This window comes from Cololabis saira, chromosome 7, assembly GCF_033807715.1.
Source record: "Cololabis saira isolate AMF1-May2022 chromosome 7, fColSai1.1, whole genome shotgun sequence".
Taxonomy (NCBI): domain Eukaryota; kingdom Metazoa; phylum Chordata; class Actinopteri; order Beloniformes; family Belonidae; genus Cololabis; species Cololabis saira.
The window spans coordinates 35,189,838-35,250,785 of record NC_084593.1 but is presented as its reverse complement, the minus strand read 5'-3'; the positions used below and the strand labels follow the sequence as shown (position 1 = coordinate 35,250,785).

The 60,948-nt window shown below is 41.4% G+C and overlaps 4 protein-coding genes across 6 annotated transcripts; 2 read left to right on the top strand and 2 right to left on the bottom strand.

Moving 5' to 3' along the window:
• Positions 1–217: 217 nt before the first annotated feature.
• Positions 218–9,038, top strand: cnot7 (CCR4-NOT transcription complex, subunit 7). Its single transcript, XM_061725734.1, has 7 exons — positions 218–385; positions 2,241–2,364; positions 2,445–2,638; positions 4,408–4,569; positions 4,961–5,105; positions 6,766–6,876; positions 7,377–9,038. Exons 2-7 carry the CDS (start codon positions 2,248–2,250, stop codon positions 7,506–7,508), a joined length of 861 nt encoding a protein of 286 aa, XP_061581718.1. The 5' UTR covers positions 218–385; positions 2,241–2,247; the 3' UTR covers positions 7,509–9,038.
• A 46-nt stretch (positions 9,039–9,084) lies between these two features.
• On the bottom strand, positions 9,085–24,583 carry zdhhc2 (zinc finger DHHC-type palmitoyltransferase 2). 2 transcript variants are annotated; one of them, XM_061725732.1, is made up of 14 exons: positions 24,117–24,581; positions 20,641–20,667; positions 18,520–18,614; positions 17,786–17,906; positions 17,561–17,630; positions 17,418–17,450; positions 16,633–16,753; positions 16,418–16,456; positions 15,251–15,383; positions 14,539–14,665; positions 10,812–10,904; positions 10,572–10,687; positions 10,392–10,466; positions 9,085–10,302 (listed from the first exon to the last, which is right to left on the bottom strand). In XM_061725732.1, exons 1-13 carry the CDS (start codon positions 24,241–24,243, stop codon positions 10,426–10,428), a joined length of 1,143 nt encoding a protein of 380 aa, XP_061581716.1. In that variant the 5' UTR covers positions 24,244–24,581; the 3' UTR covers positions 9,085–10,302; positions 10,392–10,425. The 2 variants fall into 2 exon arrangements, with proteins under 2 accessions (XP_061581716.1, XP_061581717.1); XM_061725733.1 differs by lacking the exon at positions 16,418–16,456 and having other exon boundaries at positions 24,117–24,583.
• Positions 24,584–27,494: 2,911 nt separating this feature from the next.
• micu3b (mitochondrial calcium uptake family, member 3b) lies at positions 27,495–49,484 on the bottom strand. 2 transcript variants are annotated; one of them, XM_061725730.1, is made up of 15 exons: positions 49,255–49,484; positions 46,470–46,611; positions 44,266–44,297; positions 44,039–44,117; positions 40,865–40,912; positions 40,683–40,765; positions 40,525–40,596; positions 38,574–38,615; positions 36,146–36,241; positions 34,160–34,248; positions 33,793–33,964; positions 32,569–32,677; positions 30,832–30,989; positions 30,330–30,398; positions 27,495–28,459 (listed from the first exon to the last, which is right to left on the bottom strand). In XM_061725730.1, the coding sequence occupies exons 1-14, from the start codon at positions 49,462–49,464 to the stop codon at positions 30,330–30,332; spliced, it is 1,401 nt and encodes a 466-aa protein (XP_061581714.1). In that variant the 5' UTR covers positions 49,465–49,484; the 3' UTR covers positions 27,495–28,459. The 2 variants fall into 2 exon arrangements, with proteins under 2 accessions (XP_061581714.1, XP_061581715.1); XM_061725731.1 differs by lacking the exon at positions 36,146–36,241 and having other exon boundaries at positions 27,496–28,459.
• A 2,826-nt stretch (positions 49,485–52,310) lies between these two features.
• fgf20b (fibroblast growth factor 20b) lies at positions 52,311–54,589 on the top strand. Its single transcript, XM_061726364.1, has 3 exons — positions 52,311–52,917; positions 53,150–53,253; positions 53,410–54,589. Exons 1-3 carry the CDS (start codon positions 52,632–52,634, stop codon positions 53,653–53,655), a joined length of 636 nt encoding a protein of 211 aa, XP_061582348.1. The 5' UTR covers positions 52,311–52,631; the 3' UTR covers positions 53,656–54,589.
• Positions 54,590–60,948: the final 6,359 nt, after the last annotated feature.

The following is a 60,948-nucleotide window of genomic DNA, read 5'->3' as shown; positions in this document are numbered from 1 at the left end:
TGTGTATGGGTAAAGTGCACCCACATCCACTCATTGATTTGATCTAAAATGGGCAGTAATAATTTCTATAATTTCTATTTAATCAAAGTGATTAATTAATTTAATGATAATGGAAATGGTATTAAACAATAATGTAATTCTTGATTTTATTCCCTCCACGGACACGCGGACGCACGCATGCACGGCTCCACGTGTCGGTAATACGCGATGACGTCACCAGGCGGGCCATGCTGTGATGGCAGCCGTGGGTTGACATCAAAACCTTACCGAGCAGAAACTATTTAAAAGTTAGCGGAAAAAACTCCCGACAACATAACACAGACCACAGCAACAGTTTTCAGATAGCTACACGCTTCAACGCACTCCCCGCCCGGGCAGGGAAACGGTAAGTTACCGGCTTGTTGGGCTTTGCAGGGGAGAAAAGTGGCGCCTGCACCGGCTCTGTGTGTGCGCTTCACCGGCCGGTGCTCGGCTCTCTCAGCATCTTCTTCCTCCACAAGCTCACTGTGATTGTGTCAGCTGATAAATGCACTGAAGGTGCAGGGACGGTGTGCAGCCCTGCACCTGGACGTGCCCGCGCAGGGCTGCGCGCCCCCGCCGCTAGCGGCTGGCAGGTAGGCGGTTAGCCGGTGCAGCTGCAGCCAGAGCCGGGCACAGGCAGCCCGACCCCTCGGTGTCATCCAGCTGCCGCTGCAGCTGCTGCTGCAGCAGGGGAGAGTCACAGCTCTGGGGGGGAATTAGCTCACTTTCTGTGACTGTGACTCTGGAGTTGTGTCTTCAGCACTTCCTATCACAGGACAGGACAGGTGATCATCCCTGAGCCTGTTTGATCCAGGTATCCTCCTGAGATTCAGAGATGTTTTTATTCTATGGACCAGCAAGGCCCCTCACATCCTCTGGCTCTTCCTCTTTAGCTGTTCCAACATTTGGTGATGCTGCTTTTAGCCACTAATACAGGACTGTCTCAGAAAATTAGAATATTGTGATAAAGTTTTTATTTTCTGTAATGCAATTTAAAAAAACAAAAATGTCATATATTCTGGATTAATTACAAATCAACTGAAATATTGCAAGCCTTTTTATTATTTTAATATTGCTGATTATGGCTTACAGTTTAAGATTACGATTCCCAGAATATTCTATTTTTTTGAGATAGGATATTTGAGTTTTCTTAAGCTGTAAGCCATGATCAGCAATATTAAAATAATAAAAGGCTTGCAATATTTCAGTTGATTTGTAATGAATCCAGAATGTATGACATTTTTGTTTTTTTTATTGCATTACAGAAAATCACAAAATTCTAATTTTCTGACACAGTCCTGTATGCTCCAAAACTGTGGAACAGCCTTAATGTGGACATTTTTAAACGCAGACTAAAAACTAATCTCTCTGGTCTGGCTTTTATGTAGCATCAAATGTTATAGTTTTATTCGGTTTCACATTTTTGTTTTATTTATTTATCTATTTTTTGTAATGTTTTTATTATTATTATATTTTATTGTTGTGGACTGATTATTTTTTAGCCTTAATTCTTGAACTTTTATAATTATTTCATTTTAATTAACTATATTGTATGTCAGTGTGCATTGGTGTTTTTATTATGCTTATTTTTCAGTCAAAATGTTAAAGGGGACCTATTGTGAAAAACAGGTTTTTTCTTGCTTTATCATATATAAAGTGGTCTCCCCTCAGCCTGCCAACTCAGAGAAGGAGGAAAGCAACCAAATTCTGCAGTGTCTGTACAGCCGCCCGGATGAGCCATCCAGTCTGATGTGGATCTACGAGCCGTTCAGATTCTGCTCCCTTACGTAACGACGGGAGCGATTTACATAGGTTGGCCTCTGATGCGTGAAACCACGTCCACAACTTTTTGGTAGCGGTGTATCGCATCATTCAGGCAGCCAATCAGCACAGAGCCTCATTATCATAGCCCCGCCCACTCAGAATCCTGCATAGATAATGAGGTTAGAGAATGGGAAGATAAAGACATGGCTCAAAGGCTGAATTTCTAATTTATTTAGCAAAAACAATCAAAAGCTTCTTTTTAAGATATTCAAGGCCTGTTTAAAATAGGTATTAGATGCCATAATAGGTCCCCTTTAAGCACTTTGTATTTCATGTACCTGGATGAAAGGTGCTATGCAAATAACATTTGATTGATTGATTGAGACATCTCCTCCCAGTCTTTGTATTCATTCTATTGTGTGTGTTTGTTGTTTGTGTCTCCCTGCATGGTGAAGTGGCACTATGCCCGCAGCTACTGTGGATCACAGCCAGAGAATATGTGAGGTTTGGGCCAACAATCTGGAGGACGAGCTGAAGAGGATCAGACATGTCATACGGAAATACAACTACATTGCGATGGTGAGTGATGCTGCCGCTGCGGTCCAGCCTGGTGACACACCCGGGCTCCCAGTGTGAGTAATGACTCGTCTTCCCCTCAGGACACAGAGTTTCCGGGAGTCGTAGCCCGGCCGATCGGAGAGTTCAGGAGCAACGCTGACTACCAGTACCAGCTACTGCGCTGCAATGTGGATTTACTCAAAATAATCCAGCTGGGCCTCACATTTATGAATGAGCAAGGGGAATACCCGCCGGGGACATCAACGTGGCAGTTCAATTTTAAGTTTAACCTCACGTAAGACTGCTATCCTCTTTCCTTGTCCTGTTTTTTTTTCTTTTATGACATAAGTTCTTTTGTAGCAGGTGAATTAACTTCCATTTTCCACCGGATAAGCGGTGGAAAATGGATGGATGGATGGATGGCTGGAAAGTGTTTTAGCAGCACAGCATCTACTGGAGTACATCTGTGACGGGTTAGACTAAGACTGATTATCTGGACGTTATTTGATCTTCAGGCTCTTTCTTTGCTCGTTCTTTACCAAATGAAAGTACCAGTTCTCTCCCAGAGGTGTCCTGTGTCTTAGGAGTTAAATTAACATGTTTTGTCGCCACAATTATGATGCATATTAGGGTCTATAATGCAAAGAAAACAATTAAAGCAGCACAATGTAACTTTTCCACCTTAATATCATATTTCCAGAGTCATTGTGATGGTACATCAACTTCCAACAGGTTTAATGAACCTCTGTCATGGTCTGAGGGGTCTGTATCACCTTCACTGGCACTATGTAACTTTGAGGAGCATGGTAGGAAGTAACCCTTCCACACTACTGGTAAAGCACTACCGCTTTTGTCCAAAGGAGCTGCCAAACAACAAAAGCTGAAAGTTACATTGTGCTGCTTTAAAAGATCCTGAATTAGAAACTGCCCCAAACCCGTGCGGCTGTGCTTGAGGTTGTGACATCACTGCTCTGAGTCGTGGGTTGTGGATGGTGCGAGCACCAGCTGCTGTCGTCCCTCTGCTTCTCTGCAGTATTCGTGACAGGAGAAGCAAAGTTACCTGTCAGAGAGGTGTGTGGATAGCACGAGCTCATTTCAGTTCAAGCTAGACGTTGCATTCAGAAGGGGCGTGAAAAAAAAAATGGTAGGTGGGGAGATGTATAGATGACATCATAGCCCAAGTCAAATAGGGTCAAGGTGCTTCGAAGGTTCAGCTTGGAATATAAACATGGATACCTTGAGGTCACCTTTGTGCCAGCATCTTGGATTATGCAGCTAGGAGTGATCTGGGATCCTGATTCCTGCAGAGATTCCTGCTGGGATCTCCCAGGTCCCAGTTGCAGAGCACCAGGAACAGAGCTTGTTTGAAAAAACTGAAAATCACATCTATAATGTTATAGAGTGAACTAACTTCTGGATTATTTATTATTATTATTATTATTATTATTATCATTATTATCATTATTATTATTTTGGATAAACATAATTTCTGATATATTCTACACTAACATTTTATATACATGCATATACATTTATGTATGTATGTATGTATGTATGTATGTATGTGTGTGTGTGTGTGTGTGTGTATATATATATATATATATTTATATATGCACACACACACACAGTATTGGATTATGGAGTTTGTCAGTTCACAGATTAAACATTGGAGTTAGAATGTATTTTTACATATTTAGTTGAGAGAAGCACATTATCGATCGTCATTGTTTATACTTTTCTGTAAAAGTTATGTTCAGCTCAGGGCTTCTTTGACAAAGTACCATATTTTTTATTTCTGACTTTTCAGTCTTTTTACCCCTCCCCTGCATGTGTGTGCTAAGTGTACTGCTGACAACAAAAATAGGTTTCCCCACTGAGGGAGAAAATAAAGGATATCTTATCTTATCTTATCTTATCTTATCTCTCACCTGAGTGATAAACTGACCGCCCTTCAAGTTTTTCTGTTAGACGCTGATGTGTTTCCTGTGCGGACTTGGAGCTTCAGATAATAACAGTGCAGGGGTTTGTTTTGTTTGTTTGTTTTTAATTTTGTTTCTTTCCCAGAGAAGATATGTATGCACAGGACTCCATTGAGCTCCTGACCACTTCAGGGATCCAGTTCAAGAAGCACGAGGACGAAGGCATCGAGACACTTTACTTTGCAGAGCTGCTGATGACGTCAGGAGTGGTGCTCTGTGACGGAGTCAAGTGGCTGTCGTTCCACAGGTATCCTGCTTTTCAAGTCGCCAAGGCTTTTAAACCCTGTACCAGCTGTACCAGAGATGGTAGGAAAAGTTGGATTCTCAGGGGAGGTACATTGATACCAATTGGTCAATAACCTACCATATATTATTAAAAAAAAATGTTTTGACTATCTGCTCATCACATTCCAGTTCATGTTTATTTGATGCCTGTAGCATCGACTTTAATAGTGTCTAAACAAGTCTATTTGTTTTACCGTGTGCAGGAGTCTCCACCCTGCACACGAGGGGCAGACGGCTGGCCTTTGTTCTGCAGTGGCAGAGTTGGAGTGAACTTTTGACAGCTGCTGCTCTGCGCATGCTGAGAACATTGTTAAATTCACGCGGCCGTGTGTGTGTGTATACGTGTGTTGCAGCGGCTACGACTTTGGATATTTGATCAAGATTCTGTCCAATGCCAACCTGCCCGAGGAGGAGGGAGATTTCTTTGAGATTCTCCGCTTGTACTTCCCAGTCATTTACGACGTCAAGTACCTCATGAAGAGCTGTAAAAACCTGAAGGTATTCTGATCAACGCTGCTGCTGTTACGCAGAGATCTGCTTGCTTTTATTTGAAGCATAAAACCCTGTTTCTCGTCTTCATCTTCAAGACTATTTTCACACCTGCTTTCACGCTTGCTTGCAGCCCTGAAATGATTTCTGCTGTTTATCTGAGGGGCTGCACATGATGGCAACAACTTTCCTTTAAAAACCTAGGATTCAGCGTTTTACCTGTCTGCAGGACAGCTGGCAGCCCACACCCCGCTGCTGATGTGTGGGCTGACTTCAGCAGCCTCGTCAAAAATCATACCTAAACCAGCTTAATTATGTCTGGCAGATGTTTTTAGAAACTGTGGTTGGCACACAGATTCTACACTTATGCAGGATAAAGCTGTCAGAGCTCAGAGGTCGGTTCCCCGGGGGTCTGTAGATACTGGATGTAACTGTAGCCGTCAGCACACGTTGGGGTAAACGCACTATAGCTGGCACCAGTAAGGATCTAGCTCAGGGGTCGGCAACCCGCGGCTCTAGAGACGAATGCGGCTCTTTAGCGCCGCCCTAGTGGCTCCTGGAGCTTTTTCAAAAATGTTTGGAAATGGAAATCGATGGGGGAGGGAAATATATTTTTTGTTTCAATATGGTTTTTGTAGGACAAACATTTTCCAATGCTGTAAAAATGTGTAGAATAAATATTACATTTCAACATTTCTGTTAACAAACATTTGCATCAGAGCCAAACGTTTCTACCAGCAGGGCGGCGCCAGGCAGGTGGCTGTTGTTAAACAAACCAGCCAAAGTTTGTTTCCAGGGGGAAAAAGAGAAAAATAACTGAGGAGAAAAAATCAAATCCTTAAAATAGGTAAAAACTAAACAATATGAAGGTTTAATTACTTTAAATCCAGATTAAATCCTTTTTTATTTAAATGTTTTGTTTTAATATTGTTGCTGGTGTTTCTATGTAATATATGCTGAGTCATGTTTGTTACACGTTGACCCAAATATGTCATTTAAATTCTGATTAAATGAAAAAATGTACAAAAAAAGTGAATTAAACTTGAATAATTCACGCATTAACAAATTGAAAACTAGAATTAAAAAAAAAATTTAAACATTTAAAAAAAAACAAATTCTTAAAATATATAAAAACTAAACAGTATGAAGGTGTATTACTTTAAATCCTTAAAACGTATAAAAACTAAACAATATGAAGATTTAACTACATTAAATCTGGATTAAATCCTTATTTAATTTTTTTTAAATATTTTTGCTTGTGTTTCTATGTAATATATGCTTAGTCATGTCAATTGACTAAAATATGTCATTTAAATTGTGCGTTTCTACCAGCAGGGCGGCACCAGCCAGGTGGCTGTTGTCTTCATTCTAAGGCTTATACAAGACTTTTCATTTTTTGCGGCTCCAGACATATTTGTTTTTTGTGTTTTTGGTCCAATACGGCTCTTTCAACGTTTTGGGTTGCCGACCCCTGATCTAGCTGCATTGATTGGAGGGGTTCTTCTGTTAAAAACAAAGAAACGCCATCTTTGCACCCATTTAATCATAAACATCACGGCAGCAAAAAAAATCAAGCCATTAAGCTGAAACTGAAAAGTGTCCTGGCTTGAGCTTGACAGCTCTCAGGTGTTGATGTGGATCTGGTGACTGACGGTGTTTCTGTGTCCAGGGCGGGCTGCAGGAAGTAGCTGAGCAGCTGGAGCTGGAGAGGATTGGACCTCAGCATCAGGCTGGCTCTGACTCTTTACTCACAGGCATGGCCTTCTTCAAAATGAGAGAGGTAGGAGCCTCAACCTGGAGGGGGCCGGTGTCTGAATGAGAAACTTGATCTTTCTGGGCCTATTTATAGATTGAGTTCAGGAAGATTTCACCACGAGACTCAACTGAGTGATGTGGTTGATGTCACAATATTTGATCCAGAACTGTTAAAAGGCAGTGAATTGATTTTTGTTTGATATTTTATTGAAAACTGTCTTGTTCCTGACTCATTCATCTCTACAAGCTTCCTCTGAGAGCTGCAGATTTGGAGTCATCTCGTGAGCTTTACCCTTCTAGACACTTCTTCTTTTGTGTGACCAACATCCCAAAAAAGAAATTTGCTTTATAAATAGATATGTTAGATCCAAAATCAATTATCAGAATAGGTACATATTGATTTCCTGTTGAGCAACTCTGTTAAATGACCGGCTGCTGCTGTAAGATGAAATTAATGCATTTAACGATGCATTGCATGAATTTATCATCTGTTCTTGATATTTTTTCCCACAATTTCTCCCACAGATGTTCTTTGAGGATCATATTGATGATGCAAAGTACTGTGGTCACTTGTACGGCCTTGGTTCGGGCTCCGCCTACGTCCAGAACGGGACCGGAAATGCGTACGAGGAGGAGGCGAACAAGCAGCAGTCGTGACGTCGCTCTGAGGCTCTCCACCCTGCAGCTCAACGTCCAACACTCGGCGCATCAGCGAGGCCCAGCGCCTACAGCCGGATGACAACATAACGGAATGCATCATTTAGCAAGCTGTTTCTCATAGGCTCTGCTCACCTTAGACAAGTGAACATGACGGTTAAAAAGATCAAACTGTCCCGACCCATGCCGTAGCTGCGTGTGAGAGTTTAGTCTTTTATTCCTACGTGGCAGCCTAGACTGTGTGGTTGAATAAGTTCAATTTAACATGCTTGAAACGATGGGATTTTAGTTCTCCTAAAGCGTTCTGTAGAAATGTCATGCACTTTAAAGCTCTAACCTGATTTTATATGGAAAGCTGAACACGCTTCTGGTGTGCGTCTCTCCTCTTTGTTGCCTTCTGTGTTCCCATTTTACATAGTGAACATGTAAATCTTTACCATCACCGCAGCAGCTCTCACCATGCTCAGCCTTAATATTAGCTGCATTTTTTTCTCTTTTAAACTTTTAATTTATTGTGCTGGTTGTGTGATAATGAGTAGTTTGCCCATTTAACACTAAGACCTCCAGATGTGAGCATGCTTCACCCCCTGATAATCCCGGTGGATCAGAAGAAAGGCAGCTGTCATTATGTGTGTTTACCTGCACTACAATCTTTACGTTTTGCTCATTTGTTCCTATAAAGAGAATGTTTGACCTGATTAAGCTGTGATTTCACTTTGAAAACTGTCGGGCAGGTGCATCTTGCTGTAGATTAGAATGTGGAAACAAGTGAAAACCAACTTGTTAACTATCGGTTTCTGTTTTCCTGTCTGCATTGGCGACGATGCTCAGATTACTTGCTTGCAGAGGTATCGGCGGCAGGTAGCAGGATGCATACAGATGGTTTTCACAAGATTTATGTGAATTGTGTTTGTAAACACTCTCAATGACGCGACAACACACGAGCAAATGGAGAAACTCCACTTGGCCAATCATCTAAAACACTAGAGCAAAAAAAAAAACAAAAAAACTGAATAGTCAAAGCAATTAAAACATTTGCCATCTATGGGGCATGCTGAGGTTCCTATAAACTACTCTGTTGAGAGAAAGGTTTTGTTTTTAATTGAACTTCAGGTTTTGTAGACTTTTAGTGTTGTAATTTAAATAAAAAAAAGTAAAAGTTTAAGGCATTGGAACATTAACATTGCTTGTTAATCTGCATCCTCTTCTTCCAGATGCCATAATGTTACTTTAGAATGACGTTTCTTTTTTCCTGTTTTGCTTTCCAGTTCACTCATGCTGCGTAGAACAGCCGCATGCACGGAAACGTTGGGATAAATGCCGTTGTAGTTCCTGAGCTTAACTAGGCGTGTGTTGAAGTGTAGATTTGCAGTTTATTTTATCCTCTCTGTAACAAAAACAGAAGTGGGGTGTTTTTTTCTTTTTCTGCAGCTCATCTACACTGTTAAGGAGTAAAATAATATGCAATATGAGAGGAATGTTTTTAAATTAATCCTTTTTTTTTTTTTTGTAAATAAAGTCAAAAGTTTTCTACCATAAAATGCTCCTGGGTGATATATTTTAACGACTAGAGGTGAATGAGACAGAACATGAGCTCATTTTATTTTCTTATAAGGCATCAGAGCTGTACATTACATTGCTGCACATCCATATCGTCTCAAATCAGACAGAGATAGAAAAATATATGTCACGGGAAGTTTTTTTTTCCTTAAGCATACATTCCTGAAACTGGTTTTCTGTTATGGTTTAACTTCCTGCCCGAGACAGAGTCCTCCACAGGAAGAAGATAGGCTGTACAAAGCAAGTGGGCTGGATTATATTTCTTTTTTCACTCTGGGATGCAGCCACAACATCAAGTTGTGTGACAGAACAGAGGAATAACCAACAGTATCTGCTTGTTGACGGCAGGCAGATCTGCAGCAGAAGCACTGGAGGCTTGTTTTTTTGCAGGCAGCCAGTGTGTCAGCCCTCCAGGGAGAAACAGTCAGGAAACTTCTGGCCAGCAGTTTGACATGGAGTAGAGACCAGACAGCAGTTCAGGTGTTTGGCAGGAGAAGGGGGTGTGTGGGCATGAGATGTTTCAGTGTGAAGGTAACATCCTCACTCACGCTTTTAGGAGTCAGGAGAGCCCTTATTGAAGTCTATTACCCCCCCACCACCATCACCAACATTACAAGTTGTGTTTGACATCCTGAGATGAGAGCATGCATCACTTGAACTTCCACGATACTTTATACGGAGGCTGGAAAAAACCTGCCCTCCCTTGCCTCCAAAAAGACAAAGAAAAACGAAAAGGAAGAAGGAATGTCGGTTACAGCACATCAACACCTCTACTTGGCTACACTAAAGTGTGCAAACATTTGGCAAACAGCATTTACTAATATGGTAGACTAAGTTAAGTAACATCTAACGAATACATATGTAGATTATTCTGAGATGTTCTGAGACATGAGCTGTAACCTAAAGAGCATCTCAGATTGACTTAGAAAAAGGAAAGTACAAAAGTTCAGCGCCTCTACTGCAGCTCTGTGCTTATTTACATACAAATAAAAGAGATCACTGGAATGATATTTTGATCTCAACTGAATTAACTTTCAGACAAAAGCATAATAGTAATAATAACAATAATAGCAGTAATAATGCATGATAACAATAATAATCTTCCTCTGGGTTGTTTCTGGTGTGAGTCTTGCAGGCTTCTCAGGAGCAGGATGCATCACTGGAAACGATGCGGACATCAAGACCAAAGTCATGCTCAGATAGGCACAAACACAGAGGAGGAGGCAGCATAGACCTGCAAGAGGAAGCATATTATTCAGGGCATTGGTTTGTCGATAACAAAGTTTCTTATGAGGATATTTTTTTGAGCAAATGTAAATGTACTTTTCTGGTTTGTAGTTGTCAGCTGTGACTGTGGTTACGCCTCATTCGTGATGGTCATCCCAGGGTTACTGGCACCTGAACGTTCACACGGGTGGGGAAAAAAAATCCATCAATTAAGTTACAATGCATTAAACACGTGTAATTATTCTACTTTAGGAGGCAGGTGTATTATTATCTTGCCCTTCTTGTCCTTCTCGGTTGCACTTTCACTCTCTGACCACGAGGGGGTGCTAGTGAGCAGGCGGCTCTGACTGTCCCTCAGCGGTTTGGACGGGAACTGACGGCCCTCCCCTGCACTGAAACAAGCACATCCATGGAGAAACAGGAATTCATCATATCATTTCACTTCAAATTCCACTGAGATCTTTACTTTTTCTGATGGCTGCTGGTGTTTATATTTGTAATGTTGATTTGACACACCTCTTACTGGTAGAGTTGAACCCAGGGGGTGAAGAGGGCTGCTCGGGGTCCAGATTCACTAGGCAGGTTGGAAATGAGCAGCCGTCGCCCAAACTGCAGAGCCAGAGGGGAGAAAATTGAAAAAAGAACAACTCTGTGTCACGCAGTGACTTTTAATAGTCAGTTCAAGGAAAGTGAGATTATAAACAAGAGACGCTTTTATGTGTAGACTGCATAGACTGTGCAAACCTTTGTACTTTTTGCTGCACAGCAGGATAAAAAAAGACATAAAGGTAAAAGCTAAAAGTGATATAGATGAGTCATCATGTCAGAAAAATGCTCTATTATTAACATTAATTACTGAAAAGCTAATGATTTTATCATAGCAAAGAAGCTGAAGCAGCAAAAACTGGGTTCACGATAGAGTGAGATTCAAATCAGTTGAGTTTAATATTTAATTCATGACACACATAAATTTGCTATGTTGTTCAAATGGTATTTGCTCCTAGTTTAGTCATGGTGTCCTGCAGAAAACTGTTTTTGCACAGACAAAAAGTTGATATTAAACTGTTGTTTTTCAGACATTAGAACAAAGCATACATCAGGTGTTCTGTACATCTGTTTGACACGTTTGAATTAGACATTTAAAATGACAAAAACGTTATTCAATCATAGTATTATTATGTCCTTGTGCAGGAATTAGTCCAAGCTGGGTCATTAAACTGAACTGAATAATACTTTACTGGTCATCAAAGGATATGTATATGACTGCGGTGTAAAATCACACAAATAAAGTTAGTTGAGCAACTTTTGGAGCGGTGGAAGTTGGGACTGAGAGAGAAGCATGTTTGACATCTCCAGAGTGCAAGTTTTTGTTTTATTATTTTTTTAATGGCCTGGCATAAAACTGAGCCGGTGAGTTTGTAAGCAGTTTTAACAGGAAACAAATGTTGGTAGAGATCATGGATGGTAAGTCACCGCAGACGGTTCAATATCTGGAGATCAGAGGCGCTCCTTCACAGGAGCTTTTGTTAACAAGTGGTTAGAGTCACTAATGGCCTGCTTATGGCCTCAGATAATGGATCCATACTAGTTCTGGTGGACCTCATTGAAGCTTTTGATACTGCAGAATACAGCATTTTACCACACAGGTTAATGCATGTTGTTGGGATTGGGGAAACAGCTCTGGGTTGGTTTAAATCAAATATATCTGGCAGATTGCAGTTAATTCATGTTCATGAGGTTTCTTCAAGGTGGTGCATACTGACGTTATTGTCTTTGGTCCCTAACACCGTAGGAATGAATAAGGCGATTTTGCGCTGGCCTCCAGTACAACTTGGGGTTTTCAACCAGGATTTGTCATTTGAACAACATATTAATCAGGTGTGTAAGACAGCATTTTCTCACTCCTGTAATGTTGCCAAGGTTAGAAGCATTATCTCCAAGGGTGATGCAGAAAAACCAGTGCACGCATTTGTCATGTCCACACTTGATTACTGTAATGTATTATTAGCACAATGGCCAATAATTCTCTGAATAACCTCCAGGTGATGCAAAATCCAGCAGCGTTCGTGCTGACAGGAATTAACAAGAGAGACCACGTCTCTCCCGTGTCCCTCCTTCCCATTATAGTGGGTGGGAGGAGCATGCAAGTAAACTAGTGTGTACCAATACAGGTGCAGCTATAGGACTATATTAGAGCAGCTCTTCTTAATCATAGCTTCATCCTAGATCTGCTGCTATAGAGCTACGCTACAGGGGGACACCACCATGATCCACTGAGCGCTGCCCATTACCCCTCCTTCTCTCCTCTTCTTTTTCCTTTTTTCCAATCAGTCCACAGTTATTCATTTTAAGTATCTCATAACCATAACTGCACTCCAGTGTTCTTGTAGTTTGTTGTGCTGGTCTGCCCCCCCTTTTTTTTCTTCTGTAGATGTTTGCAGGCCAGAGCTTCCAGAGCTGCATGCTGACGTGCAGTCCCGCCCTCTGACCACCTCAGTATCTGCTGTCTACATCTGTTTATATAGTAATCTAACCATGTATCAGTCATAATATAAGTACATAAAACCCTCAGTTCCCAAGCTAACAGATAAAGAGTATTAATATTTTTTGTCTTATGTAATATTGAGGATACATTTGTTCCCTTTCCTCCCTGCTCTTCATCCTCTCTATCCTGTCTCCCTCCTCTTTTCTTCCTCCACCCGACTGGTCTTCAGCAAGAGGGTCCCCCATTATTAGCCAGGTCCTCCTCAAGGTTTCTTCTTGCCACTGTTTGGCTTAAAGAAAAACCCCAGGTTTTTTTTCAGCACTGTCGCCAGATTGACGAAGAGTCACAGTTTGTTTAAGTCGTGTATCCTTTAACTCTCAGTAGTGGTGACCTCATTTTATTTTATTTATGTTTTACAATGGGATTGCATACACCAGAGAAAATATTTGCAGTGGCCTTGTCCCTCCTGCCTCTGAGATGTCATTAAGTGAAACAATTTTACAGGCGACTGTTGAACCTGATTTGTGGCCAGACTGCTTCTGTGCTGCTGAGCTCTCTGGGCTGGCAGTAATAATAGCTTCATCTAAACCATCATCATGTCTTTTAAACACCATCCCAAACAGACTGCCAAAGGAGGTTTTCACCTTAATTATAATTTCAGTATTGGATCGAATCAGTCTATTGTTCTCAACAGACTGTGTGCCTCAGGCTTTTTATGTCACTGTAATTAAACCTCTACTGAGAAAACCTAGATCCAGAAGTGTACGCTTATTATAGACCTATATCCAATCTCCCTTTTATTTTATAAAAGAAAAAAACAGTTGGATGTCAACAAAATAACTATTTTCATAGATATCATTTGTTTTGAAGAGTTTCAGTGATTATTCATACGGCATCATAGTACAACAATAGTACTCCACATGGCCTCAGGTAGTGGACTTGAGATCATACTTGACCTGTTGGAGCTCAGTGCTGTATTTGAGTTCTCAAAGAAAAATATTTTCCTTTTATTTAGAAAAATAAATAAAAGGAAGTCCAGTTGTCTTGTTTCAAGCGTTTGAGTTACCATGACCTGGATGACTTAGCGCTACACTAACACATTTGATAGCGCTCATAACAACTTTTATCACAAAGGCCTGAACATGTTATTGGTATTGAATTAGCTATATTAGCTTGGTTTAAGTAGTTATATATAGATTCCAGTTTTGTAAATAGAGAACTCTTTCTCATACACCAGACTTGCTCATGGTGTTCCACAGGGTTCTGTACTTGGGCCGTTTTCTTTTTAATCTATACAAACTTCCATTGGTCATTATGCAGTATGGCATGAACTTCTATGGCTATGCAGATGATACTATACCTATCTGTGAAGCCATCTTAAACCAATAAACTAGCTGGTTTAGCTGGATTACAAATTTGACTTGAGCTTGGTACTCGATTGGAATACATTTTATCAACTGGATTACAATATATTGGATTGAACTGAAATATATATTTTAACTGCATTGTGCTTAACTGGACCTGCATACAGCGCTTTGAGAGTACTTTTGTCTTCAACTACCACTGTAGAAACAAAAGTATTACATGGTCCAATCACACCATCAGATAGACCTGAATGTAATTAAGTCTAGACTTCTTATCATAGGGTAGCAGGGCTTGTGTGGAGTCATATGCTGTTTCTCATACTTTCACAAGCTGTCATTAGATCAGTACTTTTAGACCTGTTTTCTTTTGAATACCTTTGATGGATCATGTTACCTTGAGAAAATGGGGATAGGCCAGTATTTAGCTTCATCTCCAAAGACCTGACGGAAGTTCTTACTGGAGCCAAGACTGAAGCCGTTTTTGTCTGCGCCGTGACGAAACACTGGAGAACGCACGGCCTCTGAAATGACAGACGGGGAGATGAGGACTCAGTCTGCCATAAAGATGAACAAGAAAACATTCCTCCTTCAACATCAGAAAAATGTTTTATTCAAGATTATTCCAGGAGCTCATTTGGACAACACATCATGAAGAGCCATTGTTAGTGCACTGTGGCGTTGATGCAGCAACCCTGAATGAAAGTGTCTTTGTCGTGCAGCTCTCGCACAGTTCCTCCAGGTGTGACTTCCCTGACAGGACGGCATATCAGTGTCTGTTTCTAAGCTGCTTACTGCTCTGAGCCTTGTGTCTTTGCATTACACTGTAACATACTCCTCTGGATAATCCACTCTCCTCTATGCACAGAGACAAAGTATACCACTGTGCAAACATAATGAGAAAAACCAGAGACCAGGGCTCATCAAATCTCTGTGCAGATGAGGGTGGTGACTGATATTGGTAAAAATGCAGTCAAACATCCTTCGTCTTTGGTGCAGAGACAACACTGTGCAGTGAACACTGGAGGAAACCAGAAGGGGAGGAGACAACTGCTGCTTCAAACACTCAACACACATGAACACAGACAGGCGCCAGGAGTGAAACCTACCGAGGGTGGATCTGTTCTTGCAGACCAGCCAGCAGTGATAGATGAAAAGCGAAGCCAGGCTGACGGAAAACATGGAGGCAGAGAAGAAGAGGAACAGGATGTGGAACTTCGCCTGAGTGTCTGGCAGGCCTTTCTGGGGGGAAAACAGCACATTAACACAAGTACACGCACCAGAATGCCAGCAGCTAGTTTATGGGGCACTTAGAAGGATTTATCCAACTTCTACTGACTATAATCTCAGGGATAATAATATAGTGGGATGCAAAAGTTTAGGCAATGATGGTCAAAATGTGTGACTGTGAAAAGCTCAGTAAAGACATCCTGGTTTCTGAATCTTTTTAGTGTGTCAAACTACAAAAAAATGTTAATTGATGCTAATTTTGTCTAATGATGGTTAGTAACACACAACGCCATTTGTATATAGTTTTTACAGTCAGAGTAGTTTAGTTTATTTTCACTCGTGATTGATATAAGTTAAAAAAAATAGGACAAAAAAAAAGGGGGGGGGGGGGCTTTCTATGTAGCTCAGCAGTTAAAGTCATATGAAACCACAGATTCATGCATAGTAACAGCTCCACTGCAGTCTAAGGTTTTAAATGGCAAGCAGTTATCACTTAGCTCACTTGTGAGCTGCGAACAGAGACCTGAGAGAGCACCATCATTATTTCCCATGAAGAACATGAGATACGTTCCAACCAACTGTGAAGAGTGTTTACTTTGACACTTTTACCATTTTTGAAGAGATGTAAACCAGAACTCTGATTAAAGGGAACCCCCTTTAGTTGGACCTGTGAGTGACGTCACAGACGGGTATATTCAGTGTTGTTTAGGTTCTCAGGCGGTGAGGTCCAATGCAAAAGCTTCAGCTTGCATCTTTTTGGGTCATCCATGTACTGTATGTCCAGTTCTGGTTTTCATTCCTGTCATCTTTTTTACGGATGCTGAGACGTTTGCTTCTAGACTTCCGACATCCATCCTTCCCTCTGTCAGGGAAATGTCCCCAATGCCTTTTGCTGCAGGACAGCAACGAGGCACAGCTCAAACAAGAAAACTAAAGCTCAAGGAACGATTTCTGAGCGCTCAAGTCTCCTTTGGTGCCACAACATTTGCATGCCACCTATAAACTATTTCTACTTTAAAGCTATGAACTATCTGAGTGGTTCATACCAGGTATTCTCTCAGACGGAAATGTGCTCTACCTCCAGCCTTGTGGAAAGAACAAATAATGCCACATTTGTAAATAATCGCATTCATCTGTTAATTAAGACGTTGTTAGTTACATTATTTTATTTATTTCTTTTTTGTGATGAATTAAAAGCTATTAAAAGTATACAGAATGATGAATTCAGAGGGGGAAGATGTGGTGGGTTAGCAGTACTTACTGTCCAAAACTTGATGAAATACTGAAGATCTGTAGCTGTTATAAAAAGGCAGTACAGTAGAGAGTATGACAGAAAGAGCATGAAATATTTGTAGTTAGAGAATCCCACGCAGTTGTTCACCCTGAAAAACAATGACATGCAGGTTACGCGTAAAAATTGGTGTCAATAATACACAGATGTGTATTAGTACAGATCCATGTTCTTTGGATTATGTTAAACTCCTCAGTAAAACTTAACAGACAGATATTCAACGTGTTGATGACCCAGTTTCAAAATCAGTATGATAGTAGTTGTTCATTAGAGAAACACAAAGGAATTGTCCAAATTAAAATAACAGTTTTAGGATGCATTGTGTAGTCTGTGCAGTCTCCCGTCTCTGGCTAAAGTTAACTACCCATAAATATGTGAATATATGTTCACATTTGTGTATGTATGCACCCTTGTTATTTATTTATTGTTAGTATTATTTTTATTATGTGAGTAGAAGTAGTAATATATATATTTGCATACGTATATTCACAAATAAGTACATATTTATGATCATAAAACTAACAACTGCTGCAAGTTTAAACTGCATTATATATTGGGAAAAGGGTTTTTTTCAATTAAGGCACTAACCACTGATATATATGCGGACACAAAAATGAGAGAGGAAAAAGAGAAACTTGAGCTCGTTGGTTTACTGAAGAGTACACTTGAATACTACAATGCGAGTACAGATGAAGTGACACCGGTATTTGTGTAAAATCCAATAGTCTGTTTAATGAAAGAGCGTCCCGACGTACCAGGGGCAGTGGTGATCCATCTTCAGGATGCATCTGTAATGCAGAGGGGTCAGGCATCAGTGTAATTAAAGTTTACTCTCTCTGCCAGCGTGCGATAGATTGTGTGGTCTGTTCTGTATAGGTGCGGGAGCAGAGAGCCGTACTTATCACACACTGAACAATGGTGACATCGATCAGGCTTCAGCAGCTGGCAGCGGTCACAGAAACGGATTGCTGAGGAGACACAGTCGGTTCAATCAACAAGCAGCTTCTCCTGACTCTGAACACACAGCCTGTCAGGGTCGACGGGAAACTGAAACGAGCCCCGAGGGCTGCACATCTGGACCGTTGCAGCTGCTCTGCACTCTCAGCACTAGACGTTGCCGTACCTCCAGAGTTAGTGCGGGTGTAGATGGGCAGTTCCTTGGCTATCCTCCTCAGGATCTCCTGCTGAGACTCTCCCCGATCTTCACGCCCCATCAGCTCTTTGTCAGGGTGGGACAGGTGGAACTTTGGAGGGCAGGCGGAAAGACAAACCACAGCTGAGATTGATCAGGCGCTCTGACTCTGATCGGTGCTTTTTAACAATCTTTACAATCGTGAAAACAGATTCAACTATTGAGCAGATTCTGTCTGTTACTGTGAATCTTTGAGGCAGTGGAGAGTAACTCTCTTTCCTTCACTTGTTTTGACTGTTTATGCCCTGGCAGGAAAATAGGAAAAGAAGCTGCGAAATTACTTTCAGCCTTTGAGGCGATTTATGATTGAACACTGGAAACAAATAACTGAGGGGATAACAAACAGCACAGCGCGTGCAAGATTTATTACAATCACCTAAACATCAAGTGATTCATCGATCACATCTCATAAAGGAGCGCTCTCATATGAGTTGATAAGTGAGCTTTAAGAGAGAAGCCAAATGCAGAGAGAGGTGTATGCATGTGTCCACGCTGCAGTCCTGCGGTCCGGGCCATTAGTGTGCACATCCAGCCACTTCCACAGCAGTATTATTCATCTAAATGTAGCATTCAATTACACTAGGAAGCTGTAACCTACATCTTCACTTCCTGCCGTGCCTTATCGTCCCAGCCGAGTGCATTTGGTCACAGTCAGACACACTCACCTCCTTCAGGGGGTTGGCGGGCCTGGTGAAGATGGTCTGCCAGTAAGCCCACACAAACATGAGGAAGATGACATGGTACACCAGCAAGTACACCACTGCAGGCAACAAAATCCAATAAAACCATTCAGAAGTTTGTATTGTTTCATTATTTTTTATTATAATTTGCAGTTTCATTGGACATCAGTGATGTTAGTATGATTTTTTTTTTTTTTAAAGACAGACCAAATGCACCTTTCTGACCTCTGACATTAGATTTGAATATTTTTCATGACATGTAGCATTGAAACACACAATAAAAATGATAATATTTGGTCAGATTATAGTCAGATAACAAACCTCCTGAGTCTCCCTGGTGATTTTCAAACTCACTGCACTGATCTATTTATGTTCGTTTCTGGCTGTTTGTCTGTCATTTTGTGTCTGGTTATGTTTGTTCAAGTCAGTTTTAAATGGTTTGCTTCTATTTCCTGTCATTTGTAAGTATTTTAAAGTCATTTTGGGTCATGGTTGTTTGAGTCATTAGTGTTAGTGTTAGTCTTCTGAGTCTCTTTGCAGCTGTTTTAGGTTTTAAGTAGATGTTTTGAATAATTTTGCATCCTTTTGTTTTTTATTAACTTGATGACCTTTCACTCCTTTGGCACCATTGTGTTTGTTTAGCTTGTTCTGTGAGGTAGGATTTGCCTTTGATCAGTGGCAAGTTAGAAGAAGTTAATCTGTTCAAGCGACAGTAACTAAAGGCAATCAAATCACCCGGCTGATCGCGTGACTGACATTGTGATTGACGGTTTCTGTGATCACAGGCATCAAGCCCACTGTTGAGTATTAATGCCTTCCCCTTGAATCCTGACTAATGGGATTGAACATGGTTCTGCAGTCGCCTGCATAAGTGCTTTGTAAAAGCATTTGTACTTGTTATGGCGTCTTGTCTGATGTCTAATCATCAGCCACACATCCTGCAGACATGGCCACAGACAGCATTTCCTTTGGACCTGTGAGCCACGCTTGGCCCTCACTGCACTTCTTATAACCCTTGTCAACACCGGCTTATGACATTTGAGCCTCATTTGGTTCATACTACACACACCGTGACCCACGTTGAGCCCTGGCCCTGATCTCCGGGCCACATCTTGAGCCACGTAACACTTGCCAGTGCCCATAACTGAGTCAACGGTGCCAAAGTGCTGTAGCACAGATTAGGACCTAACGTGTCTGCTATCTGGGTTTTCACTCAGGTGTCTTGATTTTCTTATTGTTGTTGGTGGTTTATACTTTTTTTTTTTTTTTTTTTTAAAGATTTTTTCAGGCGCTAGTGGCCCTTTATTGAGATGCAGACTGGAAAGGGGTAGAGAGAGAACGGGGAAGACACGCAGCAAAGGTGCGCGGGCTGGATTTGAACCCGCGTCCGCTGCAGGAGGAGGACTGTAGCCTCAGTATATGAGCCGCCGCTTATGCCACTGCGCCACCGAGCGGCCCTGGTGGTTTATACTTTTCATGATTCATGCATCTGTTTATCGGCGCCTTTCTAACTCAACTAACTTTCAGCCAGTCAGGATTTGATCAACATGTTGCGTCACTGATGAGAGCTGCCCGCAACACTAACCATAAATGAGCTTTAATCTTTTCATTATAGCGTGATAACATTTGCCACTTTGGATTACATACAGTTAATGCTAACAAGTATGTCCTTATTTGGACTATGGTCGTAAATCAGACGATGGCAAACGGCAGCATTTGATCCATTTGATCAGAAAATCACTAAAGTCAGATGCATCCATCCTCCAGGGATTAGGAATGTATGTAGAAATGTTCATGGTAATCTACCGAATAGCTTACAAAAATATTCGGTCAAGTCATGTTTGGCGAGCCAACAAATCATAGTAGCATTCCTAAAGCCTGCATGGCTAAATAGAAAACAGTCTCTTTATATGTTTCGGCCTCTTTTCAACATTCAATCATACGGCACATTTCAGCTGATACAAGCTGATTACAGTGTGTTGATGGGGGCTGAAGGCTGCTAAGCCTCTTCTGTCCTATAAACTCTGCTCAGCATCTAACAGACACACAAGTGCCAAAGACATTCATGATTCCTGGTGTTGTGAAGCAGCAGCTTAAAACACTCACCCTTTTCTCCCGTGTCTTCGATGGACTCTGGAAAAATGAAGCATTAAAATAGAAAAATCAAGCTTGTGTCCAACTAAAGCATGAAATACATTTATTTTCCTTCACCGGCCAACAGACAATAGAAATGTGATTTTTTTTTGTCTGAAGCTGTCAACATGTTTCAGTGAAATGAAGTGTCTGACGTCAAAACAGTCAAAGTGAAAGATGCTGACTTGGTAGACCTTTCATTTCAGTGTCCAACAGCACACGAGACACCGAATCAATATGAAACATGCCAGCCGGCTTGACTCACTACTGCTCTTGTACAGTTGAGCGTTATTACTCTGTCCCGGGAAAAGGTGAGAGGTGCCGTCTCTTTAATAACCCACACAGGCAAACACCTAAAGACCATTCAAACATTAAAAAGAGACAGGCTGACACTAGGGATGGGCGGTATGGACTAAAAAATGTATCACGATAATTTCTGGCATTTATCCCGATAACGATAAAAATTACGATAAAAAAAAATACCAATTCAACTCCACCTTTTTAATTATAAATCTATCTTCTTTCTTTCTTTCTTTCTTTTTCTTTCTTTCTTTCTTTCTTTCTTTCTTTCTTTCTTTCTTTCTTTCTTTCTTTCTTTCTTTCTTTCTTTCTTTCTTTCTTTCTTTCTTTCTTTCTTTCTTTCTTTCTTTCTTCCTTCCTTCCTTCCTTCCTTCCTTCCTTCCTTTCTTTCCTCCTGCTCTCTCCTTCCTTCTTCCCTTCCTCTTTTCTCCCTTCCTTCCTTCCTTCCTTCCTTCCTTCCTTCCTTCCTTCCTTCCTTCCTTCCTTCCTTCCTCCCTCCCTCTTTTCTCCCTTCCTTCCTTCCTTCCTTCCTTCCTTCCTTCCTTCCTTCCTTCCTTCCTTCCTTCCTTCCTTCCTTCCTTCCTTCCTTCCTTTCTTCCTTCTTTCCTTCCTTCCTTCCTTCCTTCCTTCTTCCCTTCCTCTTTTCTTCCTTCCTTCCTTCCTTCCTTCCTTCCTTCCTTCCTTCCTTCCTTCCTTCCTTCCTTCCTTCCTTCCTTCCTTCCTCCCTCCCTCTTTTCTCCCTTCCTTCCTTCCTTCCTTCCTTCCTTCCTTCCTTCCTTCCTTCCTTCCTTCCTTCCTTCCTTCCTTCCTTCCTTCCTTCCTTTCTTCCTTCCTTCCTTCCTTCTTTCCTTCCTTTCTTCCTTCCTTCCTTCCTTCCTTCCTTCCTTCCTTCCTTCCTTCCTTCCTTCTTCCCTTCCTCTTTTCTCCCTTCCTTCCTTCCTTCCTTCCTTCCTTCCTCCCTCCCTCTTTTCTCCCTTCCTTCCTTCCTTCCTTCCTTCCTTCCTTCCTTCCTTCCTTCCTTCCTTCCTTCCTTCCTTCCTTCCTTCCTTCCTTCCTTTCTTCCTTCCTTCCTTCCTTCTTTCCTTCCTTTCTTCCTTCCTTCCTTCCTTCACGTACGTTGTGCGTGGATTTAACACAGAACCATAAATCAGATTTACACAAAAACGTCATCAACGGGAATTTATTGTTTTTACCGCGAGATGACAAATTCTTACCGTGGGGAATTTTTTTGACGGTTTATCATGAACGGTAAAATATCGCCCATTCCTAGCTGACACCATTTTCATATTTGTCCCAAAGTCTAAGCATCACCATTGATCTGCTCAAGTCTTCGGCAGATGCTCTCTAGAGCAGCAAAAACACAAGCACACAAATAAATATGTGGGAAAAAAAAGACCTGAACCAAAAAGCTGAATCAAGTCGTGCAGCCAAAAACTGCGTGCTTGCAGCCCTGCCAACATGAAAGCCCCAGAGTCTCTGTGTGCATGTGAAATTACCAACAAGATCCCTGTTTGAATGTGTCTTTAAAAACGTTGCACATCAGTGCTCCCTTCTTCTCTGCACACTCTCCGTGTATTGTGATATTTCCAACAGCTCGTCAACACCAAACTCCCCCCTGATTTCAGCATTTTTAACACCCCTATAAAAGAGGACCAGTTGTTCGAGGGCTGCTGTTGGGGGCTTTAAAAGAAAGTGGGTCAACGGCAGATTGCTCGGGGTGAATTATGGAAGCCAGACAATGGGATTAACTCAGTTGAGGAGTATCAGCTGATGATACTTTCACACAGCTGACTCTGTCTCTTTCTGCAGAGCACCAGCTCGCTGCATGAGCAGCTGCTGTCCTGCCCTGCTGCTGTTGTTTTCATCCGTCCCTCCCATGTGACTGGAGTGCAGGACACAATTTCACTCTTGTTCTGAAGGACGTAAAACAGCATGGCTTAAAGAAATAAAAATGCTCTGATTAAAGAGGGATTTTCATTTTCTGTGGCCTTGCAGCTACTCTACTAAAACATCCCATAGACGGCGGCAGGTACGTGGTGACCTGTAACTCTAGAACGGGTTCATCTTGATGCTGGCTGGCCTCTCTGTGACACGACACATTGACAAGCGTTGAATTCAAGCCCCGCTGATCAGTCTCGCTATCGAGTCACACAAACAGCACCAGTGTCGGACCTTTCAAGTGATGCTGAAGGAAATCAGATTTAGGGAACTAAAACAGCCAGAATGTGCTCTCCTCCTGCGCTGGCCTCTGCTTTGGTCTCATTAAACCATCTCCATTTCACCGTCCTCTTTGAAACAGAGGACTCTCCTTTCAAGTGGTCTGACAAGCTGCCAAATGGAGCGCATGAGCGGGCTACTGAAACTCCTGTGAGATATTCTAGAAACCATTACTATCCAGGTCAACTCAGTACTCCAGCGCTCACTGAGGAGAGCCGTTGTCTGTGACCACACCGTCCCGCACCGACTCGTCAGGAGGTCGGCACGGCCAAAGCCGTTACACTCAGATCTCTGGCCAACAGATAATGCCGATTGTGTTTGTGTCTTTGGATATCAATTCAAACAATGAATGTGGAGGAGCACATGAGCCTGAAGCTATTACTGTAAGACTTTAAGCCAGTGCTGATAGAGTGGAGGTGGTACTATCAGATGGACTAATCCCTTTCTCACACCTCGTAATACTGCATATGTCATGAAAACTTACTCAGAGATCCTTCACAATATTGCTAATCTGACATGTTTTGGAAATGTATTACAAGACTGTTTCTGTGCACTTAAATGCACGATTGCCACTTCAGTGTATCATTATGTTGAGGGTTTGTTGAAGTGTCATGGTCATGTGCCTACACTCACACACACACACATGCACTGCATGAAGAAGAACACAGTCTCTACTCCTCCAGCCTGGTCCACAAACAAGGAATAAAATGAAGCAGAAATGTTTCCTCATTTCACCCTCTCCCTCTCTATGTCACACACTGACACACACACACACACACACACACACACACACACACACACACACACACACACACACACACACACACACACACACACACACACACACACACACACACACACACACACACACACACACACACACACACACACACACACACACTCATGTGTATAGCAGGACAGCCAGTTCTTACCTATGCAAAGCTGGAAAACATAGGCGTAGTATGACCACGCCACTATGAGAGCGATGAAGAGGACGGGGATCCAGTATAAAACTCTCCAGCAGCCCCGCTTCACACTACGCGATCCCGACGGTGCCATAGTCTAGAAGCGGCTCATTTCCCGTGCGCATTCGTCTGCTGCCCTCCCTCCCCTCCTCCTCTCCTCCTCTCCTCTGCTCTCCTCTCCTCTCCTCTTCCACGGTCTGTGCTTGCGTCCCTGTCTTCTCGTAGGGAGTCACTGCATCCCTGCTCCGAGTCTGATCATCGCAGCCGCATCTGCAGCTCAGCCACCGGATCCCCGCAGGCGACGACACGGCACCAGACACGGCTCGTGCACGAACATACACACGCACACTTACATGCATACACGTATGCAGGCGCAGACACGCGCCTCGGAGCCAGCGCCGCCCCTGCTCGCCTCCCCGCAGGTTACCATGGCGTCCGAGGGATGCTGCAAGACTGGCACTTTTTTTTCAGCGCGCGGAGAAGAAGAAGATGATGATGATGATGGTTCAATGGGTTCAAAGTCTGGAGTTGGAACAATAATGCACGTGCATGTGCTGGCGTGCACAGACAAATAGGTTATGAGCATAGGCCCTGTTGAGCCGCATTTTGTAATAACAGTGCATTTTGTAATAAACGTCCAAAATGTAATAACTTTTTCATTTAATTTTGCAATAAGGCCGTATTTTGTAATAAACTGCCCCATTTTGTAATACATTTTGTTATTGCATTTTGAGAAGATTATTATAAAATGCACTTGCAATTTTTTTATTTTTTAGGAAATGTAATAACATGGTGCATTATGTAATAATACTTATTATTGTTGTTTGTTTAACAATGAATTTATACAAGAGTGACTTTTGTTGTTTTTTATGCAATTTCCCTTAGAGCTATATAGCCCAATAAATCTATGTATAATACTCCAAATATAACTTTAGTTGCCTATTTGAAGTTTGGAATTATACAGGCCAATAACAAACAAATAAACTATGCTTTAGAATTGTTATTACATAATGCACCATGGTATTACATTTTCTAGAGAATAAAAAAGTTGCAAGTGCATTTTGTAATAATCTTCTCAAAATGTAATAATTTATTACATAATGCGGCAAAATGTATTACAAAATGCGTTGGGGTAGTTTATTACAAAATGCGGCTTTATTACAAAATTAAATGACAAAGTTTTGGACGTTTATTACAAAATGCACCGTTATTACAAAATGCGGCTCAACAGGCCCGCACACGCGGGGTCACGGGTCACTGCAGTCTGAGGGACAGTTAACCCGGTTCATCGTGGTTCTGCTTGTTTAACACGCCTTAGCGCAGGTCAGCGTCTTCCTAGTCGTTTGTCATAGTTTTTGGAACTTGAAGTGGAGGTCTGCAAGATCCACTTGATTCTGCTGCTTCTGATCTCCAGCCTACTGGTACCCGAGCAATATTGTTGCAGTCCTGCAGGGAAGGCAGACCCTGCTGCCGGATTTCTCTCTGCATTCATTGTCATTTACCACCAACTCTTTATAATTTCTCATATTCTAGTTCTGATTGCAAAATCGTCCCTTTTTGTCTTATAAATGCTGTAGGAATGGCCATTTACCTCCTGCGGCCAATATGGTGGATGGGTGGTATGCTGTGACTAACGATATGCACCGCGGTGTGTACATCTCAGCATCAGAAAAAGGAGACAGCATGTGAAAACGGCATTTGTTGCAGTGTTGTTTCAAATGTGTGAGAAAATTGATCCAAAAGTTCAGGCTGTAATGAATAAATAGCCTATGATTGCACGAATACACAGGTTGCTTTCACCATCAATTTCAGCATCATGGTCCCTAAATTAATCAGAGAAAGCAGTGACATAAGTCTTAAACAAGATTAAATGGAACGTTGGATCAATAAGTGCAATCAGTGTTTGTTGTAGTTTTTTTTAGCTTCAACTGGAAATAAGCTGATAAATCTGATTTTCTTGTCAGTTAAAAAAAAGTCCTTTGTTTATTAGTCTCGCAGCTCCTTGACGTTGCAACTCTAACTGCTTGAATACCCCAGCATAGACAATGTGATTAAATGAATTTGGTTATTCATGTGAACATGGTGAGAAAAGGACAATAACCGTGTCATATTAGACAAGAAGTGGAAAAGAGTGGATGAAACCGCTCATAATTCAGCTTACAGCTACAAGAGCAGGAGGAAAATCCAAGAGGCAAGGATTTTAGCACCAGGTGGCTTCAATTGATGATAAAATAAGCATGTACTTGTTCCATGAGAGAAGATTACTATACATTAGTCGGTACAGCCGGAACTCCTAGATAAATACCATTTTTCTTGATGACACTGCTGTTAAAATGACAAAGTTAAAGTTGTACTTAACGTTTGGGCTTTTGAATTTTTCAAAATAAATAGATTAATATAGTGTGTATTTATGTAAATGTTAAAAAGAAAACAAAGCATACATCAAAAAGAGGTCAATACAAATAAAACCCAGCATGAGACCTCTGCCGTGCTTCATTGTAGGAAAGGCATTATTGTCCTATTGTCCTACATTATTTATATTGAGCCGAAGTCTGAACACTGAATGAGTTGATTCAGTGTTCAGAGTGTGATGGAGGATGAAAGCCCCGCTCCTTATTGCTCCGGGTCGGCCTGCAGCTCTGTGTCTCTGCAGCGTTTCCTTCTGAAGTTCAGAGATTTGAATGTCAAGTCTATCTGTGATTCATCAGCGGGTGTGAGTGGGTCGGTGTCTCGCTGTGTAAGCTCGGCACTGAACTGATGACAAGGCTCGTGCCTGTCAGCCGGGAAAGGGCCTGCAACCCGCTGCAGGTCAGGATGAGCATATATCAAAGATGAATGGTTGGGTAATTTCCCTTTATTTCAGCAGAAATACCAAACGCCCTGTCGACAATTCAAGGGGTGTCAATCATTTTGACCAGAACTGCAGATATTTCCCTTCTTGATACTCCAGATACCGCTGAAAGATAGTGAACTAACTCTTGCCGGGTCCCTTAAAGAGCTTCTCTATGTTCCTTTACTAAATGCAAGATTAGAGTGTGAGCAAATAATTACCCAGCTAAATTAATCATCTAAAGATAAATAAAAAAAGAGTCCCCAGTCAGTCTTGAACACCCACGCAGCCCCAAGTTCCTGATGATTAACAACATTAATGATTTGCCTTCGAGGCTAAAGCAGCTCGTTTATTCTGCTGGAATCCGCCAGTGCTGCTCTCTAAACAGAAAAAAAATCATGCAGCAATGGTTCACGGCTTATTGATGGACATGCATGGATACAGTGACCACAACTGAAAGAAATCAGCCACTGACATGAATGTGGTGAGAGCAAAGAATAACAAATAATTCATTGTTTTAGCATTTATTACTTTTTAAATGCATGCACGTAACAGTCAAAGCCTGATTTAAAAAGAGGGATGTAGACTAAATGCACTTCTTTGGTCTGTTTTTATATTACACACCTCCACACAAAGCCAGAATGGATGTAAAATGAGTCTTTAAGAATCAGTAACATACAAAAACAGTAAGTTCCTCTTTATACATCCTTGTTTGTTTTCTTATAGTAACAGTCTGAGTATCCCAAGACAAGCATATGGCTTCAGTATCCTGGATGTTTAATCATAAAGAGGTGTAGTCCCTGTCAGTGGCATAATAGCACTTTTTATTTGTAGCCAAGAAATGATTAACTCCGTTAGCTGCCGGTGGTTGAAGAGTGAAAAAACAACCTCAGAGTGTGCGAGTGCGTTCAGGCCTGCTGCCTCCAGAGGACTTGAGCTGCAGCGCGCTGGAGGAAGCGAGGAAATAAAGGGAGGAGGGCAGGGGAGCTGCTGGTCGGAGCTGATCTGTGCAGAGGCAGACAGAAGGTCAAAGCCAGAGCTCTCTGCCACCGAACAGTCAGGCTCGGGACAAGAACAAGACGAGCTGGCAGAGCAGCAAAAACACCACCCTGCAGTTTCAGACATGACAGTTAGCGGAAAATATTCAATAGCTCCTTAAATAAGCAAATATACTCAAATTAAATTATTTGTAAGTAAATAAGCAAGAGTTACTAATAAATTACTGCTCCTTAAAAGCAATTACATGAGCTAATCAGTGCGATGCAGAGTCCAGTTTCACAGAGTGTGTAGATTTTGTTGGTTCACCACATGTCGCTCAGGACCATATGCTCGCTGCAGCCTATTTCTGCAGGATCCTGTTATTCTGAAACCTCAGAGAAAGCAATCTAAGATGCTGCAGCATGCAGAAACCCTTCCGCCCTGATAGAAGAGAGACGGCTGATGCAGACCGCCGAACATGCGCCGCCGCTGGGATCTTCACCTGATGACACAACAGAAAGAGAACAATAACTCCAACCGGCTGCAGCATGGCGTCGGTTTCAGCATGAAAACAACTCTCCCAGCTGATCAGTTGTGTACGTTAATAGTACTGTTTTCAGTTTCAGTTTTACAGAAAAGCTGTGCGGGTGCACAGAAGACGTGCATCACATCAGGCACTACTTTGCATGAATTCCAAGAAGGGAAATGTTACCACCGTACTCTGTCAGGATCAAAAATCCCATTACATTTATAACATTTTATATCAGCTGACAGAAAAAATTAAATCAGAAAAATACTCTCAATATGTATGAAAAATGTCATGCTTGTCATATTTCTATATTTGACATACTCCATTGTGTCTGGAGCGTAAACATGAATATGACTATTCATGATGTATATATCTTTATTTTCATCCTTTAATTCATTTTTTCTCTTGATACTGACGCACTTAATGATTTTATGATGTCTTAGTTGCAAATCTTTACTCCGTTTTTCCTACTGTACCAGTGTGCCTTTTGGAAAGGTCTCCTTTAAAAGTGGGGGTGGGGAGACCCGGCATGACCCTGTATTGTGTCTGTGTCTCTCCTTTCTCTGTTCTTCATTCTCTCTGTCTGTTTTCTCTTTTCCTGCTCTGCCCAGTCTGGTCTTCAGCAGGAGGGTTCCACCTTATGATCCAGGTCCTGGTCCAGGTTTCTTCCCTCCTAAAGAGGAGTTTTTCCTTGCCACTGTTTGGCTTAAGGTTTTTCTTGCACTAAGGGAGTTTTTACCTGCCATTGTTTATGTAATAATTGCTCGGGGGTCATGTTCTGGGTCTCTGGAAATATCCTGGAGACAACGTCTGTTGTAATAGACGCTATATAAATAAAATTTAATTGAATTGTGAGACAGAGGAACGAAAACAATGTGGATTAAAAAAGGAAAAAAAGCCTAAAGCATGTCATCTGGAAACCTGAATATGTTATAAATGATCTAATTAAATGTAAATTGATTTGCATGAATGCATCAAGTCCAGAGGAAAAAACATACAACCTAAATCATTAAGAGTTATTGTCATTTTTACCTGTATTGTCTTGCTTTATACTTTTCTGCACCTGTATAACTTTAACCCACAGTCCATGCACATAGTTAAACCTGAAAGCCGCATTTAAAGCAAACAATTACTTCAGGGCCTTCAGAGGGACCAGGAGGTGTTATCTTTATCTCAGGAACTAGAACTTTATCTTCTCATGATCTCAGTAAGGAAGTGAAGACGCTTTATTTTTACTTTTTTTTTGCTGTTCTCACCACTAACGTTACATTCATGCCCCACAATATCACAAGAGGAGCTCAGTGAAGTCACAAGTCCTCTCTGCTTCTTGATCTTGGTCAATACCTTATGATTTGGATGAGAAACATTGTTTTTTCTCTCCTTTCCTTTTTCTCACAATTTTGCAGAAGTGTTTAAAAAGAGGGGCCAAAAAGGCACAGAAACCAAGCTGTGTCCCAGTGGTTTTTTCTTTCTTCTCTTTTCTTTTTTTTTTTTTTTTAAATCAAGGATAATTATTAAGCCCTGTCCTGAGAAGTGCATTTCCTTTGAACCATTTATACAGCTTTAAACCGCACTGCTCACTGCTCATGTATGCACAGCTAAGCCGGTATCCGGTGGCAGTTGTTCAGGCGTTAATATTACAGTGTAACCTAATGCTTCAGGCGAGGAGAGCAAGGGCCTCCGGCACATCTCAGAAGACTGACTTTATGCTTCTGCAGAGAGCCTAAGAGAATATTTTGGGAACTATTGAATACAAAACATCCTTTTACTTTTTACCGTCACTGTGGACATTTAAAACATTTTCATTGGTCTGTTCATGCTGGCGCTGTGACAAAAGGCTTACTTATTTTCCCGAAAGCTCCCTCTTCATGCAGGACTTGAAAGAGATGGACTTTTCCTCCATTCTGACACCCTGAAAGTGTTTGAGAGAGCATGAGGAAGCAGATTCAAGGAAACTCATTTTCATTATGAACGCTAGAGGGCAGTGTAACACAATCTGCTAAATCCCGACCCAACTACAACACTGAAGTGTTTCCGTGGCAAACAGTGCCAGGAGTGTAATTAAGACATGATGATATGGAGGTATTTTAGTATGCAACTACCTAAAGAAAAAGAAACATAATTAGTCCATAATCAAAGCAGGGACAACATGTTTTGTCACTAATAGCTGCTTGAGTAGGCCAAATAGTTGCAAAGTACTATTTTGAAGTTTAATATGTACATCGGCGCTCAGCATCAGGCAATATTTGTCTCTTTTCCTGTATCTTTGTGTCCAGAAAAGACTTAAAGGATGCTGACCTCCTCCCTCCCCCATAGACCCCTCAGTAGCAGAAGAGAGGCCTCACCCTGTTGCCGCGGTGCAGCCGCTCCTTCATCACACCGATAAACTCCTTGTAGCTGAGTCTATCGTCGTGATCTTCATCGAAAATCTTGAAGACAGTGTTGACCAAGTGGTGGGTCAACTTGATCCCCGTGGCCACGTAGACCGCACGAGCAAACTCCTCTGAGGGGAGAAGGCAGGGAAACCTGAGACCAACAACATCTACACCTCCAAGGAGAGGACATATTTGATCTGTGATTGTTAAAAAAAATGCTTTGAACATGAAAACATTTAAAGACATTTGAAATCTCCTCACTTTACACTCAATTCCTGAATCACTGAGATCATGAAGCCCCAACTTTGAAAGAAGGCAGCAAAATCCTCATCTAAAGTGACAAACCTGCATCATGCAAATGAAATGAACGTGTTTCTGGAGCCCTTTTAAATGAGAACTTATACTATAAATGAACCCTGAAAAACTGCAGAGATGAACGTGCCTGATGTAAAGATGTGGGACACAAGCACAGGTGGATACGTTGTCCTCTTCAAGCTGCAGACACAGATCTTCCTACCGGTTAAATGACTGTCAGCTTGTAAAACGAACTTTATCAAATATTATTATTAGTGGAAGTCAGGGAGGTTTGTTTTACACGAGGGACAAAAGTATGACGATAAAAACACCTGTGTAGTCTCTTGAAGAACCTCCAACGGTCACGATTGAATCATGCACCTGCAGGTTTGGAGTATAGTGACTGGATTAGCAGGATTAGCTACAGAGTCCCGACATTGATCATTTTGCACAACCTCACCAATTAAGTCCTGGAGTTACATTAAAAGAAACAAATAAAACAATATCCTTGTTTGTTTATTTGTGGAGTAAAATGATCTTGTATTACATATCTGACCTCTGAATGGCAACAGTGTGTGAAACTGCTGTCAGACTCTGCCGTGACCTTCTGCTGTGTCAGTGAGGATAAACTTTTCTAGTAACTGTTGATCCGTCTTTGGTCTAAAAATCCCTCTGCGGTGATGTCTGCTGCAGCTCCGTATCGCCGCTGATGTGCCACAGTCCTCTAAAGCAACATGCAGTCGTTATGAGACGACCGCAATGGGAGTTCAAAGCCACTTCAGGTCTTTTTGATGGGAGTTACCGAGAGCTAGGTGACACCTCCTAAAAGTAATCAAATATTTCTTAAAATGACAGAAACTCTACATTTTAACATGGAAAAGACTCTATAAAATCTATAAAACAGACCTTTATTTCCTTATTAAATAAAGGTCTGCTTATAATAGTTTTTTTCATAATTGTTTGATTGGGTTGTCTTTATCTACATATTATCCATGTATGTTCATATTTATTCATATTTATGTTGCAATACAAAAAGGACTTTCCAATAATGCTGCATACATAGGCGTATTTGTGTAATCGTTTGTTGTTATGTCACATGCTCGCGTACAAACATGTTGTGAAGACGCAGAATTAGTAACATACAAGGCCAAAACTTTCCTTTCAGTTGACGTGTTCAGATAAGGCTTGCCCACAATAATCAGAGAATTAAAGTATTTCCCTCCACTTTAGAATGGGAACAGCCTAGTTTTGTGTCTAAACAACTGAACCCTTGATGCCCAATACAAAGTAGCATGGACACACTTTCTGGGTAAATTACAAACTGCTTTATACAACCATTCTCTGTTGTAGAAATGAGTGTAAAGCATAAGAAGCTCCTGTGAACCAGGCTTTACAACCTGCATGAGACTTTACCTTGACCAATAGAGCGGTTGGCGAAGTTGTACATTTGCATGGCGATAGCAAAATCCTCCAGGTTGTTAAGGAACTGAAAGAAGGACCTGAACTCCTCAAAGGTGATTCCCTGAAAAAGGAAAAAAAAAAAGCATTGCTTTTATTTGTAAATGTGATCTTGTGCAGCCAAACAAGCTGCATCAACGTGTCAGCACTCCAGCCAGGGACGGTGCTAAGATTCACACAATACTTAATCTGGCTCCTTTCATCTCGCCAGGAATCTTTTAGTGTGTGTGGGAGCTTGAAGGCATCAGGTAGGTAGCACACCCAAACAGACAAAGTATACATTGCTGGATTTTCCCTGTGCAGTATGGACACGCTGAGCTGTCAGCGGCGGGGGGAGGATTGTAGCTTTTGAGAAGAGGTCAGGCGGCTTGCAGACTTTTCTAAGGCAGATTAACCTGATACTTGAATAAACAAAAACAAAAGTGATGAATCCCCAAACATCTCAGGCTTGGCTGATGACTCAAACACTGAGCCCATTGATGTCCACTCAAGCATCCTGCCGCTACTAGCTGTTTCTCTTGCTGGAGGCCCCGTCCAACAGACAACACACACAGGCTTACAAATGGAGTAATGACTAATCTGTGACGCTTTGCTGTTTTAACAATGCGAGGGCCATAAAATATCGCTTAGCGTAATGATGAGACCCACTTGATTATCAATGGACATCTAGCAACAGGCTACTCGAGGCGGCTGAGGAGCTGCTGGCACCTTTTCATGCGGGTCAGCGTGCCAAGAGGAGAAGCAAATTAAAGATGAAATTCAAGCTGCCTCACTCAGCAGCTAATCTGGAGAGCAACATCAAAAGGAACGAGTGTAAAATGCTCTCAAAGAGCCACCAAACCAAACCTTTACGGCCTATTCCGGACTGAAAACTACATGTCGGTCCGCGAAACTGTAAACTTTGTTTTTGTAGGAAAATCTAGTGCTCGGGGAGCTTCTTTTGGGGATCCCAGCAAAAGGTTGCACGCTTCGGGAACCCCTTCAGACTGTGAGGTTGATGAGCAATTAACCATTTCTAAACTGTTCAAGCTGCATGAAACAAATACATTAAAATACAATTCAATAATTTAACAATAACTGCCTTTTGTTTTGTTGTTTGATTTTTTTTTTAATGAATGAATCCATCTTGGACGCTGGTAAAAGGCAACAAGTGACAACAATCTGAAGGGAAAGGTGCACCTTTTCATCTGGAATGCTGTGACGCACGTTCTCCAAATACCCGCTGACGTCGTCCACGTTCGTGTAGCGGAGGAGAATGTGAGCAAAGTCTTCCTCACTGATGGTGGACATGCCTTTGGAGTAGGAGAGGAACTCTATCTCAAGCACCTCCGTCTGCAGGTTGTCCATGAACCTGGAGGGGCGAGACAGACAGCAGGAGTTGCTGCCACCAGCGTCTGACGTCCTCACTAGACCATTAACATGTTTGGTTGTTGAAGCTCGGCGTGGTGTTATAGTGACCATGGTGGACCATAGTGGCTTCATTACAGAGAAGAAGGTCATTCTGTCAGGGATACTGACGCAGGAGAAAGAGGGTTTCTTAACTCACCTGTAAAAATCTTCAAATTTCAACTCAGCTTTGCCTTTTTTTCCAAAGAAATGCACCAGCAGCGTTGTTTCTGTTTTCTCATCCGCTTGCTGTGAGAGAGAAGAAAAGCAGGTGACGATCTCACACAACTTTAGATATCCGGCCCTGGCAAGAAGTATTCTTGATTAAATCAAACTTTTGAGATGTCATATCGAACATTCTGTCACATTTATTACCCCTATAATAACGGGTTATACATCAGAAAAGTCATTTAGGATTTGTATTATGCCCTTAAATCAGAAAATGTTGGGATTTGGAAAATAAATAAATAAAAAGCAGCGATTTTTTTCCCACATTTCCTTCATCTTGTATTTCTTTGGAAAACATCATGAACCCAAGCCAGCTTCATTGATCAGCTCCGTTGCTTTTCTTAATTTACAACCATTTTCTGCAGTTATGCAACAGATTTAAAATAATACAGTTGCTGTGGGGTCAATTCAGTGCTAAAAAGGATATGAAAAGTAAACTAATGGTGTTGTCTTAAGCAGGTGAAATAATAGCAATGAAGATTTACGATAAAAGCAGCATCCATTAAAGACTGAGTCTACGAGTTTCCACTGTATCAGCAAATGCATGAGAAAATCATTGAAATGTATGTAAGCAATGTTCGGAGGGGATCAGCATATTTCTCCTGCAGCGGTGCAATAATATTAAACAATTCAAGCATGGAAATGGACTGTATTCATGCTGCTTTTCTATCACTTCTACACGGACCACATTCCCCTCACACGTCCATACAACTCCCTCTTCGTGTATCGAGATCGACACCCGTCACATCACAAGGCTAGGTGGGGGTGTTGCTAACACGTGAAGCCAGGAATCTAACCATCCACTTTCTAACTGGCGATACGATGCTCTACCTGCCGAGGAATATGGAGCTAAGCTGATTCACCCCTGACCTCCGATCCTTCAGACAGCGCTGCATCAAGAAGTGTCATTCATCAATAGCTGTAAATCTTGTAAATCAACTTAAGGCTTTATTGTGCAGAGGAGAAGTTCTATGTGAACCTGTTAACCTTCTCCAGAGGTGCCGTCAGCATCTTAGAGCTTGGAGACCAATGTGATGGATCCTCACACAGTGGGAACATTAATTTTACTTTACTTTGAAAGCGGCTGGACAGGAAATGGGCAGAGAAGAAGGGGGGGTGCAGTAAAGAGCAGCAGGCATTCGAATGGTGCGCCCGCTCAACCCACTAAGCTATCCGGAGCCCCGGAAACATTAGTTTTGGTCCCACTAATCAATCTTCTAGATCTTTTTGTGGGAGAAATGGGCACCGTGTGCTCTGGACCAAAGATGAAAAGGACCCTCCAGACTGTTCTCAGCAATAAAAACCAGGCTCCTGTATCGGTGTCACTTGGCAAACCTCATTTACGCCCCTGTGATGGCAGCGTTAATGCAGAAAAGCACATTCAGATTTTAGAACCACATATGCTGACTTCATGTCATCTTCTTTAAACATTATAAGGGCCTGGCTGAGGAGGGAGACTGATATCTTGAGCTCATTCTGTCTGCTGGGAAATAAAAGTCAAACTATAGTTTGAAATAATCACTGCAGGTTGTTTTTGTGTGTGTGAGTGTGTGTTTTGCCTTGTTCTCAACTTTTGATTGGGGGTTGTGCAGATGTAAGTAGCCATACATAGCTTCTGGAGCTACTTAGAGTTAATGATTGATTCTTCAGAAAACAATCACTGGGCTGATATTTTCTCATTTCTGCATGACCCGAACACATGCCATGCAACAGAATCATTAAACATGCTACACCTCTTGTTCTAGCTGGAGGAAACATTAACCTGCTCTGTAATCTTCAACTTTACTAACAAGATACACATAAGATCAAGCTGCAATGTGCTCCCTGACACAGAAACGCAACATAACACTCAGATGACACGTACATGTGTCTTGTATGATCATTTAAGGAAGAAGCATCTTAAAGAGCACCTGGCTACCTCAGTGACATCAAAAAACAGAACTTGACTCGTGCCGCGTCTGAGGGCGTCCCACATGCCCCGCGCCGCCACATGCTGACCGTCATGTTTAAGCACCTGTGGCAGCAGTTGAAGCACAGCAGTTAGTTGACAAAATACATCCCATACTTGTTAGCATTATAAAGATGAATGATTAAAAAGTGCAAAAAAAATGATCATCAGAAGCATTGAGACAGCAGAGAGCTGGAGAATTACACAAGTGTGCAAAATGACACAAAGGACAAAGGTTTGCATGCAGCAACGCTGCAGGGGCTGACACCGGTGCATCGCTGATATGAGCCTGCTCTGCAGCCAAGCATGCAGCGTCTTGGCAACACGTTGCTTTAACATAGTTAACACATGTCCAAAGGAGACCCGAAGGAGGGCATGTGTCAGCTCAGCTATGTAACTCAACCCAACCACATGTCATCATTTGATGCTAAGCTGCAAAGTAAATGCAGGTTATCTAACGGTGTCCATCTGCAGTACAGTTGTGGGAAAAGTACAGATGTTAATTCGATACACTTTGTCGACCACGTTTGGCCTTTTCTCCGCGTCACACGTGGTGTTGCGTGTTGTCTGGAGGCCAGAGGACACTATTTTATGTCCATGAAGTAGGGCTGGGCGATATATCGAGATTTTAATATATATCGATATATTTTCAAACGCGATATGGTACGAGACAATATCGTTTATATTGAAAAAAAATAAAAAAATAAAGATTTTATGATTTTGATATAGCTTATTCTGTGACAAATTGACTTGAATGTTTTATTTGAGATTTGCAGAAATGTTTTGTTATTTGCACAACTGTCAACCTCAGTGGAAAAGTCTGCCTGTTACTGTTTCTACATTGTATTAATTACACAGTGTATTTTAATTTAATTGTTCTGCAGGAAAGGGATATTTGTTTTATTTTATTCAAGAAGCATTTTTATTCTATATATGCAGGCAGTTTATTTTTATTTCATTTGTTTTATACATTTTGATATTGTGCAGACCTCTGTTAACAAAGGAACCTGTGTGACATTTGGCACGAGGCTTTGTATTAAAACTGACTGTTTTTTTAAGGGTTCTCCTCAGAAAAAAATGAAGCTAACAGAGATGCTATGCTATAATGCTTTGGGGGAAACCCCAATTATGGCACAGAAAAAATATCGATATATATCGAGTATCGCCATTTAGCTAGAAAATATCGAGATATGACTTTTGGTCCATATCGCCCAGCCCTACCATGAAGTCATGCTAGTCATCTGAAAATAACCATTCAATATTCTTATCGTTACACTTTACACTCTTAGCGCTCGCTGTGGCGGTAGGAGTCATACAGTCGTGCTCACCGGAAAGATCAGAGGAAATATTGCCAAGTGGAGTAAAAAAAAAAAAAAACAATGATTATGAACCAAAGCATGTCGGTGCCATTTGTTTTTCATCATTTATTGTGCGTCTGACATGAACTCACTCAAAGGCAACGTGAGCGCACAAGCAACCAGAAACCGCTGCTGCTGACACTTGAACGCTTGCTTAATTACATAATAAATAATATTTATTCATCCTATTTAGATTTCCATCTCTCCGGCCTGGGGGGTTATACGAGACAGACGACTAAACCGCTCCTAACTGCGCCTCATCACTTTTTACCAGAGGTGGAGATTTATGGGACAATCCCACAACTAATTAAGCAACAACTCTTCAATGAACCGTGCTGCTCCCATCTCCTCCCATGAAAAGATCTTGACGCTCTTGTAATTAGTATACGCTGGGGAAAAGCCCAACCGCAGCGGCAAAGACATGCCCGTCGTAGTGTGAGTTCTTTGAAAAAAAGAAACAGACTTTTTGAACCTCGTGCAACAAAAGCAACCAAAAGGTAAAGTCTTCAAATTGTGCACATGAAAATATTGACCTGTCTGTCTGTTCGCTGCAGCCTCGTCGGTGAGTGTTGAGTGGCTTCGCACAAAGCTGTCTGACTGGCACCTTCATGGTCAAACCCATCTGAAAAGGTAACCTGAGGCCAAATACCACTCCCCGAGAAACTGTAAAAATAAAACATGTGGGTCTGGGCAAAAACATTGTCAGTCTTCTGGTTAAGAGCTTTTTTTGAAGTGGAATCTTTGGCCCAAAGCTGTCAAAAAAGTGAGTGCATAAATCATCTGCGTTGCCTCCTCCTGTACAACCGCACCGACGCACAGACGGCATGTCAGATTACATTGAAGCAGAGAGTGATGTGTTTCAATTTCAGCAAATGTGAGAGAGGTTATCGGGTGTTAACAGAGACAAATGCGGGTGGTGTCAGCCCCTGAGATACAAGTATCTCTCCTTTGCTCGCTCAAGTTAGGAAGACGACATTCTCAAAACACATGCAGCAACCAGAACGGCTCCTTTCCCTTCGGGGAGGAAGAACAATACGTACAGTGTGTGGCTGGGACTTGAGATGACCGTAGAGCTCCAGGTTCTGAAATGCAAAAAGAGAGAAAACAGACATGCCGCTGAGAACTCATTCATTATTCACACAAAGTGTTTCAGAGAAGAAGACGGTTGCAAATGAGTTTACAAAGACATCAAGTTTATATGCCATGATTTGACTGGTGATCCGAGATTAGTTCTGCTCTTCTTAAGCCTTTCGAATCTTCCCAATGTCGTCTTCTTTAAAAGCATCATTACGTCTCCGAATCTTCGGTGCCTATTCTAATGATCTTTTTGATAGTTATACGGGCGTAAGATGAATTCAAGACTGTCCTGAGATGCTACCATCTGTCCTGGCAGAATAAGCTCCTCCGTGTTGTGTTTGTGCGATAAGACCTCAAAGAGCATCTCTTATCGCTTTGTTCATCCCTGCCTGTTTACATCCACCTGCATGTGCCGTAAGAAGCCCTAAGGAGATGAAAGCTTCAGGCATGTTTTACCCTGCAAGACCGCAATCACCTCCGCACAGTCGGCGCTCTCTAGCATTACTGCAAAGGTTGCAAACACAAGCCTGCAAAGTTTAATCTTGTATTGCAGCTGTATTTGCCTTTTTGGGCTGACGGGGGTAAGCTGAGCAAGCTGGAGACACAACATCAACAAACTCTACCTGCTATATGCATTTTATACCGTACATCAGATTCATGCCTTTTAAAGAGAAGGAGCATCATTGGAGTTAGTTCATAGTAATGTTTCTGTCATGTTAGTGGTGAATCAAGGCCAGGTGTAAACATCAAGCTCAGGTTTTGGCCTCCACCAGCTCCTTGGGGGCCATGTTTAACTTTTTAGCCAGTAATGCTCCATTATATTCACCGTCTGGATCCATCAACCAAAGAGCTGAGGCTAAAAAAGAAAAAAAAAAAATCATCTAGCACCTTCCTTGATAACCATGTCTGCCTCACTCTGCTGCACCCCTCACTTTGTATTTCTTTGTATAATTTGTATAATCTTTTTGTATTTTTTTTTGTATAATTGTCTTGTAAAATTGTAAATAGGTTATTTTTATCTTTATTTTATTTTTTATTTTTATACAGAACTGTCCCTTTTTCTTTTCTTTTCTTTCTCTACCTCAAACTGCTGCACCTTAAATGTTTATTCTGTTTATTCTGTATCATAGAAATTCCACATTTGTTTTATTGTTTATTTTACTACCAAAGAGCGAAATTACCAGAGTCAAATTCCTTGTTGGACAATGTTCGAACCTGGCCAATAAAACTGATTCTTATTCTGATTCTGATTAATATTTGCAATGACCGTGTATGTAAACATATGGGCAAAATGTTGTTAAACCTGGTGGAGAAAGGTAACATGGGAAAAAAGAAACCCATTAAATTCTGGTTGATTTGTATCATCGTCCTGGGTGAAAAACTGCTCTCTTGAAGGCTCATCTGGTTACTTTTGTGTTGTTCAAAAGACCCAGAAACATGAATATTGACAGCACCGTGGTGCTTGTTTCCACTGCAGTCCGTCTTTAAACTAATTAAAGAACTAATAAAGTACGTATTTATAGTTCTGGGTACCGCTTCTAAAAAAAACCCTAAAAAACCAGAAGCTTCAATAATGATTTGTTCATGTTGACGAGACGTGGGACCACAGCGAGCAGCACAAGAGCAGTCTGTTTGTTCCACTGCTATCGGTGAAGTGGTTAACCACTTTTTCCATTAATAAATAGGATTTTTTTTTACCTGCAATCAAACGACACTCACTCAATATTGATCAACCAACATGAACTTGAACTACTGTCCTTGTTGGAGTGATCTTAATGTCTGGGAAAGCTGTAGGACATTAAAAACATAACGTACATATGTACATATCCTAACCCCGAACCCTGACAACATTGCAGAGCATAAGGGCAACAATAGTGAGCACGTTGAACATAATAAAGCCTTATTTTAACTCACCTGCTGGTCCTGTGTTTCAACGTCCTCAGTAGCTTCTTTCTTGGGCTTTTTCTTATGGAAAATCTCCTCCAACTAAGATAGAAAATATATATGAAAATGATTAAAGACAACATTACTGATCAAATTCCTTTAATCACTTCTGAAAATGCATGTCATACCACTAAGAACTCTTTTTTGTCCACCATTTCATTCCCATCTGCATCAATCATGTTGAAAGCGATACGAAAACCTGCATGGGGCTCTGAAATCCAGAAAATGTGATTTTGAATTGGACAGCAAGCTTATAATCTGTTTTAAATTCAAGACACTTTTGTTTGTTTTAGTTCAAATAGATGCTCACTTGTTAAAATGCAGACCAGGAAGAGGTACTCCGTGTAACTGATGACACCTGCAACAAACAGAACAATGTGTCAAGCCGGGAAACAAAAACCAAATGTTCTTTTTTGCACTTAAGAGAGAATCAAATAGCATGAACTAGTCAGTGTTTACAAATGTTCAAAGTCTTGCTGCCGACATGAAGAAGCCGTCCACAGAAACGGGGCACGCCTCCAGACACAGGTAATCTTCTGGTGGTCACTGATAACATCTTAAAAGGTGCCTTTTACTTCATGCTTGGTGTTCCACTCACACAAACACAAGCTTTACAACTGAGCTGACCTATCTGGACACAAACCCAAACAAATTTAAAGCCCATAGCTTCTGATCGTGCTTGGCTAACAAGGTGTAATACATTCTCAAGTGATCTGTCACTGCTGATTCAGGTTTTGTGTGGCGTCCTTTAGCTCTCTTTGTTGTGTGACACGGAGAAGGGAAGAATAAGTGTCAGGAGGCATCTCGGCCGACTCAGGAGGCTTCTCCCTTCTGACTCTGAAAGCATTCCCAAGCTTTTGTTTGCACGGGAAGATAGAGAATCGAGTGCAGATAGTTCTGGGTGACTGCTCTGGGTGTTATGGGAAAAGAACTCAGGTACACGGTTTTCTGAAGGAAGAGATTTCCAGAAGGAAGAACACCCAAGGGAAGAAGTAAGACTATCACGCAAAAATTACATTTTTGACAAGTTTTGGGGCGTTTTTTTTTCCCACTGGAAGTTGGAGTTTTCCTGCTAATAAGGTGATAAAAAGGCAATTTAAACACCTGTACAAACTTTGGTGTGAAAGGGAGTTAGAGAGTGATGCGATGAAGCAACGTTCTTCTCAAAATGTGTCTGACCTGCTCCTGCAGTGTCAACAGATCTTTACCTTCAAAGCTTTTAAAGCTTAGATGGCTTGAAAAGAGAAAAAAAAAATCTTTTAGGATTCCAGCAACGTCTCAGCAATACCACACACCTTTACTCCTGCAGAAACCCCCGCCCCCACCCCACCGCCACCACCTCCAACCTGCAGCTCAGCCCCTGAGCTCAAGTAGATGTTGTTAGACAATACAAAGAATTCCACAGAAACACTTCATACGGAGTGGCAGTCCCGTCCCGGAGATGTAATCCAATGCCCTTCTCCGGCTTCATAATGTCCATGGTGATAGGGGGGTGGGGGGGGGGGGGGGGTGACCAGTAGGACATGCCTCGACATAACAGGGTTCAAACAGCTCCCTCATTCTATAAAGCAACGCTTTGTTCACAGATCAATCCTGTCCTTTTTTTCCCCTGACAAAGCTGCAGCATTTAACAGCAGGATTAAAAGCCCCAAATCCCACCACTGGCACTTAACTAAAGCAACAGAGAAGAGAGCAGAACGGTGAGACCTGATGCGGAGCTGGCTCGTCCTCCACTGAGTGGGGAGTGTGTGCGAGCCCAGGGGGGGACTTTAAAAAAGGGTTTCACTCGTACTCGCAGCGTTAGTGTGGGTTCATGCAAAGTCACTATGAACTGAGGCTGGCAGGGATTTCACAACCCGCATGAAGTGAAATCAGATTCTTTTTTTGAAACATCTGTGAAGGCTCCTCATGTGCTCGCTGCAGGACTCAGACGCTGTGTGTGATTGTGTGATACCAGTTCTTTTATTTGGTTTATTAAATGCGCTAGAAGTATTTATTTGAAAGTGGTGGACAGACAGAGGAGAAATGCCAGAGAAAAGGGGAGCAACTTGCAACTCAGAGCTTCAGGCCCAGACTCAAACGTGGACTCACTGTAAGAAGGAGCTTCAGCTTCTGTTCACCAGCTCCTGCTCAATTAGTTCACCCACCAAGCAGTTTTTAACATCTGTTGTACTAAATCAAACTGAAACACTTTTAAATCCCAAAATTAATACTTTTAGGAGCTTTTAGGCAAGGCAGAGAAAGGCAAGTTTATTTGTGTAGCACAATTCAATAACAAGGTGATTCAAAATGCTTTACAGAGACCTTAAAATCCCATAGTAGAACATTTAAAAAAGGAGTATATTTTACATTTTAACAAAAATAAATAAAGAAAAAAGAGTGATTAAAACATGATCAAGTTTTGCAACTCAGCTGAGAACAGGTGCCTTCAATCTGGACTTAAAGGGACCTATTATGGCATCTAATACCTATTTTAAACAGGCCTTGAATGTCTTAAAAACAAGCTTTTGATTTTTTTTGCTAAATAAATTAGAAATTCAGTCTCTGAGCCATGTCTTTATCATCCCATTCTCTAACCTCATTATCTATGCAGGATTCTGAGTGGGCGGGGCTATGATAATGATGCACTGTGCTGATTGGCTGCCTGAATGAAGCGTAGAAAATGGCATAAGCTCCGGCCGGCGGAGTTGTTGTTGTTCCTGCCAGAGTTAGTTGTGGGCGTGGTTTCACGCATCGGAGGCCAAGCTATGTAAATCACGCCCATCGTTACGTAACGACGGGAGCAGAATCTGAACGGCTCGTAGAAGTCACATCACACTGGATGGATCATCCGGGCGGCTGTACAGACACTGCAGAATTTGGTTGCTTTCCTCCTTCTCTGAGCTGGCAGGCTGAGGGGAAACCACTTTATATATGTTAAAGCAAGAGAAAACCTGTTTTTCATAATAGGTCCCCTTTAACAAGAATAAAGTCCTGAATTCTTTCTTTTGTTATACCACAAACATGTGGGAGTTTGTTGATTTATTCAATTATTTAAAGTGGTTTTAGTAATTATGTTTGCCAGTGGACTTTTCAATTGGAAAAAATTTATTTTTATTTCACACGTTCCTTTTTCTCTAGAAATAAAAACAATTCTTAAATGTCTGAGTTCTAAATAACCTTTGCTTTCAGGGTTGTTTTACCATCTAATTTGTTTCCATTCACTTATTTTTTTAGCATTTATTATTTGAAAAACAAGTAAAGATTGTTCTGTATTTAATCAGTAAACCATTCCCCTTCATGAAAATATCATCTTTGACGTGTAACCAGACTGATGGAGTGATAAGATAGCATTTACAGCTCACACCTTCTGGACTGGATCAGGGACGACACATGGCAGAGAGAAAAACACTCTGAATGACACATGAAAGAGCTTTCAAATGACAGCTTTTAACAATGTGCAAACTCACATTCTAGGCATTTGTGTGTCAAGTAGGATCTTTACCTCGCTCACGAAGATTTCTAAACAAATTAGATGATCCTTTCCCAACAGGTGGAGTATCAGACAGAATCTTGTCTAATTCCTGCAAAAATAAAAGAAAATCCCAAGTCATTCATTCTTTTCTAAATCCTGAGTAATCACAGAGTAATGTCGTGTTTGCGAGCTTTACAGTAATTACAGTGGTTTTAAACAGATGAGTAGGAACAGAAAATGCTTCAGAGACAACTCACTTTTTTTGTCAGGCTCTTCCCTCCTTTTTTACCTAAACAAAACAAGACTTACAGTTAATGTCTGACTTATGAAAGCCTGTTATGAGGAATTCTGTGTCAGCAAGACGGAGCAGGGAAGCAAAAGTGAAAACAGGTGTTTATGTGGACAGAAATATAAGCTGCGTATTAACATGAACACATTCCAGTGGCCTATAAAGCAGAAGATAACAGGAACGTGTCGTAAAAGAAAAACTGGCTCGGAAATCACACTGATAACAGAGACAAACCTGCACTGACACATTTTAAAGCCTGCGTCTGGGATTTTGATGGCCGTGCCATGGTTCACTCACCAACGACGGGAGAAAGAGGGAGACGCTAACCTCACTGCAGGTATATGTGACGCTTTCAATTGATGTTTCAAAGCCAGCAAATCCTATGAATCCCATTTGAATCGTTCACATGGCAGCACAACCAGGTCTTCTGTCAAATAATTCACTTCTCAATGACTCTTCTAGTCCCTACACATTTCTGCCTCTCTAAACCTCAAGGGGAACATCATATCTTACTCCCTTTACAACCACAATATAACCATAAAACACCATAATCACCATTTTGCAACAAATTAGAATTAGCACCTACAGAATAATGATACTTGATGTCTTAGTGCGTGTTGTTTGTTCAGTAGTGAAGCGTCATTACAGCTGGCCACATACCTGACATCACAGACACGATTCTCTTATCACAACGTTTATGGCACCGTGCTAAGTAATTGGGACCGTGTGGGTCTCTGCAAGTTTGTTGCCACATAAATGAGCCATAAAAGTAGGCTTGCTGGTAAAGATGTCTATCTTTATGCAGGTGTTATGACTGAAGCACTTCAAGCCGTGACTTATTGTTCCACGACACTTCACAGGCCCTCAGCTAAAAGCATATTCCAGGAAGTTTTCTGGGTTTTTTGTATTTATTCATTTTAAACAACTATTAAATTGTTACATATATGAATAATTTGAGGATGAAGGGGTGGAGATTTAGCTGATCACTTAACTGATGTCAATTCAGTAAAAGATGGAACCTAGCATCAGTAGTTATTTAAGTAATTTAATTGAACAAACATCAGTCACTGGCCAAATCATAAACTATGGGCTGCTACATTTAATATCCATGATTCATTTTAAAGATGTTTATTTGGCCAGTAAAATAGACAAGTTAATGTCAAGTTTTATTCACAACCAAACGTCGGGGTGTAGAAATAACTGCTCTTTTAATATGCAGGACTTCTTTTGCAGGGGTCTATATTTAACAAGGGATTTGAAGTGCTACAAACACAAATTATGGTAAAACATACAGCAGATGGTTGATATTTTTTTTCTTTTCAGACTGCCCACAAGTTCGCTGATTCAAATTCTAACTCGGCTGCTGAAGAGTAACCCAACAAATCCAGAGTAATCCATTATCATCACAGCGTGTCAGTAAGAGTGCACTCATTGATCTGAATGCTGCTTTAGTTCTTGCTTACAGGTCCTTTTGGTAGTGATTACTTCCACTGTCTCTACATTTATCATTTTAAAGACTGGCCTATTGACTGTTTGATACATAAAAGCCCAAAGAGGAAACAAATGCCTTTAATTGTTCCAAATGTTACTGTGAAGTCATGGCGATAGACAACGTGCAAAAACTATTTAGAGGCTTGAATATTTAATCAGCAATCAAAATGTGTCTTTTCTGGCAAAGGATTACCGTATTTTCTGGACTATAAGCCGCACCTGCATACAAGCCGCATCCGCTCTATTTAAAATTTGCTACATGTACAGAACGATTTTAAACTGTAAATGATGTACATGTTTGTACCTAAATAGATCCTTTCCTAACAGTGTCTTTTAACACGGCAGCAACTTTGCTGATTAAAACGGGACAGAACCAAGAGAAAATAACCGGTATTTATTTATCTATTTATCTGTTTGAAATCTGCTTCTACTTCTATCTGCTAAAGAAGAAGTAGCGTATTCTTCTTTGCATTTATTTTGTCTTAGTTTTGATTCTAATTCCGGTTAAAGCGCCCCGAGTGGTGGAAGAAAAATTTTGTATAAGCTGCATGGTTCAAAACCTATGAAAAAAGTAGTGGCTTATAGTCCAGAAAATACGGTAATTGCTTACACTCAAACACAAAAATCCTTTCTTAATGTTTAAACGTGCGCAGATGTGCTGGATGTTAGAGGAGGACTCACTCTTTGGTTGGGTCAGAGTGACGGACTCAATGAAGTTTAGTGGAGTCATGTAGAGCTGGCCTTCGTACTCCACTGAACTGAACACCCGGAATCTCTTCTCATGGAGCGACATGTGCACCGCACCCACACCAGGGGTGCTCGCCTGGAGGCACACACACAAACACATCATATCAGTGAGAATACTGTCTGAAAGATGATTTTTCTGAAGCTCTTCTTGTCACAAAAAACCTCGTTCACATAGCACAACAAAGGGCCCCATGCTTGGATTCAGTAATGGGGCCGCATGCTATGTCAGGCCTGTTTTTTCATCCCCGCACAGCAGATAATGTCCTTACAACTGCTCAAACCCAGCCAGATCAGAGGGCTGGTTTGGTGAAGACAGAGAAGATCACTCTGTCAGGTGGCACGTTGCCAGGTCCACTGGGCACACAGCAAACACCCGGGGAATGTGTGCCCCCCTCTGCTTAACCATTAAACCCCCTCCCCTCGTCAAATATCAGCCCCTCCGCCAATCCCAAGGGTCTGGTTTCCCGTGTCCCTGGATAGCTCCAGTGTAAGGAAACCAGCCGAGCTGCAATCCCTCCAGCCCACAGGTATCAAATAAGGGATACTTTCTCTGTGTGGGATTAACTCCACACAAGATGTGGTTTACTTGTTCATTAACACACACACGTATTCACAACATTATCTCTACCTCTGTAGATAGTTGAACCTGACAAAATTAAAGAAATATATATAGGGTTGAGTGAGTGAAACAACCAAAGTCGCATTCCTGGCATGTTCATACTTGGCCAATAAAGCTTATTCTACTACTACTACTGCTGTCATTTAGCAGACCCTTTTATCCCAAGCGACTTACATCTGAGAGAATAACACAAGCATAAAATCACATAGGAATATTTATTTATTTTTTTTATTTTTTTATATAAGAAAGCTACATGTACGTGAAGCAGAAGTGCTCCTTAAAGAGCTGAGTCTTTAGCTTGTTCTTATTATTCTAATCTATTCTATTCTATAATACAGTAAAAATATGACAACATTAATTTTAATAAATATGTTACCAGCGAGAAGATATTACACACTTCTTTCCACTCATATCCAGTCTGTCGTCATATTGGCCACTCAACAATGATGATGCAAAATAGTAAAAAGGAAATATTACATTTACAATGTTTATAATTAGATTATGAACAAACTTACACTGCATCTTTAAGTGCAGCACTCCACGGTGGTACATATGGACTCTCCAGGACCTGCACACCTCCAGGACCCTGAAGCGTGCAGGAAAGATTGCAGCAGACCCCTCCCACCCCGGACACAAACTGTTCCAGACTCTTCCCTCTGGCAGGAGGCTGCGGTCCATCAGGACCAAAACCTCACGCCATAAAAACTGTTTTTTCCCGACTGCTGCTGTCCTCATCAACAAGGCCCCGGACTCCCCTCTCCCCCGTCTACCACAGACTGTCCCCCCACCCCGCTCTACGTTACATTAACGTAAAGACTCCAATCCTGACCCTATGCGTTACATTAACGGACATCCTAGGTCACCTTTGCACAGACTCATATCCGGCACTTTAAAACCTCATGCTGTACATTTTCTCTTTTCTCTTTCCATTATATATTTGCTCTTTGTATTGCACCAATCACAACAAATTCCTTGTGTGTGTTTAACAAACTTGGCATTAACCTTATTTCTGATTCTGGTTCTGATGGCAGGTATAGGCAGGCAGTACTCGAGTTGTAAAAAATAATCAGGGGGGATGGTGGATTTTATCATATGGGGACAGATAATTTGTGCTGATTACAAATAATATAATATATTACAAATAATAGCAGTGACCAAAACACCTGCAGAAATACTGCAGGAATGACATAGCAGCAGTTAAATGCAGCCTTCTGTAAGCTTTAAATATCCACTGGGCTTACATCAAATACATCAAAACACAACAATAAAAAACAGTTTTCTGAACTTATCAATATGACTCTGTCCTTCACAGGATAAGTAAAATGGATCACTGCAAAAACTCAAAATCTTAACAAGAATATTTGTCTTATTTCTAGTTAAAATGTCTCATTTTAGTAAAAAAATATCATTACACTTAAAACAAGACTCATCCCTGGAAAAAACAACAATTTTCACCTGTTTCAAGTAGATTTTCACTTGAAATAAGTAGAAAAATCTGCATGTGGAACAAGATTTTTTTGCTTGTAATGAGAAGATAAATCGTGTCCCACTGGCAGATTTTTCTACTTCAAGTGATTTCAAGTGAAAATGTACCTGAAAAAGGTGGAAATTGTCCAATAAGTTATTTTTCTGGAGTTATTTTTCTGGTGATGACTCTAAATGTTGAAATAGCAGTAAAACCACATTCATTGATGAAATGACATAAGGGATGGAAAGGGGGGATGGCAGTTTTACAGGGGGGATGATTTGGACCGTTTTTATTTCAGGGGGGGAAGCCACCATCCCTCATCCCCCCTCAACTCCAGTACTGGGTATAGGTGAGCATGCCATGTCGTTCAGATGTCAATAAAGCATACACGACACAGGATGCACTCAGTAAAGTACCATTTGCACTTAAACGTGCAGCAAATGTAAACAAATCCCTGAGCTATGGCCGCTGTTTCGTCACGTGATATGGGACGACTTTGGTCAGTTTTGCTGTTTCAGCACCAAAAGGTCGCGGAGAGCTCCAGCTCCAGTCACCGACATTAGGCCCGCTTAGAACCGCGACTAAAGGCTGATTTGTGGTCCCGCGTCACACCAACGCAGAGCCTACGGTACCTGTTCTGAGGCGGAGACGGGCGGCAGCGTCTGCCGCAGCAGCCCCGCCGGCCCGCAGCAGTAGTAGGCGGTAGTAGCCGCCCCCGCGGCCCCCGCGGCCGCCGCCAGGACCTGCAGGGCTCTGGTCCTCCGTGCGGGGGTCTGCGGTGTCCCTGCTGCTCTGCAGCCTCTGGCCAGGGAGGAGGAGAGGAACCTGCGCAGCGCTGCCATGGCTGCACTTCTCTCTGCTGTCGCAACACAGAGGGAAAAAAAGAGAAACACTGCTGCTCCGAGCTCGCGAGAAATGTGGCGGGTAATTCAACTGTGGCTCCGGGGATTGGATGACTTCTGCTAGGTAAAGGTGGAGGAACTGCTCACAATTTGGAATATACATGTTTATCACCAATCCCATTCATTCCATTCCATTCACAGAGTTTATTACAAATAATTTAAAAACACAAATTCTGATAACAATCAATTGAGGTTTGTAAAATGGGACTCCACAGAAGCTAACTGTAGCTTATGAATAGGGGCCCATTACACAGCAAAACTAAATTACACATATAACCAGTACTCGAGTAGTAAAAAAAAATCAGGGGGGATGGTGGATTTTATCATATGGGGACAGATAATTTGTGCTGATTACAAATAATATTATATATTACAAATAATAGCACTGACCAAAACACCTGCAGAAATACTGCAGGAATGACATAGCAGCAGTTAAATGCAGCCTTCTGTAAGCTTTAAATATCCACTGGGCTTACATCAAATACATCAAAACACAACAATAAAAGACAGTTTTCTGAACTTATCAATATGCGTCTGTCCTTCACAGGATAAGTAAAATGGATCACTGCAAAAACCCAAAATCTTAACAAGAATATTTGTCTTATTTCTAGTTAAAATGTTTCATTAAAAAAATCTCATACACTTAAAACAAGTCTCGTCACTGGAAAAAACAACAATTTTCACCTGTTTCAAGTAGATTTTCACTTGAAATAAGTAGAAAAATCTGCCAGTCGAACAAATAGTTTTTCTTGTAATGAGAAGATAAATCTTGTTCCACTGGCAGATTTTCCTACTTATTTCATGTGAAAATGTACTTGAAACAGGTGAAAATTGTCAAATAAGTTATTTTTCTGGTGTTATTTTTCTGGTGATGACTCTATATGTTGAAATAGCAGTAAAACCACATTCATTGATGAAATGACATAAGGGATGGAAAGGGGGGATGGCAGTTTTACAGGGGGGACGATTTTTACCGTTTTTATTTCAGGGGGGATGCCATCCCCCCTCATCCCCCCTCAACTCCAGTACTGCATATAATACATATAATAACCTTATAACCTAAAAAAAAAAAAAGAAAAAACACACAATAAAACCCTGAGACCTCCTCAGATTTCCTATCAAAGATAAACATAATTTATTAAGAAGAGACATATTTTAATAACAATTTTTGTTTTAGTCTCTTTTTGAAAATTGAGAGAAATCCAGACTCTTTTATAGCACTATCAATCTCATTCCAAATATTTGGACCTTTACAGGTTACACTGAAACTTGTACATTTCAGTTTCCTTTTCTTTCCCTTTAAAAGTTGTTTTCCCCTTGTGGTGTGTTCATGAGTGGGAGCATAAATGGGAATGAGATGAGTCTAAACACTACATTGTGGAAAATGTTACACTCAGTAAGTTTCAAAAGCTTATATCCATAAAAAAGAGGATAATAATAATAATAATAATAATAATAATAATAATAATAATAATAATAATAATAATAATAATAATAATAATAATAATGATAATAATAATATTATTATTAATAATAATAATAATAATGGGGCAGACTGACGGATCACAGGGAGCATTAAATTTGCTCCATGATATAACTCGGATCACTTTCTTTTGTAAGATCTGTAATTTGTCAACATAACTTGGATATGTATTACACCATAAAACATTACAATAATTTAAATGAGGCTCAAATAGAGACCGGTACAGAGTTAGGAGAGCTTCAAGAGGAAGAAAATGTATCAGCCTATAAAATAAGCCGACATATTTAGATAGTTTCTTTGATAGTTCATCAATATGATGAACTATCAAGTGAATTTGGCTCATTTATGTTCATACGCAGCCCTAGATGTGCTTGCAGGTGTTTTGTTGGACATTTAACAAACGCAAGAGGCAAGGCAAGTTTATTTTTATAGCACAATTCAACAAAAGATAATTCAAAGTGCTTTACATCAACATTAAAAGCAGCAACACAAGATTAAAAAGTAAATAACAACATGAAATAAAATGATAAGAAAAGAGGTAAAATAATAAAAAGCACAAGTTGTTAAAAAATAAGGGCAGTAGAGTACAGCAGGTAAGTATTTAATTTAAGAGTACACTTCAGTAAACAGTAATGTTTTTAGGCCTGATTTAAAGGAGCTGACAGTTGGAGCAGACCTCAGGTCTACAGGAAGTTTGTTCCACCAGTGAGGAGCAGAATAACTGAACGCTGCCTCACCTAAACTCAAAGGAGTTTAAGGGAGTTTAAGATAATTTGAGGCAGTTTAAGGGAGTTTAAGAGATTTTAAGGGTGTTTAAGATAATTTGAGGCAGTTTAAGGGAGTTTAAGAGAGTTTAAGGGTGTTTAAGGGAGTTTAAGAGGGTTTGAGAGTGTTCAGAATAACTGAACGCTGCCTCACCTTGCTTGGTTCTGGTTCTTGGGAACCACAACAAACCAGATCCAGATGAACCTCAGGGGTCTGGGAGCTTCATAGGAACTAACAGATCAACCATGGATTTTGGTCCAAGACCATTCAGTGCTTAGACCAGCAATAAGATTTTAAACACTGGAAGCCAGTGTAGTGATTTCATGACCGGTATAATATGGTCCAGTTTGCTTGTAAGAGCTGTGTAAAGCCCCAGCGCCGACTCTGCCTCCCGTCTCTCTTATATGCTTTGCCTCAGGAGAAGGAAAAAAAAAGCGATCCCTGCCAGGGCACGTCTCTACCGTGGCCGGACCCGCCCACTGTGGTTTTGCACCTGCCTCACCACCTCAAACCATTTGAGCTTAAACCTCCCGGAGCTTCCTTCACCTGCACTCCGGTGTTTTTTATTCCCGCATCAGCGCCCTGGACTGGCGTGCAGCGTGAGCGCAACTTCAGAGCCGCTCCAGCTGATGAGGACGCAGCGGTGAACCCGGGGGGAAAAAGCTGCTGATCTCGGAGATCTGCTGAGTTCCTGGCGAGAGCAATCCGCGGGGAGGTGTGCTAAGTAACGGAGGAAGGGGAAACATGCAGCAGGCGAAGTGACGGGGACCAGGTAGCCGACTTTACGCACCAGCAGCAGCACAGCAGCAGCAGCAGCAGCGCTCCCTCTCACTGAACTTTACGCAGCGCCCTGGACGCGATGGCTGCGGCTGTGTCCCTGGGAGAAGTTGGAGGCGTCATGCACGGCATCGACACTAGCGTGCACCACGGATCCTACGTGTTCCTCGGCCCTCCGGGGGACAGTCCACCCCTGCTGGGGGAGCACCTCCTACCCGGAGACCGGCTCCACCAGAGCACCACGGCGGATTTAATGCATTTAAAAGGGATTAACAGGAGGAGACAGCTGTACTGCAGAACTGGATTTCACCTGGAAATACTTCCGGATGGCACAGTGAAAGGAACTCGGGACGACCACAGCCGATTTGGTAAATACAATAAATTGCTGTCATAATAAAGAAATAATAAAACGTGAAGTGAAAGTGAAGCAAATCCAATTAGGAGGAATGAAAGGAAAAGTATGCATAACAAGAATGATTTATCAAAAATCTAGTTAGTGCTTATGTTTCACAGAGTTGGATTTGGATGTTTGAACCTCTTTGATTGCACCCTTTCATCTTTGTTATAGCCTTGCAGAACAACTGTGCTATTCTTCTGCAGGTATTTTGGAATTCATAAGCATTGCTGTTGGATTGATAAGCATTCGAGGGGTGGACAGCGGGCTTTACCTGGGCATGAACAACAAAGGAGAGTTGTATGGCTCTGTAAGTACCACCATTGCTGATGCATGTTGCCCCCACATCTTCATTTGTGCCCCTTATAATATATAAAAAAATGTGATCAATGTATCTTTTTCTGCCTCTACACACTCAACCAACACCTCTGTTTTACGCTCTGTCCTTTGTTTTTATTTTTCTCAGGAAAAGCTCTCAAGGGAATGTGTCTTCAGGGAGCAGTTTGAGGAGAACTGGTACAACACATACTCATCCAACGTCTACAAACACAGAGACAAAGAGACACGATACTATGTAGCATTGAATAAAGATGGGACACCAAGGGACGGGACAAAATCCAGACCGCACCAAAAATTTACACACTTCCTGCCCAGGCCTGTGGATCCTAACCGCGTACCGAAGCTGCACAGAGATATCCAGGGACACAGCTGAGACACGGAGGGCTCGTGGTCCAGATCAGGAATAGCTTCTATGAGCCCTGGCAGGCAAAGGAAGCAGACAGAGAGAAGAAGGACGCAGGCGGGGACGAGGCCGATGCCGGCTGGTTGACAGCAGCCGGACCGGCAGGGATAAAGGCACCGGGGCCTCTTGTAGGAATGCACGGGGCCATCTCTCAGGGGCCACGAAGACAGAATGCCCCGACATGAGGGGCTCGTTTGTTCCAGGGGCCGCACCACACCGAAAATACCTGGGACACAAACGGGAAGCGGAGCTGCGTGGTCACAGAGCATCCCCTCTGTCGTCTGCTGGACAGAGATACCAGCCGTCATGGAGTGTGTGGGAACCTGTTATATCGTAATATTATACCTGGGTGCTGCATCAGAGAGTTTTAGGTTGTTATAAAGGACTTTGAAGGATTTTTTTTTTTTTTGGTCATACAAGTCAATACCTGTTTGAAAAGAGCAGAGTGTAAACGTTTATTTATTCAATATATATTTATACAATATATTTATTTATTTGAGAATATATTTTTACAGGTAGAACCATACAACATAGAAAGATCATTAGAAACTTTATCAACTGTATAAACACTGTGCCGATATTCCTTTTCGTTGAAAGAAGCTCAGTCATTGATAAACTGTAATCTGACCAAAATATAAGATTCATAAACAAACTTTAAAATACCCCCCACATCTAGTAGGTAGATTTATGTTTCTTATATTCTATCACAATGTGGCTACTGACGTTCATTTTCTAAAAAACATTTTTTGAATACAATTATTTTGTCCAAACTACTGTTACGTGTGTTGTAAAAGGAATCTGAAATCAACAAACTGAGAAAAATAACAATAAATTACTCAAAATTTGATCAAAATGCCTTTTTTTTTCATCTTGTAGGATCAGAGATGGAGCTGTTTTATTTTCTTATTGTGTCAACCTGTGGTCAATGCTCTCACCGAAAAAGCTTTAACAGACTTTGAAAAGATGTGTACTTAAGTGGTTTACTTTACTTTTCAAAGTTTAAACATATAAACCTGCTTACGAGATGAGTGTTGTCTTCTTTTATGGATGCCATTATGCCGACAGACAAATCGTAGACTTGATGCACGCATAAAACTTCAAAGCCTCACGACAACACGATCAGGGCCAAATAAAATCTGACCTTTAGAGGAGGTCCTGCAACTTTAGCAAATGTATAAAAGTAGAGGTCAGAGCGATAAGGATGAAGTAACCCCTGCATTCGGTTTAAGGATAGTTGTTTGAGGTGTCCCATTAAACACGGCGAGTCAAGGCGGCCGGGACATCGTTAAGTGGGCCTTGTTTGCCTTTTTACCCTTAAAAATGTTTAATGGAAGGATTGCTAATCTTTATTTATTCTTGTTTAATTGTTATTATTTTAAAAATGAGACAATAGCAAGCTCGAGTTTGTTGTGATTAGAATCTAAATTCAATCTTGAATTTTTCCAAAGTCAGCCATGAAAGCTCAGTCTGTGATCTCAGTTTGTGTGTGTGTGTGGGAGAGAGAGAGAGAGATAGAGAGACAGTTAGTCAACCCTGCTGCCAAGTCTTTCCTGTCTGCAGCACATACTGTGGGACTTTCCCCCATGCACACCTTGTACATCAACAAGCTCCTGCCGTCGATTAATGACAGCATCCCAGCATGTATTATAACCTGCACACACGTGGACATCCCCTGTCCACCGAGTAAACAGGCCTATTACAACATGAAAGAGGAAAAAAAAAAATCAGATGTTGTCACTGCTTGTCTGCATTTAGCCTCTTAGGAAAGATACAGAAAAAGTGTCACCGCATGTTGTTGCACTCCGACAGGTCTAAAGTTTCAGTTCAGGGCTTGTCGCCCATGCCTTTGTAGCCATGAAAAGAGACCTTGTGCAAATCCATGAGTGTAACCCCCTCCACTCCACTCCCTTGGACTTTTTTTTTTACAGTCACCTCTCTAAACACATTGGAAATCCTGTCCTGTGATACCCGATGCCCAGAAGTGCTCTTTGGCACCTGTTTAACCCATGTTTTTGGAGTCTAGCTAGTCCCGAGACAGATGCTTTTGTTCCTCCTCCTCCTCCTCCTCCTCCTCCTCCTACAGGTGGTCTGTGGCTTCTGCTGAAAATACTTAAACCTCTCATCCGCACCCACTCTGTCTCACGCGCTTTAGAGGATGCTTGCTGACTTTCGGCACCTCCTCAGCCGCGGCCTCAAAGGCCTCTGGAGGAAACCAGATCAAGTGTGTGTGAGGGGTGTGTGTGTAAAGAGGCATGGGTCCAAGGGCAGGTGTGGAAGTCAGTGATCTTCCCCGTCTATCTTCACAGTCCAGTCAGACAGCGCAGGTGTTCAACACTCAAGGCCTCACACTCTGATCTCAGCCCTGCTGTTTGTGAGCTGAGGACATGACTTTGCAGCGGAGGGAGGAGGAGGAGGAGGGTGGAAATATGGCTGGCTTTGTTGTCTGCCCCCAATTATCAGAGAGCATAATTTCTATATTTAGAATGCTGTGCATGGGAAGGCAGGTGAGGTGCCGAGAGGCTCACCTGTCGCTTTAAAGCCGAGGTCTCTTCTAAGAGTGTGTTTGCACAGAGATGGTGTCTGCAGCTTTGTGTCACTGCAATCCTGCAACTATTGATTTCAGGCTCTTTGTTGTTTGTTTCTTCTTTAGTAAATTGCTGTGCGCACAAATTATTAGCTGCATGTGTGTTTATAGGGATTACAGCAGAAGTGTAAGTATAGCGTTATCCACTCGATACTTTTGGGCTTTTATCTGAGCCCAGAGAGAGATATTCCAGTAAAATCTACAGCCTTTGTTCTCAAATATCATCCAATTATTTGGCCTTCCATCCATCACTCATGTTATATGCCTTGAAAAAAAAATTCTTTAACACTTCCTGCATTGCACTTTGGTTTGAGTCCAATCATTTGAGTGTTGTAGCAAAGAGGATTTTGTGGGCCGACATCCGCAAGCGGCAATTAGACGAGCATGCTCGATTTACTGACACTCCACATCCCAAGCTGTCAGCTCTGCTGGAAAATATGCTCTTCTGTTTGCATCTCCATGGAGATATTAGTAGAAAACAGTGATGTTTAGTCACCGTGCAGAAGAAACAGATGAGGAAGAAGCTCCGTCATTTATGCAGACACCTAGTCTCTCGGTTAACAAGGCACCCACAGGGAGGGAGGAGGAGGTGCATTTGCAGGATCTGGTTTTGACTGACAGTGTTTTTGTTTAACAGAAAGGATTTTGAACACACAGTACCTGGAGGACACTGAAGAATCTGAGCTAGTACAACAAACATGCAACGCCGTCCAATAGACATGGACTGAGGGTGCAGTTAAATGAGATATAGCTAAAGTTATGACGCCCAAGATTTAATTTACTGAAGGATTAAAGGGGTTTTTCAAAGCCCAGTGTCTGGCCTATACTAGATCAGTACATATTAGGCTGATTGATTTATTATTCCTACTCGTTTTTTTTCACCTTACCATATTTGTTCAACAACTTTGTCTACTTTGTTAAAAGGAAGTTAATAGGGAGCCAACCTGACATTATTTAGATATTTGCGGTGACCATCAACTCAAACCATCATAACACAATCCTGCCACTGTATTTGTGACAGCCTCATTCTAGGAGATGGTTCATTTAGCGAGTCACTCAGATCTGTTATGTCACAGACCCAGATTAAATACCCACATCAGCTCTCACATCTTCTTTTACACCCCGATTTTTACATCACGCTGCTTTTGCTTCGCCCCAGAATGGACAGAATTGTATCTGTTTTCCTTCGAACACTAAATGCAACATTAAATCATTGTTCTTTACAAATGTCCCAATGTACCATCAATATTTTCCTAATAGCAATAATTCTGCAGGATTTTACACTTAAGCATATTTCTCTTCTTATACTTGTTATATGTTGAAAGCAGGAATGGATTTAAAAAAATAAAGAGGAAAAAAGTGCACTTCCACTGGTAGTGAAACATCAAGGGGAAAATGATAAGGAAACAAATGTGTGACATCATGTGATTGATAGTCTATATTAAGGTATCTGAAGTGACTAGCAGATGTGAGGGTACTGTGACATCACAGCCCCAGATGAGAGTAGAAAGCTCACACCCAGGGCCACATGTGTCTCTGAATATCTACTCCAATTTCAAAAGAGGCACACCCACAGAAGAGGGGGAGGAGTTAAGATGCTAACACCACCTACTTAAACCAGCTGCTGTGAAGAGAGCTTAAAAATGTGGTTAAAAAGGTATTTTTGAGTAAAACATGTCCCAGTTTAATAAAGAAAAAATGAAAAATGTGTTTCTGTTAAAAGAGAAACAGATAAAGACAAAAACAACCATGAGAATCAGTCTGTAATTTAAATTTTTTTAAATTCCACCAGCATTTCTTTGGACCCCCTCCTCTCCGTCGGGTACATCTGCTGACCAAACCAGTGTGGGAATCCCTGCAGAGCTGCCATACCACCCCTTCCTCCTGCCCTTGTGTCCACATTACAGCGTCACAAATTAGGTCTTGACATTTGGACGTGATAATTGCGCCCTGAAAAGCATGAGGCATCAATTACCCTCTCAGCACCGTGACAGGTTATCCCTACAGGACAACATTTCTGTGCTGAACCGACGGATAGTCCCGCCAGGGCGCACACAACACAGTCTGGAAAACTCAAAAAGAAATATAGGTGGATTTCCAGGGTATGTCGGAGGTTACTTCTTCCAAAAGGAACAGAGTCCTCTGGTTTTCTGGCTCTGGTGCTGCCGGACAGTTTGATCGCAGACGGCGTGCTTAGATCTTAAGGGTCAGAAAAAAAGGACTATTGGTTCACTTCCATCGACTCATAACATTCTTTTAAACTTTGGAAGTAATTCAATCAGCAGTGAAAACAGATTATCAGTGGAACATACTCACAAATGTCATGGCAGATGTTCAAATATGAGTTTGCTGTTTCTCCAAACTCAAAAATATTGTAAAAATTAACACAATGTCGCATATAGGTTTCATAAAAATCACATGGATTCATTATTATTGTGGAGAAACAATTTTAAGATAGATTTGAAACAGATGCCCATTAAAAATGTAATTAATTATCTACACAATTATCTACACATGGACACAGAGTCCCATCAGAATACACGTACAGATCCAGGTTAGATCACTTTGTTTAACCCCAATGGGACGATGAGAGTCTGCATCCACGATGAAAGCTCTGTCAGGTCCTTTTAAATTATCACGTCCACAAGTTTCTGGTTAAAAGAGTTGGCCTAATCTGTGTAGGTGTTACAAGAATCAACCAAGACAACAAAACTCTGACAAAATTTGGGACACTGAGTGATACGGAGAAAGAAAAACATCCCTCCCCTCTTCATCAACAGATTACCTCACTGTGTGAAGTCAGGATTTCACTTGAGCATGTTTGTCTTGATACATCATACCAAGCATAGTTGTCTGTTTTGACCATGGAGCCAGTAAAAGGCTGTGAGACGCTCCTCGGCCTGCTAAAGAGTATTATGGAGGGGGACTGTACTCTCGCGCTGCCTACCAGTGAAAGTGGAAATGGGCTTTGTTGCCCCTCAGTCAGGCGGAAAATTGCAAACCCATTTGTCATTGTGTGCCAAGATGCAGAGGTCAGTCAATAGATTCCTGACAAGCCTGCAGAATCAAATGTTTTTCCAAGGCCTCACCCTTTCACACCTGCACCTCCAGGTAAAATAACAAAACAAGGGAAGAGGAAGAGAAAAGAGGGCTTAGAGTGAGCGACTAGAAGACAGGGGAGAGAAAAACGATATGTGAGAAGAATTCACCATGCAACCCTGCACTTTTATTGATGATTGCAGCTCATTTGAACCCTGTATGCACGTAGCTCACAGTGGCACATGAAACACCGGTTTCTGGCCAACGTCCAAAATTGGGAATACCTTTAATTATTTCTGTGTGTGATCACAGAACATTCTTGCAGGCTTAAAAAGATTTTATTTTCCTCTCCCTGAAAACCACAACCACTCGATCGGAGATATTAACGGTAACACTTGAAACATTTGCAGCTTGTTTGACTGTTCACTCCTGCGGAGACAGTTTCCCAGAGCACCGATTTGAACAGTTTGTGTCTAAGTGCAGAAAATAAGGTTTCATGTCTGACCTCTGCAGGCACCAGCCGAGATTTCTAGGCTCTGCTGTAACCAACAGATATCCAGATGTTTTATACTCCGTCAGACTTTCTGTTTGGTTTACTGTGACATTATTATCCACTGCTTGGACCATAATAAACATTAAGTAAATAACGTACCGGTAATAAAAAAACATTAGTATGACAGTAATATAACTCTCGTCCCTTGTATATTCATAAACAGGTGTTTGGATGAATAGTTAATATGGTCAATTTGAAGTCATAACTGAAACTTGTTAGGTTTATTACTAAATACAACATAAATTTAGCATAACTGTGTTTACACTGTAAGGAATTTGGCAGCAAAAAAACAAGATAAATGACTCAAAGCAATTTACAGCAAAAACAAAGCAAAGGAATTTAAAGTGAACAAAATGTGTTAATATTGCTTAAATCTAAGTTAGCTCGAGAGACATGTCATGGCATGTGTACTATAGTTCACGTTTGTCCGTCTGGCATGTGCTACTTTCTGCTCACATGCTTGAATTGCGGTGAAAGCTCATTAATAAGACACATTAGCAGCTCCTTTGATATCACAGGTACAACATTCATGCTGATGCTATACATTTAATAGTGGAAAAGCTTTTTTTCATTTTATAGAGACAGCATTGAGTAATTGTAGATCATTTAAATATATATGGTTCAAACAGGAAATCCCCAACTTATAATTTCAGAACCGTCATCACATACAAACGACTGCATTAGCGGTTAACCAAACTTAAACCTCAATGTAACGTCGAAAAACAGGACTTTGACTTGGATTGACATGAAGCGGGTGTGTTATGTAATAGTGTTGTGGAGTAATGTGTGCCTGCAGATGTACCTACATGTAAGCAGTGTCAGCAACAACCGCTCTGTGAGGTTACAATTTCATCGGCTTTAATTACATACAAAGCAGAGCGGTACTTTGAGCTAAATACTGATGTCAGCATCACAGGAGGTACGAAAGATGGACGCAGCCATCCGATGTCGAAGCAGCTGTTGGTACCGGTGTTGTGCCGTATTCAGCACCCCTGCCGTGAAAAGCACCCCCTCGTATATTCAATGATAAGTAGACCAAGAAAAAAAAAAAACACACTGACACTTCAATATATTTATATATACACAC

Bases quoted from the DNA above. Each gene is read 5' to 3' on its own strand.
- cnot7 (XM_061725734.1), top strand. From the start codon at position 2,248: ATGCCCGCAGCTACTGTGGATCACAGCCAGAGAATATGTGAGGTTTGG. The intron at 2,639-4,407 runs GTAAGACTGCTA...TTTCTTTCCCAG, and splicing joins AATTTTAAGTTTAACCTCAC to AGAAGATATGTATGCACAGG. The intron at 5,106-6,765 runs GTATTCTGATCA...TTCTGTGTCCAG, and splicing joins AGAGCTGTAAAAACCTGAAG to GGCGGGCTGCAGGAAGTAGC.
- zdhhc2 (XM_061725732.1), bottom strand. From the start codon at position 24,243: ATGGCACCGTCGGGATCGCGTAGTGTGAAGCGGGGCTGCTGGAGAGTT. The intron at 18,615-20,640 runs GTGAGTGTTTTA...TGTTGCCTGCAG, and splicing joins CGAAGACACGGGAGAAAAGG to TGGTGTACTTGCTGGTGTAC. The intron at 16,754-17,417 runs GTACGTCGGGAC...ATTGTTTTTCAG, and splicing joins ATGGATCACCACTGCCCCTG to GGTGAACAACTGCGTGGGAT.
- micu3b (XM_061725730.1), bottom strand. From the start codon at position 49,464: ATGGCAGCGCTGCGCAGGTTCCTCTCCTCCTCCCTGGCCAGAGGCTGC. The intron at 44,118-44,265 runs GTGAGTTGTCTC...TTATTTTTGCAG, and splicing joins GGAAGAGCCTGACAAAAAAA to GAATTAGACAAGATTCTGTC. The intron at 32,678-33,792 runs GTGCACCTTTCC...TTCCTTTTTCAG, and splicing joins ACAGCATTCCAGATGAAAAG to GGAATCACCTTTGAGGAGTT.
- fgf20b (XM_061726364.1), top strand. From the start codon at position 52,632: ATGGCTGCGGCTGTGTCCCTGGGAGAAGTTGGAGGCGTCATGCACGGC. The intron at 52,918-53,149 runs GTAAATACAATA...ATTCTTCTGCAG, and splicing joins GGACGACCACAGCCGATTTG to GTATTTTGGAATTCATAAGC. The intron at 53,254-53,409 runs GTAAGTACCACC...TATTTTTCTCAG, and splicing joins AAGGAGAGTTGTATGGCTCT to GAAAAGCTCTCAAGGGAATG.